Genomic DNA, 52179 nt, shown 5'->3' with positions numbered 1-52179 from the left:
AAACAGAGATCAGAGTTATTCATGTGGGCAGCTCCCAGAATTGGAAGAAACAAAGATTCTTTCCTGGGCTCTCCAGAAGCCTTGCTCATACCCTGATTTTAGCTCTGTAAGACTCTAGCTTCCAGACTTCTGGCCTCTGGAACTGTAAGAGAATAGAGTTTCTGTTATTTCAAGTTGCTAAATTTGTGGTAATTTGTAACAGCAGCCATAAGAAACTAATACAGACAGCATGCTTCTAAAATTATTTTTAATTTTAATATTATACTCACCATATATTCAATAAAAAATTTTAAGTTTTCATAGCACACACATCAGTTATTAGGAAAAACTAGTATTGATGCCTGCAGAATCCCATGGACAGAGGAGCCTGGCAGGCTACGGTCCATAGCATCGCAAAGAGTCAGACACCACTGAAGGGGACTTAGCATGCACGCAAACTACAGTACCGAAAGATGTCAAGGATAGAACATCATTCTGAGAGGGAGCTCCAAGACCAGTGTATAGTTATGTGTAAGAGACAATTCTACTGAAGAACAGTATATCCAGAAGAAAATATTCAGAACTCTTATACCTCAACAGTAAGAAAACAATCAGAAAATGAACAAGAGATCTGAACAGACATTTCAGGTAGGAAGATACAAAAATTGTTAATAAGCATATGAGAAGATGCTCAATATCACTAGTGATTGCTGCTACTGCTGCTGCTAAGTCACTTCAGTCGTGTCCGACTCTGTGCGACCCCATAGACGGCAGCCCACCAGGCTCCCCCGTCCCTGGGATTCTCCAGGCAAGAACCCTGGAGTGGGTTGCCATTTCCTTCTCCAATGCATGAAAGTGAAAAGTGAAGTGAAGTCGCTCAGTCGTGTCCGACTCTTCGAGACCCCATGGACTGCAGCCCACCAGGCTCCTCTGTCCATGGGATTTTCCAGGCAAGAGTACTGGAGTGGGGTGCCATTGCCTTCTCCGATCACTAGTGATTAGGGACATGCAAATCAAAACCACAATAAGGTACAATTTCACAGCCACTTAAATGGCTGAAATCAAAAAGACAGAGGGACTTCAACAGTGGTAAAGTGGTAATGACTCCGAGCTTCCACTGCAGGGGGGTGGGAGACGGGAACTGGTCAGGGAACTAAGATTCCACATGCTATGTGATGTGGCCAAAAAAAAAAAAATCTAAAGATGTATCCTTGCCTATATCTTTTGATTGGTCTCAACCTTTTTAGGGCAATCTTGCCCATTTGCCATTGATTCTAACTCCCCTTCAATGGAACTGGCTTGTGAACTGCAGGATTCTGTCTTAGATACTGGAGGGAAAGAAGGTGCCCGTTAGCCATAGAGTTTTGGGGATTTTCTATGCACATGGGCTTCCTGGTGGCTCAGCGGTAAAGAATCCACCTGCAACACTGGAGTCACAGAAGACACAGTTTCGATCCCTGGGTGGGGAAGATCCCCTGGAGGTGGGCATGACAATGTACTCTAGTATTCTTGCCTGGAGAATTCCATGAACAGAGGAGCCTGGCAGGCTACAGTCCATAGTCACAAAGAGTCGGACAAGATTGAAGTGACTTAGCATGCAGGCACATGCACATAATCACATCCACGATGAGTATCAGTAGTTTTATTTCTTCGTTCTAATCCTTTTGCCTTTTGTTTATTTTTTACTTCCCTGGATAGACATTAAAGAACATTGATGGTAAGTGGAGGTAGGGGGCATCCTAACCTCGTGTAGTTCCCGATTGTGGCCATAGCCTCCAAGACGGCCCCAGCCACACTTGCCTGCTGGTGTTCACACCCTTGTTTAGTCCTTCTCTCAAAAACAGTATTTTTAATGATCACAGTGTCTAGTTAACATTTGTCAGCATACATGGTTACATTTTTTCCCCTGTTACATCCCCATGTCTTATTTTGCAACTGGAGCCTTATTTTGTATCCTTTTCTTTTCCTTTTAGTTTCCACAGCTCTCAGTTGTGGCATGTCTGATAGTTGCAGCATGTGAACTCCTAGTTGGGACACGTGGGATCTGGTTCCCTGACCAGGGACCCCACCCAGGCCCTCAGCATTGGGAGCACAGAGTCCCAGCCCTGGATCACCAGGTAAGCCTTCTCATATTGTTAAGTGGTGGTATGTCACTTCTGGGGCTAGGACATGAAAGGTAACAGTAGCATCTACCTCTCTATTACAGTTCCCTGGTGGTCTAGTGGGGCTAGGATTCAGCGCTTTCACCACCACAGCCTGGGTTCAATTCCCGGTCATGGAAGTAACTTTTAGGGCTCACCTGATGGCTCAGCAGGTAAAGAATCCTCCTACAATGAAGGAGGAGGGTTTGATTTCTGGGTTGGGAAGATCCCCTGGAGGAGGGCACAGCGACCCACTCCAGTATTCTTGCCTGGAGAATCCCATGGACAGAGGAGCCTGGAGGGCTACAGTCCAAAGGTCACAAAAAGTTAGACAAGACTGAGTGTCTAAGCACACACCTCTCTATTACCTAGGGTACCTATTGTTCTTATTTGTGCTGTTTTATACCCTTGGGTTATATCTGTGTGCTGGACATTGTTTTTGAGAAATTATTTATAGAAAGTTCTTGAGGCTCAAGATAATGTTATCTCTACTAAAGAGAACTTATTTTGCTGGCTCCTGAGGGCACTAGCAAATTTGGAACCAAGTAACTCTGAAATCTTTGCCCAGCCCCCCAAGGCTGCCAGTACTGCAGCTCCGCCCTTTCTAAACTGAAAACCCCAAAGCATAAACAGCCTTTAGGAAAGGTTTCACTTCACTTACCATCCTCTCATCATCTCAATTCAGTAATTCTTCAAATCTTGTTATTTCTCTGATGTTTTTAAGATGAATTTTTAAAAACCTTTTATTTTACATTGGAGTATATTTGAGTGACAATGTTGTGCTAGTTGACTTTTAAAGTTTTGAGCATGAGGATTTGTTTGAATTATCTAGGCTTCTATATCCAGAATTGGTGGTCCCTTTGATCCTCATGTGAGGGATCCGATAAGTAGCAATATCTTCAGAGAAGGTAGGGTCCTCACTGCTAGAAGATGAGTCATAACTGGGCTTGTGCAATTATGGTAACCCCCTTTGCTCTAGGTCTGAGGTGGCATTATGACTCACTTTTGAGGAAAAAAAAATAAAGATATAAGAGGAAAACACCTAAGAACTTGTGGATGAATTTTTGTGCCCTTTGGAAAGCGCACTGACTGGGAACCAGAGCCCTTTCTCTTCTTTGTGCTTTGGGATGATTCCATGGAAGGAAGTCACACTTGAGTCTGTGGCACTCCTGTTATGGCCGAGGGAAAAGCCAAGAAAATTGCAGAAGTATCAACTCATGGTTTTTTGTATTGTTGAGCCACTTAAAAAATCCTGGAACCCTTTGCTTTCAACCTTCTTAAATATTCCTATGGTTTCACTGTTAGTCAGGTTTTCTGTTATGTGCAGTTCAATGTGTTCCTAACTGATATATTATCCTTTAAGATTCAGCTTTAGGGCCTTCCTTGGTGGTCCAGTGGGAGGATCCCCTAGAGAGGAAATAGCAACCCACTCCAGTATTTTTGACTGGAAAATCCCATGGACAGAGGAGCGACTGAGCACACACCGGTGGTCCAGTGGTTAAGAATCTGCCTTGCAATGCAGGGGACACAGGTTTGATTCCTGGTCACAGAACTAAAATCCCATATGCTGCTGAGCACGAGTACTCTAAGTACTGAGCCCATCCCACAACTAGAGAGTCTGTTTGCCGTGATGAAAGATCTCATGTCCCTCAACTACGACCCCCCAAAAAAAAACAACCCTCAGCTTTAAATGTCACTTCCTCAGGAGGCCTTTCTGAAACCTCCAACACATTCAATAATACTCTCTCCTTTCCCCTCAGTGCCCCTCATCATATTTCAAATTCTCTGTTGAATGACAGTCCCTCTCTGGGCTGAAAGCACTTGAGAACAGAGACCTTAATAGGTATCCTAGAATCCAGCCCAGTGCCAAGCATGGTGCCTCTTATAAATAATTAACTATTGAATAGACAAATACAGGCGTCAAGAGCGTAAGTGGAAGAAGAAACTGGATAAAAACCCTGGAGGACGTGAATTTAAATTTGTGCATCTACTAACAGATGAAAACTCTTAAAGCTCAGAGAATCATTACAGAAGGGTTGGATGATCATCGTGAGAACTGGGTGTGAGTGTTTATGTGGTGCAAGTGAGAGTTGCCAAGTAGTGTTAAAGACCCAGCTGGGATTAGAGACCGTAAATGTGCATTGGCATAAGTCGGCAGAATTTTGAGATTTTCTGCAGCAGTGTTCAGCTGTCTGGGTGTGGGAAAGAAATTGGATAACTGGACTGATCCAAAGATGGGGCTCTCAGGACAGGCTGCTTTCTGCTCTGTTCTCTGGTAAAGTAAGTAAAGGTAGATGTGAGTTTTTATTTCCACTCTCTCAGTAGAGAGAACTTGCAGAACTCAAAGGCTTGCCTTTTCACTCCGGGCTTGGAGACACCCCTTGACTGAAGCACGCACAACAGAGGTCTGCCCCCACCTCCCACTCTCCGTGGAAGGCTTGGGAAGGGGATCTGTGAATTTCCTAAAGCGTGTGTGTGGGTGTGTGTGTGCATGCTGCGGGCATGTGTGGGTGCTTGTGCACTTTTCTGGAGTGAGTGTCTATCACTTCCACCAGATTCTCAAAAGTGTCTGTGATTCAGAAAAGCAAGAACCACTGACTTGGGGTTATAGCTCCTAACCAAGGACCACCGTGTGGATCCACTCTGTCACTCAGGGCTTGACTGATGGCTAATCACACCCCCACTTATTGACGAGAGGCAGCCTAGGACGACGGTGGACTCGAAGGACAGAAGCCTGGGCTATGGTGCTCCGTGTGTCGGTTTCCTATCAAATGGGAATGACGATCACAGTTCCTTATCTCAGAAGGCTGTTGCAAAGATTAAACGAGTTAGTATATGTAAGTGCTTAGGACCATGCCTGGCACTTAGTAAGAGCTCATTTTTATTATACCTAGAAAGGCTTCTCCAGTGGCACAATGGTAAAGAATCTGTCTGCCAATACAGGAGACACAAGAGATGTGGGTTCGATCCCTGGGTTGCGAAGATCCCCTGGAGTAGAAAATGGCAACCTATTCCAGGATTCTTACTTGGAAAATTCCAAGAGGAGCCTGGCAGGCTACAGACCACGGGGTCACCAAGAGTTGGGCACAACAGCACAGCACAGTGGTCAGCCTAAGCCACACCAGGACAGAGAAGTTCAGTCGGGAGGCGTCATTTGTAGGAGCATATTTGCTACCAATCTTGTGCTAATCTAAGCATTCTCTTCTCTCTGATACTTCCTGTGTAATCTGGGGCAAGTTCCTTAACCACTCTCTGTCTCAATTGTCTTATCTGTAGTATGGTGACAATAATAGTAACTACCTCATAAGATTGTTGTAGGCATTCTACGTGAGCTCAAAGCGTGATTCCAACTCACGAAAGGCTGATGTGATTATTATTACTGCCTAAGTACATTCTGGGGAAGCAAATGGTAAACCCACTCCTGTATTCTTGCCTGGAAAATGCCATGGACAGAGGAGTTTGGAGGGCTAATGTCCATGGGGTCACAAAAGAGTCAGACACAACTTAGTGACTAAGCAACTACAACACAAAAGTATATTCATGCTCCTCATTTTGCTGAGAGAGGCTGTTTGCAACCGGCTCCCACAGCCTTCCCTCCCACTGAAATCTTCACAACACACAAAGCGCCTCACACATACCTCGTCGGACTCACAGTGGCTCATCGAGGTGACGACTTGAGACCCAAAGAGAGAGGACTAACCCTAAGGCCTCTCTACCCACTCCTTTCCTCACGGCATCCCTTCCCTTCCTGGTTTCCATCCACAACAATCCCGCTTGCGAAATCCCACACTGACCACAAAGCCTTTCCAGTTCCCCTAATCAGAATCCCTGGTTGGAACCAATTGTGTGACACGTGCACAATTCTGCAAGGGCTACATGGCTCACTCCCCATCAGGCCGCAGACTCCCAGGGAACGGGCTGGCCCACCTCCCCCTTCTACTGTATCCGTCACCGTTCTTGGGACAGAGAGTGCCTGCTCTAGAGAGCTGCTGAGTGAAGGAAATGGAATACTTGATGATTCTATTATTCCTAGGTGATCACATGTTTAAGGGAAGGAAGGAAGAGACACTGAGAGGTTGCTCTGCCCTGCAGACTAAGAGACTGTGCACATAAACAGACAGTGGCCAGATCATATGGAGAAACAGAACTCACCCACAACCTTCTGCAACCTGCCCAGGAAACCACCCCCTTATCTACAGTAAACCACCCAGGAAATCTATAAATCAGATTTGCAGGAAGTCAGACTATCTCTAATATCCAGGAAGCGAAACAATAACTTCTATAACAATTGGCTCAAAAAACCCAGGACTTGATTAATCACTGTCAGCTTCTCTTATTTTGGTCCCCAGTTCCAACGTGGGATCAATCATGGAAAGTCAAATATGTACCCCTAACCAGTCATATGTGTGCGCGCTAAGTAGCTTTAGCTGTGTCTGGACTCTGTGTGACCCTATGGACTGTAGCCTGCCAGGCTTCTCTGTCCATGGGATTCTCCAGGCAAGAATACTGGAGTGGGTTGCCATGCCCTCCTCCAGGGCGTCTTCCTGACCCAGGGATCGAACCTACGTCTTTTACACCTCTTGCATTGGCAGGTAGGTTCTTACCACTAGTACCACCTGGGAAGCCCAACCAGTCATATGGAATGCCCAATATCTAGTGAGCCTGGCTACAAGCTTCATGCCAACAGCCTCAGTCAGGCACGCCTGGAACTTTCCTTTTGTTTTTCACTACTAAATTTTCCCATCCCTCTGCCTGCCTTTGAGTCTCTCCTAAACGCAAGTGACCTTGGCTGACTCTCTTGCTCTAGCAAGGACGGAATAAATAGGCTTCTTTTCTTATTTGGTTGGTTATTTCCACAAGACCCAAGAATGAAAGTGCAAAGCGCAGAGGCCCAGACTTCTGTCAGTTCCCCGGTTTCCCCTGGGGTGGAGCTCTGAACCCTCAAACAGCAGAGTTGCTGGCTGATCCACTGGAAATGCTGAGCAGACCTTTGGACTCCACTGAGTGAGAGCTGGGGAGGCCAAATTGACTCAGATTAAATCCCCCAGGCATAAAATCACAAAAGAGTTTTTGTTAGATGCTGATTGAGAGGGAGACGCTCCAAAGATCTAGTGAGAGGGTAGGACAGCTGGGAGTAAAGCAATGAGGGAAAGGCAGGCATCTTGCCTAGAACTGGAGTAAGGATTGCCTACAGCTGCCTGGGTGGGATGGAGATTTGAGTCAAGATTCTTATCTAACCTCCACCAAAATTCTTTATCTAATACACAGATATTTACTGAGTGTGTAGTGCGTACAGGGCACGGTTGTGACCAGCAAAGCCACTGACCTCATGGAGCTCACACCCTAGTGGGGAAAGACAGACAATAAATGACTAAATTATACATATATAATCTCAGAAGTGGTCATGTCGCAGGATGGGGGACCCGTTCCAGGACCCAAGAGCGGGCTCTTGTCTAACACTTGGCAAACAATTGTCTGAGGACACGCATGCTGACAAAGCAAGAGACTTTATTGGGAAGGGGCACCTTGGTAGGGGCCTTCCCTGGTGGCTCAGTGGTAAAGAATCCGCCTGCCAATGCAGGAGATGTGGGTTTGATCCCTGGGTCGGGAAGATCCTCTGGAGAAGAAATGGCAACCCACTCCAGTATCCTTGCCTGGGAAATCCCATGGACAGAGGAACCTGGTCAACTACAGTCCATGGGGTCACAAAAGAGTTGGACACGACTTAGCGACTAAACAGCAATAACAACCAGAATGGAGAGCAGCAGGGTAAGGGAACCCAGGAGGACTGCTCTGCCATATGGCTCGCAGCCTTGGGTCTTATGGTAAGGGGGTAGTTTCTGGGGTGTCTCTGGTGAATCACTCTGACTCAGGGTCCTTTGTGGTGGTGTGCAAACTCAGTCAAGATGGATTCCGGCCAGAAGGATTCTGGGAGTTGGTAGGATATCTGGACTGGTGTCTCCTCTCTCCTTTTGACCTTTCCGAAATTCTTCTGGTTGGTAGTAGCTTGTTTGTCCCACAGGCCTTACCAGATCCTCCAGCTATAAGATTAGCTCATGCAAGTGGTTACTATCGTGTCTGGCCAGGGCAGGCAGGCGGTTTCAGTCAGTGGTTCCCCTAACAGCTAGAGCCTTGAGGAAAATAGGATGTTGGAGGGCATCCAATAGGATGCTGAGGGTGAGAGCAGAGAATGTGGAAGTGTGATTGGGGAAGGTCTCTCTGAGGAATGACATTTGAGCTGACACCAGAAGGAACCAGAAATGGCAGGGGAAGTTGGGGAAACAACTTAAGCAAAGACCCTGAGGCAGGACTGGCTTTGACACACTCCATGCTGCTGCTGCTGCTAAGTGGCTTCAGTCGTGTCTGACTCTGTGCGACCCCATAGACGGCAGCCCACCAGGCTTCCCGGTCCCTGGGATTCTCCAGGCAAGAACACTGGAGTGGGTTGCCATTTCCTTCTCCAATGCAGGAAAGTGAAAAGTGAAAGTGAAGTCGCTCAGTCGTGTCCGACTCTTAGCGACCCCATGGACTGCGGCCCACCAGGCTCCTCCGTCCATGGGATTTTCCAGGCAAGAGTGCTGGAGTGGGGTGCCATCACCTTCTCCGACACACTCCATATGGAACAGAAAGAGGGAGGGTGTGCCTAGGGCAGCTTGAGGGGAAGGTAATGGAGATGAGACCAGGAATGAAGGAAGGGCTTTCGACATCGTGCAAAGAGTTTAGGTTTTATTTTATTTTAAATATAATATATATTTAAATTTGCTTTCCAGGTGGTTCAGGTGATAAAGAATCTGGCTGCAATTCGGGAGGCTTGGATTCGATCCCTGGATTGGGAAGATCCCCTGGAGGAGGGCATGGCAACCCATTCGAGTATTCTTGCCTGGAGAATCTCCATGAACAAAGGAGCCGGGCAGGCTACAGTCCATGGGGTCACAAAGAGTCGGACATGACTGAGCGACTAAGCACAGCACAGCACATATTTAAATTTAATATATATTTAAATTTTAAATATAATAGGAGGCATTAAATTATTTGCCTGCCTTGCCATTTTGTCCAAGTCCTAGGAGAGCTTCCTTGTTGAGATCTTGTCCAGATGCTGGCAGTCGGGGGATGTCGGTGGGGGGATGGCATTGAGGAGATAGGATGTGGCTCTGACCCAGTTGCTTTAAGTCACAACCAGAATCCCTTGTTCAAGAGGACAAAATGGGCCACAGAGAGTGTGTAAACCCCTGAAGCTGTACACTAATTTTGTACGTGAGTGTACTCAACTTTAGGGATGAACTCAGGCTTTGTCAGATTCTCAGAGGCGTCTCTATAACCAAAAAAAGATAGGAAAGGAAGCTGTTGACTTGTATCTTGCACTTGCGAGCTTCATCTTAGTAAGGACCCACAGACTTGGCCAAGGTTGAGGGAGGGGAATAAGGAGGGAGATGCTTTTTACTGTGCACCATGCACTTTACCTATTTTTAAATTTTTTTGATTGAAGTATAATCGACTTAAAACTTTATATCAGTTTCAGGTGGAAAATTAGTGATTCAATATTTTTGTACATTACAAATGATCACCACTGCTTTATCTATTTTTAAAAATCCACTTCAGGGTAAAGGACTGAAGCTGGAGAAGAATGGACAAGGTAGGGAGGAAGGTGCAGAAAGTTTTGTTTGTGGGCCAGGGCAGGACAGTGAGGTACCCACTGGATCTAACTTGCCACCTCACCCCTAACCTGTGCTCATAGCCCTCAACTCTGAAGAGCTTGTCCCAGACAGGTGGGTCCGGGCAGAAGGGCTTGGCTGCCTAGCGAGCACCTACCGCACTGCTCTGTGAGAGTGGCCACAATAGATCCCCTGCAACTCAGGACCTGCTCGGGACCTGAAGCCACTCAGGAACTGCCACTGTCCTACGCCTGAGCCCCAGGCTCCTCAAGTCCTGCAACTTCACTTCTGAAAGTTCCAGAAGCTGGGGCCTCTGAAGCCAGGTACACTGCAGACCCCACCTGGAGCTCTGGACTCAGACCTGAGTGCATCTCTCAATGGCTTTTAAGAGGGGTCCATCCCCAACATCTTGGTTGATCATTTTGCTTTGAGTAAAAGTTCTCTTGCTCTGCCTGGCCTCCAGGCCCAGCCCTAGCCAGGCAGATGGAGGCTGAGATGGGAATGTTTTCTCTAATTATCTCCGGAATCTTGTGATTTGTCTCCCCACAAATAGGTCTGGTCCAACCTTCAGACCCATCTGTTGTCAGAGATCAGTGAGTGGGCTGGGACCTGTCTCCCTAGGGTGTTCAGATCCCCAGTAATCCTGGCCCACAAGTCGGGGAGCAGAATCAGCTACTGATGACAGGTCCCTGGAAGGGTGCAGAGCAGCCGCAGCCTCCTCATCCCCACTCAGGGAAGATATCAGGGTGGCTTTGCGCAGGCCAGTTAAACCACCAAGCTGCTCTCCTGCTGGGGAAAAATTCAGACCTTTCAATAGCTTCCTCCTGTGGCCACCTCTGTCATGTCTTCCCAGGCACTTATACTTGTGGAGCCTAAGAGAATGTTACCACTCAATCCTCTGAGTGATAAATCTTCCGGACTTTTAATTCAGAGTCCCAAAATAAATAAAAGTGCCATACAATATTTACTTACTTACTATGTTCAGTTAAAGCTTGTGTTCTATGTGCATCATCCCACTTAAACCTGCACAAAGCAGAGCCCTGAGGTAGGGACATAGTCATGTCCCCCGTCACACTGCCAGTTGGTCAAGGAGCCGAGAAGTGAACCCAGGCAGTCTGAGGACACTGTGCCTATACAGTTGCATCAATAAAAATAAAGTGAGTCGCAGAAGGGCCCCACAGTCTTGCGTCAAATGGGATGCAATCAGGACCTAGAGAACACCCACATCCTGACTGTTGCACAAGGGCGCAGAGCACGCAGTGGTGGTGCTGCTGCCGGCCTGGAGTCAGGTGTCCTGAGCTGCTGTTTCTTCTGGGAAATAAGGGGCCAGCCTGCACTTCTCTGGAGCTCCCTGCTCGGAAAGGCTGCACGTTCCTTCCCAGAAAAGTGTGAGCTCCGCCTGCAGGGATGCTGGCTCTGAAAACCACGACCTGGCCGCCAACCCTTCTCCTTGCGCCAGCGGCTTGGGAAGGTGCCATGAAGGTGCTGGGCCAGGAATGGGGAGACCTGGGTTCTGGCTCCAGTTCTGTCTCCTAAGTCAAGTGCTTGGCATCACCTACTGCCTCGGTGTTTTCATCTGATAAATGGAAGGAATGTCCATCAGTCCACCTCCACTTTATAATGTTTGGGGAGAAGATCAAATGAGATGATGAATCTAAAAAGCTCTTGGAGGGAATTCCCTGATGGTGCAGTGGTTAGGACTCGAAATTTCCACTTCAGGGAGCATGGGTCTGATCCCTGGTGGGGGAAATGAGATCCTGCAAGCCGCATGATGCTACCAAAAAAGAACAAATAAATAAAAAATTTTAAATGAATTTTTTATTATCCCCCTTGGAGACCAGAGGCTCTATGCAGAGTGAAGACTTGGGGCCAATGTAGTTCTCTTACCCGCTGCGTCCTGGTGTTTTTAGATGAGGCCAGGGCCTGAGGTGAGAGAATGGAAGGTGGTGTTGGGTATAACCGCCTCTCCTCACCCTTCACCACAGCCGCCCTCTCTGCCAGGCTGCCCCTCCTGTGGCACCTGCCCCGCCCTGTGGTGGGAGGGTCGGGAGACAGCTAGACAGAGGCCTGAACCATCTTCTGAGGACTAAGGTGAGGAGAAGACACAAGGACTCAGAAACAGGGGTTTTCTTTCTGATACTGCCCCTGGACTGACTGTCAGGGCTTCAAAGGGAAAGCTCAGGGAGCCGAACCCTAAAATGATCGCTCACACATTCAACAGCATAACTGAACACCTACACGGGAAATAGTGAGGCCCCAGCTGCCCAAGGTGGATGCTCTGCAGGCGAGTCTCAGAGTCCCCTGGGCACTGAGGGGCCCAGCAGAGCCAGGGGACTGGGTGGGCCTGTCCGGGAACAGGGACTGAATGGGGATCAAGTGGGAGCAGTGGCAGAAGCCAAACTAGGGAAGCTGGGGAGCCAGCCTGCAGTGCTGGACTGAACGTGAGGCCACAGAACAGGAACCAATACGCTTCTCAACCCAGGAAGAACTTAGGGCCCGGAAGCCCCACTGGGGCAGTGGGACAGCCAGCGTCCAGGCTCACCTGGAGGAGGGTGACCCTGGCCCTGGTGCCGCAGCAAGCTGGTTACTCCCTCCTTCAACCTGTGCCTCCCTGGAGCAAGCCTCTGCCCGCCCACCTCTGATGTCAGGTCCTTGGTTTGTACATTCTTTCCTCTTGTCCTGGAAGAAGACGCCCACTGCACTGATTTCTTTCCATCACCCTTGGTCAATCTCGAGTTTGCTTACTCCAGTGTTTTTCTTTTTTTTTGGCTGTGCTATGCAACGTGTGGATCTTAGTTTCCTGACCAGGGATCGAACCTGGGCCCTTGGCAGTGAAAGTGTGGAGTCCTAACCACTGAACCACCAAGGAGTTACCCCAGAAATTTTTCCTTCTCAGTGGGTGTTCCCAGTTCACTTGGGCCAGTGGCTCAGGGGACACTTCTAAGTATTTTGCTAAGTTTCTCCTCTTAACATACAGCACGCAAGCAGCAACTGAAATGTTATCATGTGGTCCTCAATGCCAGGCCCTGAAGGGGAAACCAAGAAGAGCAAGGCAAGCCCCCACTCTTGGGAATTTAACAAATCATATTTATAACACATTTATAAATACATATAAATTATCATATAAAATTATAAATCTAAATGATACATCGATTAGATTATAAATTCCCTAAATGATATAAACTGACAGTGTAAGGTCAGCCTGCCTACTGTCTCACCTGCCATGAGTTGGGGTGTGGTGCTGAATGTAGCTGTAGGAGGAAAGGACAGGTCAGAGCAGCACCTGCTTTTGGAAGAGGTGGCATCTGAGTGACCTTGGAGGATGAGTTGGATATGAGGGATGGGAATAAGCAGAGAAGGCATTCCATGGATGCCAGAAGCAAAGTATCACACATTTGTAAGGGTCACCGTCACTGTGATCCATGCAGGAGGTGAGGAGAGCTTAGACAGGGGGTGGCCACGGAATGGATGAGGACACATAACCGTGTGAAGGGCAGGAAGTCTTTGGGCTAGGAGGCCAGACTTCATGACACAATCTGGGAATCTAATTCTGGACTTGCCAAAAATTGCCACAATCTCTTCGCCTGGAAAACGAAGGGACTGGGCAAAATGACCTCTAAAGTCCCATACTATTCTGGAATAAAGGAGAGGAGTAAAGATGTCTCTAGGATTTTGAAGATTAGTCCTAATCAGTTTTGTTTTTTTTTTTCCATGTAGGATCTTGATTCCCCAAACAAGGATCAAACCCACCCCCCATGCAGTGGAAGCCCTGAACCTTAAGTTCCAAAGATGTCAGTTTAAAATAAACAGAGTGGACCCATTTCTGACTCTCCCTTCCCACTGGAGTCTCGTCACAACTGCCATAGGCTCACTGGTTCTTAGTCTTGCCAGGCAGCCACCGCTTCCCTCCACTGGGAGAGCGTGACCCTGCTACATCAAAACAAGAGCAAGGAAGAGGAACTGGCCTTTGCTCCTGGAGATTTGTCAGCTTCACCTCCGTGAATTTTGTCCGTCATCAGCACAATCTTGCTAGGAAGCATGTGACTGCCCAAAGCCAGCAGGTGAGGGTGTGAAGTCCCTAAACTGACAGATTAAGTTTCCATCACCCCAAGGGAAGGGGGCCTTAAAGCAGAAATGAGGCTGTTAATAAGAAATGAAGGATGGTTTTTGCATACCCAGGTTGGAGGACTCAAGAGAGTACCTGCTTCACAGGCAAACTTCCCAAAGAGTGGTTTAGACCGGCTGGCCTCGCCTGCGGGTGTTCATAAAACCCCTGTGGAGCTTAGGAACGAGATCACCCAGACTGGGGACCAGACATCTGTACTTTAATATCCCTGCAGGCAATTGTCAGACACACCGAAGTGTGAGACCCCCTGGCCTAGAGAGCTGCCAGGGCCAGGGCTTTGGGCCAAGGAGCGAGAGGGACAGAGGTGGTCCTGGGAGATGAGAGGCTTACTCACAGACTGAGCTGTGGCGTGGAAGGTTCCAAGCTCAGAGGAGATGGATGGGGGTGGGCATTTCAGACAAGGAGGCACAGAAGCCCTGGTTGGAGGCTTGGCCTGTTCAGGGTGGCGAAGCCGGAGGGGCTTTGAATGCCAAGAGCTGGACTAGATCCTGAAGCCGCAGGAGCAGGGAAGCTTTGAGCAGAGAAGGGAGACCCTTTACAGCAGCAGGAGCTGATGTGGCCCCTGCTTGTCCGCACAGGGCCCTCAAGGTCTCTGAGATGGGCCTGGGCCTGTGGTCAGAGAGGCAAGTCTGCCCTCCCTCCTGCCTCGACTGTGTTTCCTTCACGGCAAGCCCTGACTCCTCCATTTCTGACTTCAAGTCCTTGGTATGTACGAAATTCTTGCCTCTCCTTTGGCTGCCCTGCCTGTCTCTCTGGCCGCAGTTTTGAGTTTTGTACCCTGATTCCTACCCTTTTATGTCTGCCTTTCTTAGGCCTTCAGCACACTCTGTCAAAATTAATTTGACACCAAGCTGGCTTTCTCTAGAAAGTCTGGGAAACTTCTAAGCACGAGAGCAAGATTCATGTGGGAAGAATTACCACAGCCCTTTCCTTAGGGCAGTCCTGAGATTAGAATCCTCTGTCTCCAGTGACAAGCCACTAAAGAAAGAAGCTGTTTATCAAGGCTCAGGTGGGTAGAAATAACTTGCTCAGATTCTGGACGGCAGAGTCCAGCACGTCACCTGATTTCCTGGCTCTGTTCTGTTACTTTGATGGGATGCCCTCTTCAAACCACAAACAGACTCTCATCACCTCAAGAGCCTGCCTCTCTGTACACCTTTGCTCTGCTTGGAGAAGTTCTTCATTTACTTCTGGAATCAGGTGAGGGGTTGGACATTGGGTCCAGTTATTACATGGACCTTTATTCTCTCTGTAGGAGCCTTTTTGGGGCGGGAAGATGGGTTTCTGCCACCTTTCTTACTTGGGACAAAATACACTGTTTCCTGCTCTTAATTCACATCTGCAGTTGATCTTGGAATTGGTCATAGTTCTATGTGTGGCCAGTACATTGAGTGCAATTCCAGACTCCAGAACAAAACAGTTTTTCTGTTTTCTCAAAATGCTTAGAGGCCTCAACCCTCACCGCGCCTCCCCCAAGCACTGCCCTTCTCTCTGTGATACTGGGACGATGTCTTCCCAGTGCATTTTTGCCTTCAGCAGCTGCTGGATCTGTGCCAGCGCACCTCACCTTCTGGTCCAGGAACCGCAAGGCACAAGGAGCCTGCCAAGCTGGGAAGACATCACAGAACTCAGTCCTGGTCGCCCGTTTGCTGCCAGATTTCTTCGTAAGGAAGATAGTTTCTGCCCAGACAGCAACATAATCTTCCCCCAATCCCTGGCACAGAGGCTGGGCCACCGTTGTCAACCTGCTGTGAGAACACATTTAATATATGCTGTGTCACTGGTGAATCCTTGCTGAATCCTGTTGGGCTCTGAGAGAGCACAGAACGCCAGCATCTGTGCATGGGCAAAGGGGCAGGTCTAAGTCTTCACACAGTGCAATTTTGATTCACATCAACTAAAATAAAATTTTAAACATATCATTAATCATAATGCTGGCTGCCTTTTCTATATGACTCTGCAGGTTCATGCTCTTACTATTTATTTATTTATGGCTGCACTGGGTCTTCTTTGCTGCACGTGGGCTTTCTCTAGCTGTGGTGAGCAGGGGTTTACTCTTCATTGTCGTGCTTGGGCTTCTCACTGTGGTGGCTTCTCTATTTGTGGAGCACAGGCTCTGGGGCGAGGGGGCTTCAGTAGCTGCTGCACAGGCTTAGTTGTTCTGAGGTATGCAGAATCTTCCAGGGCCAGGGATCACACCTGTGTCCCCTGCGTTGGCAGGTGGGTTATTTTTTGGGGGAGGGAGATTCTTAACCACTGGACCACCAGGGAAGTCCCCACATGCTGTTATTTTTATTTTGGCTTTTATAATAGTCTATGAACATAAATGGAGTATTGTTGTTACTCCAATTGAGAAGCCAGAAACTTAGCATGCCCAAGGTCACACAGCTACTGAATGGCAAAACTGGGATGGAATCTGCATCAGAGCTGGTTCTTCCGCACTTCCTCTCTTTACGACCCAGGGCTGAATCTTGCTGCAGCAGCAGCCTCAGTGGCAGCACAAAAGGGGACTTCAGGACTGCCCACTGCCCTGAGCCCCACAGGCCCTAGTAGTTGAGGGGTGTGTGGCTCTTGAGAATGTTCTCTGAGATCCTAAGGACAGGACTAAGTGGAGGCTTGTGTCAGAAGAAGTGTCCTGGCTAATTGTTCCCCATCCCTGGTGATGGGTATCATTTTATTAAATCTATAAATTGGTTAGGTTAAGACTACAACAGGCTTCCCTGGTGGCTCAGAGGTTAAAGCGTCTGCCTGGAATGCAGGAGACCCGGGTTCGATCCCTGGGTTGGGAAGATCCCCTGGAGAAGGAAATGGCAACCCACTCCAGTACTCTTGCCTGGAAAATCCCATGGACGGAGGAGCCTGGTAGGCTACAGTCCATGGGGTCGCAAAGAGTTGGACACGACTGAGCGACTTCACTTCACTTCACTTCACTTCAAGACTATAACAGAGGAAGGATAATATCTGAAGATCTTCCCAATTAGCAAAGAATGAATATTCTCAAACCTGCTACAGGCCTAACCCAGAAACTCTAGCTTATGGCCACGTTTCCCAAACACATATGTAAGAAGATGTACATGAGTTCAACCAGCTTAACACAGTTGTCACAGTACTGATGATTTTGTAAACTTAATGGCTGCCAAGGTTATGTTTGATCAGTTCATTCAATTCCATAAACATTTACTGAACACTTCCTGTGTTTGGAATGCCGATGGACAGACACATGGCTCAGGGCGGTACCAAGGCAACCTCTGTCAGCAGGACCCCAGAACCTGAAGGACTGAACTATGGAAATCAAATTTAAAAGAATCCTAGCTTTGGGAGTTTCTGACCAAACTGAATGTTTTCGGAGCAGTGACTGGTGACCAGAATGTCCTATCCTCATCTTGGACCTCATTTTACCAAGCAGGTCATATCCTGTTTCTTCATGATTCCATCATCCTAGCGCCAGCTCAGCCAAAATGAGTTGACATAGCATCCAGGAAGTGCTGGAATCTGGCCAGAGCTGAGGCAGAGATCACAATTTCTCGTTCAGGGCTCATCCCACAAGCATTTATTGAATGCCTACTATGTGCAAGGCAAGGCGGTGGATACAGCGGTAAACATGGCCAGGCGGTCCCCACCTCCAGGTTCCTTGTAGTGAGCAGGTCACAACAGTCTGTTCTCATAATTATGGGGAGTGAGCTAACTAGGCCGGTGTCAGAAGAACAGCATTAGTGAAAGAAAACGGCCCAGAACAACGTGACAGGACACAGAACCAACGGCTGGAGCCCAGCCTGGTGTGCAGCGGCTGGGAATAGAGAGGCTCTTCGGAAACAAAGGAGTTGAGCAAACCACGATTCCCAGGGGCAGAAAGGCAAACAGACTAGGCTTTCTGAAAATGGGTGCTATGACCACAAACCAAGAGTTTCACTAATTTCCGGACGCCACCTACACATATTGGTATTGGCATCAGCGCTGTGTTGGAGTTGGGACAACATCTCACAGGAAATATGAGTTTCAAATGTTATTCGGCTCAACAAAAATAAAACTTCTTTAATCGACTACCAGAAAAGATTATTAAGCAAATTCAGCTATAGTTCTCAAAAACTTCACTTGTACACAACATAAACAGATAATAGGTTCTCACTGAGAAATTACCAAATTTTCCTTTGTGTCTTTGTTTCTTTTTCTCTTTGGCTGTGCCCCAATGCTTGTAGGATCTAGGCTTATGGGATCTCGGTTCCTCGACCAGGGCCAGGGCTGGAAACTGGGTCCCTGGAATTCCCTGTATGTTTGTTTGCAGCCGTGTTACCGTGGGGCCTGCACGTGTCGTAAGTGCTATATATGTTTTGTTATTTAGTCACTCAGTTGTGTCTGACTCTTCGCGACCCCATGGACTGTAGCCCACCAGGCCGCTCTGTCAATGGGATTTCCCAGGCAAGATATTGGACTGGATTACCATTTCCTTCTCCAGGGGATTTCCCAACCCAGGGATCAAACACACATCTCCTGCATTGGCAGGTGGGTTCTTTACCACTGAGTCACAAGAGAAGCCCTCAGATACATGTTAACTATATTATTATTATTAAGTCACTCTGTTATACTCCAAGTCAGACAAATACTTAGCCTATCCCCTCTGTTGTCCATAGTCCTAGAGGTACTTTGGGGTGAACATCTACTTATTGCATAATCTTTTAAGAAATTTCTTTTTATCCTTGAGACAGTGTCCACAAATTTTATCTCGCACTTTGCACACTGCTGAGGCATAGGAAATTCCTTCCCTAATACAATATTTTCAGACCACCAAGTCCTGGGAGGTGACAGCTGTAATAAATCTCGTGAGCTCTTTGGTCAGCAGCCACTTCTTAATGGAAAGGTCTATTTCTGACCCTCAGTTACAAATGTCAAAGGCAGACCTTTCCCTCCTCCCAGGCTCCCTTCCCACTCTGCTGTCTTTGGTCACACCTTCTGGTCCTGCAGCTTGCCCCCTGGTTGATAAGTGAGTGCTGCTGGGATGTGACTTGGGGGCACAGAAAGGTCCTTGGACCCAAAATATCTTCTGCCCTGTGGGCTGGGCATCTCATCATCAGTATTGTTCTCTAAAGTCTGAGCAAAGGGGCTTCCCCTCCAAATCCAGGACTATAAATGTGCCTCTGAATTAGGACTTGTTAACAGCAGTCCCAAAATAAACCACCCATATGGGGAGGGGGCATTAACCCCTTACCTTCCCAAGCTCTAGGAGTAGGAGACCAAGACTGAAGATGTCTTCAGGAAAGCTACAAACCTGAGGCCTGCAGACCAATCTGCAATGATCCACGTGTTTTAGGTTATACTTGTGGTGTCCTAAAGCTGTTTTTTAGTGACTTGCCAATATTTTAAAACCAGGATACTTTATAATGGTTCTTGAGAAATAAAAACTTAAAAATAGATGCTTCAGCAATATTGTCCTGCACCCCACAAAATAACAGGAGTCTCGGGGATTCCCTGACACTTTACCCACCACCCACTGAGCCTGAGTTTAAAGTCAGAAAGCAAAAAAAAAAGTCAGAAAGCAGGCCTGGGCACCTGGGACTCATCTGTTTGTTCTGTTTCATTCCAAATATTTCTATTAACTCTACAAATACAAAAACCAAAACAGAAATACAAAAGATGAAAAAACAGAGATGACACAAAGTGGCCTAAATGGTCCTTGTCTTGAGAGAACTTAGGGATTTATTGAAAAAACAATAAATCATAATGAAATGATAATTTTATCATATAAATTATATAATTTATAAATTAGAACAGAATATAGATGTTAAACTTCAAATAAGGATATAATACTGATACATAAAAGCATTTTATGTTTTCACTTCCCTCATCTCTTGAGATAACATTTGCTTCTGTTGAGTCCAGTACTTACCTCCCAAGTCTGTCTCCAAGTAGACCCAACTCCTTGAGGCCAGAGGCTGTTCTAATTGTGTCCTCCGCAGCAAGTGCAGAAAATGCTCAATAAGTATTAGGTGGGAACACCTGATACACTGCTACTGAAATATCCTGGTTTTAAAATATTGACAAGTCACTGAAAAAAAAAAAAAAAAAACCTTTCAAATACTTGAGAGTAGACCCAATAATACATGACTGTAGTTCATGAACAAATGGCAAATAAAACTTTAAAAATAGTGGTGACAAAAAAAATAATGACTTTATCTACTCTGTCATTTTACGTGTATTATTTATTTCTTTACCATAACTAAAAACAGATAATGCCTGTGGTTAAACATTCAACAACATATAAGCATATAGAGTAAAAAAGTGAAAGCTTATATTTTTATTTTCCTCTCCCAACCCCTCCCCAGCTGCTGCCCCCAATTCCGAGTTTGGGATGTATTCTTCCAGATATAAGTAACTAGGCAGACATATCTCCAAGCCTATTCGTATATGTCAGATTAACCCCATTTTACAGATGAGGAAACTGCAGCACGGAAAGGTTGAAGCATTCACCCAAGATCACAGAGCGGAGATTCAAATCCAGATCCTCTGATTCCTAAATCAGAGCATTCCTTTCGCTACGCCCCGTAGGTAACATTTATGGATGAAGAAACCGAGGCTTAGAGGGTCCCTGAGCAGTCAGAACCACATGGTTCACAGTCCAACTTAGGAGAAGCAGGGATAACTGGCCGTGCACGGGAGGCTGCGTGGTGGAGAGAGCCCTGACCAACGTGGAACCGAGGTCGGGTTTGACCATCTCAGCCCAGCAACCCCCGATGTGGGGCGCGGGGCTCGCCCACGCCGCTCGGGTACCGGCGCCACCCAACCCCTTGGCGCAGCTCGCGGCCACCCCGCCTGGGCTGGCGCAGCGCTCGCACCGCCCACTCGGAGCCGGTCGGGAGACCCGGGTCCCGGAGACCGAATCCCAGCCGGGTCGAGGGACAGCCCTGGCGCGATGGCTCCCTCGGAACCCGGCTGGGACCCCCTCGGCTTCGCCCCCCTGGAGCGGTCCGCAGGTGCCGGGCGGGAGCGGCCAAGGCCCGCAGCCTAGGGTGGGTGGCCCTGGCGGGCTGGGGATTCGGGGGCCGCCGGGGGGCTGCCGCTGGGCGCGTGGCGGGCGGGCGGGCTGGCGGGCGGGAGGGGCGGGGGCGGGGCGGGGGCGGAGCCGCGGCCGGAGGCGGCCGTAGCCCGGCCCGGGGGCCGCAGTGGCTGCCGCGGAGCGAGGCTGCCTGGAGGGAGCGCCCGGGCGCAGAGGGGTTAGCTGGCCGCCGGGGCCGCGCAGAGCAGGTACAGATCTTCCCTGGGACCCCTGGCCCCGGTCTCCCTCTCTTCCCCCGTCCGGTTAGACCATCCGCCCCGCGCCCCTGCGCCGCCCCGGTTCCCTGAGCCCCGCGGTCGCGCCCCAGCCACGACCCCGGCCCCAGTTCTTATAGCCTCGGAAGATCTTCCAGTCCCTGGGGTCCAATTCCTGGGGAGGGGGTTCTGATCCCTTGGAACGCTGGCCCCATCACTCGGACGAAGAATCAGCCAAAATTCCTACACAGAATAAAATTGGAAAACACACCCAGGAGCTCCCGGCACGCGCCGGGCACCTCCTGCCCTTCCCCTCAGGAAAGGTACTTCTGGATGATGCGTTCCTCCCCCCATCCCCCCAACCCTGTCATCCGCTTCCGTCCTGGGTTGGGGGACACAGACGCTGGGAGGGATACAAGTGGGTGCCCTGAATCCAGCTCAGCCTGACGACTAGAAAGGCAGGACACCTGTTGGGATGGGCCTCCAGGACCCAGGAGAGGCACAAGGAGGACCAAGGAGTTCTCGCCCAAGACAGGGGCTCTGCAGCCAGCCCCGGAGCCTGTGACCCACCCCCTGCCCCTCAGCACCACTGTTCCCCAGAGGTAGGTCTCTTGGGGGTGAAGGGGTTAGTTCTGCCCAGGTCACTCCTCCTTGATCTCCACTGGCCAGTGTGGAGTTGTGGCAGGGAGGAGCCCAGGTTTGTCTAGACCAGTGTCAGCCTGGCCCAGGAATGACCAGTTCTGTCTGACCTCTCCTTCTTCACTCTGGACAGTGAGACTCACCAGATGAGAAACATGGAAAACATGAAAAGACTCAAAACCACAAATGTGTATCTGTTTCTGCAGTGTGTGTGTGTGTGTGTGTGTGTGTGTGTGTGTGCCGCCCCCTGCCCAGCTATGCAGGGGGTGGGGTAGGACTTTTCCAGAGAGGGAGCCAGGCCTGGCCCTGGCCCCAGGAGCTCACGTCACCCCACCCCCCACCCCTCACTTCTCCAGGGAGCTGCCAAAGCCAAACCCAGCTCAGGACAGGATTATGTGTACTGGGTAGACCCATAGAGAGAGACAGCTAGACACAGGCCTGGGGTAGCAGAGAGAAGCAGAGGCAGAGGGAGTGGAGAGGGGACCCAGCAGCAAGAAGTGGCAGTAACCATCCTCCCATCTCCTTCCCTTCAGCCACCAGGAAGGGAGTCAGGCCGAAAGCTGAAGGTTTGGGTGGAATGTTGGCCCTTCTCTGGAGCCCCTACCCGCCTCCTCATCAGGGCGGAGTTGCTGACCTCAGTGATCAGCCCAGCCAAGGGAAGGAGCAGCCATCAGCAACCCCCTTCCCAACCCCAAGTAGCTGAGGAGACCGTTCGGGCACAGGCTCCGCCACTGTGATCCTTCCCTTAACTTCCCAAGCCCTGGGGTCTCAGGGAGGTGCGGGGGAATGAATTTGCTACCTCCAAGCACATTCCTACCCTTCCCTCTGTCATTTTCCTGCCCCTGAACTGGCCCACCTCGGCATTAGCTCCTTGGATTCCTCTCCCGGGTGCCTTTCAGATCCAACAGAAACATTTTTTTTTTTCCTGGAAAGCAGAGCTCAGAGCAGCATGAAGAGTGGGGGTGGGAAGGGTTCATTGTGAAGGAACTGGAGGTCCATGGGGGAGCCAGGCTTAGACCAGGGGAGGGTTCCAAGCTCCACTTCTCCAGTGATCAAGCTGAGACTTCAGGATGGACTTCCTGGCTCTTCAGAAGATAGACCCATGAGTGACCGGGAACAACAGCCTCTCTAGCTGTATCTCCCCTTCCCAGCTTCTCCCAGCCATCAGAGTCTTGCCTGAAGAAAGGCCTCATTGATCCAATGCCGGAGGCTGGCCCCCTAGAGGGAAGTTAAATATCACTGGGAAAAATCACCTGCTTCTCTAGAGATTAAACCATCAGGCCATTTAATTTATCCCTTGGCTGAAAAGTTTGAGACGGGCACAGTTGTGTCTGAGTGTTCCAGAAGAAGCTTACTAGCTAAGAAGGCAAGAAAAGGCTGAGAGGCAGGTGGGAATGGAAAGCCCAGGGGGCTTCCAGTCAGCAGCTTGGAGAGGATGTCTGAAAAGCCCTCAATGAGCCTCCCTCAACCCTCTTAAGAAAGATGCATGTGTCTGAACTGGCCTAGAGACAGTCACTGGTTAGGACCCAGGAGCTGAGAAGTTCCTGCAGCTGAGGGGAGGACTGCGCCTGAGCTGGGAGGCTGAGGGCACCCACCCCTTCAGCTTGTGTAGATGGACAAAGGCAGTGTTCCTTTTCCCTCTCACCTTTAGGATCATTAAGAGATGGACCAATCATCACCCCTCCATTCTCACTCTGAGTTGTCCTGAGAAGTCATCCCTCCCAATCTCCAGCTTTCCGGAGACTGGACCAGGCTTGGGTCCTTACAGAGTGCAACCCCCATCCGAGGCCCAGATGCCACAGTAGAGTGTTTACTTCCGGTCCCCTCCTCCCTGGGCCCAGGGCCATCAAGGGAGGAGCAATGGGGAAGTGGGCGGGCAGGTAAGTGGTAGGGGCCAGGGTGGAGGGAATGACTGACTCTCAGTCTGTAGAAGTGAGGGGAAGGACCTCTCTGGGAGGGGCCGGGGGAAGTGATGAGTAACTTCTGCTTTCTGAGAAGTTGGTATCAGGATGTGGGGAGCCAGCTGGGGGCAAGGCGTGATGTAACACCTCCTCAGGCTCCTGTCTGATACCTTCGCTCCTGCTTTTGGTTTGCAGGCCCCAGTTGTGTCTGATGCTGCTTCTGTCCCTCCCTCAGCTCTGCCTGGATCAGGAGGTGAGCCAGGGACTAGAGGCTACGATCCTTTCATCTCTCTGTCTCCCCACTACCCACTATCTCCAGACCACATTTGCATTTTCTGCAGCCTCTGATAAGACCTGGCCCCTTTCTCTCACACTTGGCCCTCCAGCCTCTCCAACTCCCTAACTCCTTGCCAAATCACCTCTGCTACTGAATTTGACCTTGGGTCAGTAACAACTGCCCCAAACCTCAGGGTGGACTAGATATTCTGTACAGTTCCCTCGAAAATCATTCTAATTTTGTCTGAACTTTTTGTCTACCTAGGTGTTGTCTGGACACTCTCTTCAGACACCCCCCGAAGAGAGCCAGGGCCCTGAAGGGGTCTGGGGTCCTTGGGACCAGTGGGCCTCTTGCTCCCAGCCCTGCGGGGTTGGGGTACAGCGCCGGAGCCGGACATGTCAGCTCCCTACAACTCAACTCCACCAGGGCCTGCCCCTTCCACCCCGGCCCCCAAGACATCCAGAAGCCCTGCTTCCCCGGGGTCAAGGCACCAGACCGCAGACTTCCCGAGAAACCCTTCCCCTATACAGGCCACCACCTCGAGGAAGAGGTGGCCCCCTTCGAGGTCCTGCTTCTCAATTAGGGAGAGAGGAGGCTCCGGAGACTCAAGGAGCTAGGAGGTGAGGGGTGGGGCTTTGAGGTAGGGGCGGTGCCTTGAGGTAGAGGCGGGGCTTGGGGTGAAGGAAAGGGTAGCAAAGGATCCAGGGCTTAGAAAGGCTTCTCTGGTGCTAGTAAGATGGGGAGGCCGGGTCAGAGATGGCCAGCGCTGTGACTCCATGTCTGCAACACCTTCTCAGGTCCCGGGTTCGAGACCCCATCAAGCCAGGAATGTTTGGCTATGGGAGGGTGCCCTTTGCTTTGCCGCTCCATCGGAACCGCAGGCATCCCCGAAGACCACCCAGATCTGAACTCTCTCAAACCTCAGATCTTCCATCCCTGACTCCGAGAACAGAGCCATCTTCCTCAAACCACACCCAGAAAACAGAACTGTCTCCCACAGAACCTTCTGCCCACACCCTCCCACCCCAAGCAGAACCCCCAAGCCCTGAAGCTGCTCAGACAGCCGTGCCCTTTAGAGCCAGGCCTGCCCCCACAGGGCCACACCCCAGAGCCCAGGCCTCTGGCACAGAGTCCTCCTTTCATTCCCCATCCCCGGGAGAAGGTAGCTCCTTTCACCTGTCCCTTCAGCCAAGAAGGCCAAGTTCCCAGGGTTGGGCCAGCCCCAGGCTGGCAGACAGACACCCTAATCCTTTCCTTTCTGTGCCTTGGGGCCGAGGCCAGCAGAGCTGGGAGCAGTGGAGACCTGGGGGGAATCTCCACGGGTCCCTCACGGAGTCTGCCCCTCCCCAGCCAGATGGCTGGCTGCCTCTGCTGAGCTCTGGCCCCCACTCCAGCCCACTCTGGAGCCTCTTTGCTCCCAGTAGCCCTGTCCCAAGATGTTCTGGGGAGAGTGAACAGCTGAGAGCCTGCAGCCAAGCGGTGAGTTCCTTCTTTGACCCCTCCCAGACTTCCAATTCTGCTTCCCTGATTAGCCCGTCAGATCTGGACCTGAGGGAGAAGGGCCTTGGCATCCGACCTCTTCAGGGCAGGGGGCTTGGAGCTCTTCCCTAGACCTGACCTTCCTCTCTACCCCCCAAATCCAGCCCTGATCCACACCCCCATTTTCCTCCCCAGCTTTGACTCCTCTGTATCCCCCACCTCAGCCCTGCCCCGCTGAGCAGCCAGACCCCCGGGCCCTGCAGTGTGCAGCCTTTGACTCCCAGGAGTTCATGGGCCAACTGTACCAGTGGGAGCCCTTCACGGAAGGTGAGGTTTCTAGCTATCCCTGGAACGGGGGGCTGAAGATTGGGGGATGACGGGGAAGGAGACTCAGCCCTCTTTGTCTCCTCTGTAGGCTCTTGTGTTTCTTCTGAATCATTGTCTTCCTTATTTCCCACGACTGGGGTAAAGAGACAGAACAGGCCCAGAAAGGGGTGGGGGTTTCAAACAGGGCCCCAGCTGTCAGATGTGGTGGATGGTCAGCCGAGGAGTCGGGCTGGGAGAGGGCTGCATTCAGAGGTGCTCTTCAGCGGACCTCCTCTGGGAAGAAACCCGTCCAGGAGGTGGAGTGGACACGACCGGGGCCGGGCATGGGCAGAGAGATCCTGTCCGGTGGTAACAGCCGGCTGGGGGTGGGCCACTGATCCTGGACCATGTTATATCACTTTGTCTCAAGTTACCATTCTTTGGATTTTAGGCCTGTGTCACCTTGATACCAAGACAAGCCCTCCTGAGCTCTGAACTCCCATAATCACAGTTTCAGCTATCTCTCTCAGAGTTGCCTGCCCTTTTCCTGGTCTCAGTGATCCCAGCTGATCTGACTTTTGTGTGACCCTCAAACTGACCTTTCAGAATTGTTGCGTTGCCTTCGACCACAGGGCCCCCGACAACCTCAGGATGCCTTATTGCCAACATAAGGGCTGTTCTCAGGGCCCTTGGAGTCTTTCCCAACTGACCTCCCACCAGGGAACCTAGCTAACCACCCTTCTACCCTGTCTCTTAGTTCAGGGTTCTCAGCGCTGTGAGCTGAACTGCCGTCCCCGTGGCTTCCGCTTCTATGTCCGTCACACCCAAAAGGTCCAGGACGGGACCCTGTGTCAGCCTGGATCCCTGGACATCTGTGTGGCTGGACGCTGTCTGGTGAGGGAAGAGGGGGAGCATGCATGGGGAGAGGGGCAGTGTTAGTAACTACTACACACACACCAAGGGAGCCTCCTTGTTCATTATCACAATGACAAAACACCCGGCTGAGATGGCAAAGAGGAGGGTTCTTACCTGCCAAGTGAGGCTGAGCAAAAGATGTGAACAGTGGGAAAGACCCCGCTGGGCCCGTCCAAGCTTCCTGGAGGCTAGCTGGGGATGGGGTGCTGACAAAGAAACAGTCTCACTTGTACAGCAAAGATCAAGGCCCATGGTGAGCTGAAGGCTCCAAGAAGCCCAGGCCAGGGTGCGAAGTGATGTCTGGCTTCCAGCAGGCTCTGCCTAACTCTGTTTCCCCCCAGAGCCCTGGCTGTGATGGCATCCTCGGCTCTGGCCGGCATCCAGATGGCTGTGGCGTCTGTGGGGGTGATGATTCTACCTGTCGCCTCGTCTCGGGGAACCTCACTGAGCGGGGTGGCCCTCTGGGTTATCAGAAGATCTTGTCCATTCCTGCCGGGGCCTCCCGACTCCAGATTGCCCAGCTCCGGCCCAGCTCCAACTACCTTGGTGAGTCCCTGAGCTCCCTGAGTCTTAGGTCCCCACTCCTTCCCTGGTCAGTTGGTTCTGCCCGGCACACCCCCATTCAGCACAGGAAACAAGCCACCAGTGAAGTCAGGGCTCCCCTCCCTCTCCTTCCCAGGTGGGGGCAATGAGGAGCCACAGGAGCATGGGGAGGTGTGCAGGTTGGGGGGATATGTGGGTTCCCTGCCAGTAGGGAAGTGAGAGGAGAGGAGGACAGGATGACCTCACATGTCCTGATCTGCCACCTCCAGCACTTCGAGGTCCTGGGGGCCGGTCCATCATCAATGGAAACTGGGCTGTGGATCCCCCTGGGTCCTATACCGCCGGCGGGACTGTCTTCCGGTACAACCGTCCTCCCCGGGAGGAGGGCGCTGGGGAGAGTCTGTCCGCAGAAGGCCCCACCACCCAGCCCGTGGATGTCTACGTGAGCGAGGGGCCTGGGCTTGAGGCTGCACCACTGCGGGAGGCCTTTTCTCTGAGGGGAGGCTGTGGGTCTCAGGATGGGCAGAAGGCTGGCGGATGCCCCCTGGCCATCCCTGGACATTCATTACCTTCTCTTTCTCTCCCCAGATGATCTTTCAGGAGGAAAACCCAGGTGTTTTCTATCAGTATGTCATCTCTTCACCTCCCCCGAACCTTGAGAACCCCACTCCAGAGCCCCGTGTTCCTCAACTCCAGCCTGGTAAGACTTTGACTCCCAGACTTAGAAGGAGGTGGGGTGAAGCTGAGCGTGACGAGGCCCATCTGATTTGTCTACTCAACTCTCTCCGCAGAGATTTTGAGGGTAGAGCCCCCTCCTGTTTCAGCGCCTCGCCCTGCCCGCACCCCAGGCACCCTCCAGCGGCAGGTGAGGATCCCCCAGATGCCTGCCCCACCGCCTCCCAGAACACCCCTGGGGTCTCCAGCCGGATACTGGAAACGAGTTGGACACTCGGAGTGCTCGGCATCCTGTGGGAAAGGTGAGACTTCACACACCAGCCCCCTTGGCCCATATTCCTGGCTTGGCACTCCTGATCCCCTGCCCTGGGCATGCATCACACCTTGACTCTGTGCCAACTCAGACTTCAGTGCCTGGGACCCACTGACACTGGATGCCAAGCCATCCCACCTCCCCGGGCTTCCCTTTATCCCCCTTCAGGTGTTTGGCGCCCCATCTTCCTCTGCATTTCTCGAGAGTCAGGAGAGGAGCTGGATGAACGCAGCTGTGCCATGGGTGCCAGGCCCCCAGCCTCCCAGGAGCCCTGCCACGGCCCCCCGTGCCCACCATAGTGAGTGTGCCCCATGGGAGGGCTAGGATCCTAGGGACATAACAGTTGCCCCTGGGAGACCCATCCCTGCACCCGTAGGATCTCACTTGGACTCTGCACTCAATACAGGGTCTCCTGGCTACATTCTCTTAGTTTCTTATACAACCGAGGATGTGTGGTGTGTGTGTGTGTGTGTGTGTGTTAGTCGCTTAGTCCTGTCCAACTCTTTTTGACCCCATGGGCTGTAGCCAGTCAGTCCATGGGATTTCCCAGGCAAGAATACTGGAGTGGGTTGCCATTCCCTTCTCCCAGAGGATCTTCCTGACCTGGGGATCTTCCCGACCTTGGGATCAAACCTTTGTCTCCTGCATTGCAGGAGATTCTTTACCATCTGAGCCACCGCAAGACAACCCTGAGTCCCACAAGGGATCCCAGACTCCAAATGTTAAATAAGCCCACTCGCCTCTGACAGGTCCCCACTCCCAGTTTGTTGTCCCCTTTCCCGAACATGGCAGCCGCACATATCTCTGTTTTTGCCATCTCTGTCTCTGTCCCTTCCCTGCCTCTGCCCACAGCTGGGAGGCCGGCGAGTGGACGTCCTGCAGCCGTTCGTGTGGACCCGGCACCCAGCACCGTCAGCTACGCTGCCGGCAGGAGTTTGGGGGTGGCGGCTCCTCAGTGCCCCTAGAGCGCTGCGGGCACCTGCCCCGACCCAACATCACCCAGCCCTGCCAGCTGCGCCTCTGCGGCCATTGGGAGGTTCGCTCACCCTGGAGTCAGGTGAGTGGCTCCGGGCAAGGAGGCTCTCGGACAGGGAGGATCCTGGAGGTGTGGGCACCAGTGAGCTAGAGCTGCAGTTTTCCCAACTCTGTATTAATCGGCAGAAACTTTTACAAATGAGATCTCATATGAGCCTCCAACTGTAAGGCAGCTAAGACATGCCTTGTACTCAGCCTGCTCCTCAGCCCATGAAGCCCTGTAACCTCTGAGCCAGGCATCAGAGGCCCATCCTGGTTCAGAAGCCCCAGAGAGGGAAGACAGTGAGGAAGCCAGGGAAGCCCAGCCCTCCGTGCCCCTTGTCCCCTCAGTGCTCTGTGCGATGCGGGCGCGGCCAGAGGAGCCGGCAGGTCCGCTGTGTCGGCAACAATGGGGATGAAGTGAGTGAGCAGGAGTGTGCCTCAGGGCCCCCGCGGCCCCCCAGCAGAGAGGCCTGCGACATGGGGCCCTGCACCACGGCCTGGTTCCACAGCGACTGGAGCTCCAAGGTGGGCCCCCTCTCTGCTGAGCCCCAACATCCCTAGTGCCCCCCATCACCCACGACACCCTCTCAGGTGTCTTCCCAATGCAGTTGCATAAATGTTGACTGGGCAAGCACCTGCTGTGTGCTAGACACTGCCAATGTTGGGAACTTGGAAAAAAACTTACACTAACGTCCTGAACCTGCCTGGCAAAAGTCCCCCAGGGCATTCCCTAACTCCCGGATCCAGGAGGTGTCTGTCCTTGACCCCCTCCCCTCCCCCACGTCACCCCGTCTCCCTTCACACTCTGCTTCCCAACAGTGCTCAGCGGAGTGTGGGACGGGAATCCAGAGACGTTCTGTGGTCTGCCTTGGGAGTGGGGAGGCCCACGGGATAAGCCAGGAGGAAGCAGGGGCAGGAGCCGGTGAGCAGACCTGTGCACCCGGAAGCCGGCCCCCTGACATGCGTGCCTGCAGTCTGGGGCCCTGTGAAGTGTCGTGGTGCTGGTACACCGGGCCCTGGGCAGAGGTGAGCTGAGCGCCTGGGAGGGGCCCATGGGTGGGATTCCCGGGGGCGAAGAGGCAGGAGTCATCCTGCTGTCCCTCCCTGTCTCCTCCGTCAGTGCTCCTCAGAGTGCGGCTCTGGCACACAGCGTAGAGACGTCATCTGTGTGTCCAAACTGGGGACTGAGTTCAACGTGACTTCTCCTAGCAACTGTTCCCACCTTCCCAGGCCCCCTGCCCTGCAGCCCTGTCAAGGGCAGGACTGCCAGGACCGGTGGTTTTCTACACCCTGGAGTCCGGTGAGTGCCTGGCTCTCCTGCCCTACCCAGCGTGGACTACCAGGAAAGGAGAGGTTTCTCTCTTTGGACATCCCTCTGTGCCCCCTAGCTAAGGCCAGGGGCAGGTTAACTTGTCCCCCTGCCTAGACTGGGAGGAGAGGTGGGCCCCTCTGCATGGGGGTTCATAATGCTCCAGGAGAGGCCCCCCAACTCCTCCTCCTCTGAGGAGGCCTGGGGTGCAGCAGGAGCCTGGAGCACAGCAGAGGTCTGATTTGATAGCTTGGGGTCTCCCCAGTGTTCTCGCTCCTGCCAGGGTGGCGTGCAGACAAGGGAGGTCCAGTGCCTGACTGCCAACCAGACCCTCAGCATCCGATGCCCTCTTCACCTGCGGCCCGCCAGGAAACGATCCTGTAACAGCCAGCCCTGCAGCCAGCGCCCTGGTAAAGAGCTCCCTCTCCCCCATCCCCAGTAGAGCGGATTTAGCTGAAGTGTGGGTGGAGATTAGGAAGGACAATTGGGAGTGGGCAGCACGCCTCCAGCGGGATGGATCTTGGTGACTTCTTGTGCCCAATGGCCTCCTCTGTCCCCAGATGATCAATGCAAGGACAGCTCTCCACACTGCCCCCTGGTGGTGCAGGCCCGGCTCTGCGTCTATCCCTACTACACAGCCACCTGTTGCCGCTCTTGTGCCCATGTCCTGGAGCGGTCTTCCCCAGAGCCCGCCTGAAATGGGTCCAGGAGACCCTCTCCTTGTGGTTTTCTCATCAGTCACCCACCATCAGTCACCCCTCAATCACCCCACTCTGTATCCTCTGGCTCTCCAGCCTGTCCTGGTCTTACTAGAGACGTCCCCCAGGGTGATGGAAGTTGGCAAGATGATGGACAGTGATCATTAAGATGTGTGGCTGGGTCTGTGCCCGTGTGGCGGTGTGATGGTGTGTGTGCACACATGCACCCAAATGTGTATGGGCCCGTATGGATGTGTGTGCACCCATACATCTCTATCACTTCTCAAAAAGAAGTTACACAATCCCCCAGGAGGGGATGATGCCTGTTTCCCAGAGAGTTTTCTGGGCTGAGAGGAAAGCAAGTTGGCAGCTCTTTGGGAATCCGAGCTACTTAGAGTCTGGCCTCCACATTAATCCCAATTTTGTGTCCTAACCCTCATTTTTCCTGTTCAGGCCACGTATCATCTAAACCTTCCTTCTGTCCTCTGACCCCTTCTCCCTTTACCTAGTCTCTATCCCTCCCTCTCATAGCTAATGAGGGGTGGGGGTGAGCGCTTGCCCTCCAGGAAGAGAGACTGACCCCCAGAGCAGAGACCAGCTGGGCAGAGGATGGAAAAGAGCAAGTTTAGAACAAGACATCCTAGCCCCTGCTTCTACTCCCCACCTCCTAAAATGGTTCCTACTCCAGAACTAATTTATTTTTATTAAAGATGATTATGACAAATGAGAAACAGGCTCTTCATTGTCCTCGTGGGAACCCAGCTATACAGGCCACCTAAGCAAGCTGTGTGAGATGAGAATGAAGGGTGGGAAGGGGAACAGCGCTTGGAGCCCAGATGGACAGTCTGGGCACAGAAAGCCTAATGAGGGAGCCCCAGTCACCTGAGACCCGAATGAAGCCTTGGTCAGAGGCAGAGGGTCCTGGCTGATCACAGTCCCTGCAGGTTGGTCATCGACCACTAGAGGTCACCACTTCCCCCAGTTTAGGTACAGAGTTGGGCACTTGGGTCCAAAACAGAAACTGCTGGGTCCACGGTGGGTTTCCTGGTAGGCTGGGTCCTTCTGTAAAGTCTCTTGGGATCTAGAAGCACTTTTTTTCCATCTGGGGCTGAGCTGAATGACAGCTGCCTTTTCAGGGGTCGTTTTTCCTGTTCTCTTTCCTTGGCCCTGCCTTCCTGCCCCTCTCATCTTTTCTGCTATTACCCGTTTCCCTATTAAGCTCTTGGTTTGTTGCTTTTTATAGAGTGGGAGGAAAGGAAATGATCACCCCCTAACCCCACCCCCAGCAGAAAGGGCTGGAGGAGGAGCCTGGCCTGGCTCTAGGGGACTTGGGGGTGGAGTCAAGGGTGGAGCCAAGGCAGTACTGGATGTCCAGCCAAAGACACATTCTTCCGAGATGTCTCACCCTGGTCTCCTCCCAACCCAACGCCCACGTCCGCTCTCAAGGTAAATAGTTTGTTGGAGGTGGTGTGAGCACGGACAGCCTTTTCCATAACACACATCCTCTCCCCGACACCACCCCTACAATTCTGAGTCCTGATCACCACTTGTGGAAGCCACACTTCTGGGGGAGGGGTCCCCATGCTTAGGAAAGGGGGAAGTGCAATAGAATTGAGCTTCTCTCCCCATTAGGAGGATCCCTCCCCCATCCCTTCACCTCCACAAGTCTGGCCAAGTAAGATCATAAATAAAGGCCTGCAGTAACAGCTGAACTCAGTAACTACTGTCCTGAGCATGTACACCTAGACACACCCAGACCCTGAGAAGGACCCCAGAGCTACCCGAGGGGACAGGACTTCTCCATTCTGGCAGCTCCCTCATGTTATTCTGTTGCCTTGGGAAGCAGGCTTTCTTTGGGCTGGAAATGGCTGAGAAGGAAGACTACAGGTACCATCTCAGGCGGACAGTGTATCAGGAAGGAGGCAGAAGAAAATGGGGAGAAAGGAAAATGAAACTGACTCCTCCAGGGTGGGAAATGAAGAATGGGGTACCGAGGGGGTCCAGTCTCAGTGTCTCTGCAGGCATCAGACGGCTCCTCTCTTTGGTGAACCTCTAAGGGGATCAAAGATGTGGGGGCACCAGGGGAGTGGGACCTGAGCCAGCCCTGCAGACACTGAAGGCTGAAGGCGGAGTCGTGAGACCGAGGGAGGGGTGTGGTGAAGAGCTAGGGCCCTCCCAGTGATTCCTGGAAGCTGAAGGCTGGGCGGTGGCCCCAGTTCAGCTGACTTCCCGAAGTTCCTCCTCCCTCTTAGGGCCTCTCAGGACTGTTGCCGGGCAGGTTTGGATTTTGGCCTTAGCCTGAGAGCCAATCACAGGTGGGGAATGCAGCCACAGCCCCTCTTAGGGCTCCCCCAGCTTCAACACCTCCCTTCCCTGACATCCCCCAGCTCCCTCACAGCCTTCAGCCTCTGACTTCTCAGGATGTAGGCTTTCATCTGGGGGGTTGCCCCCTTTCCCCTTTCATTTTAAAGCTAGGATTCAGTGCAGCCCCCAAGGATTCTTTCCTCTGGTCACTGAGGTCAGAATGGGAAGGGGAGTCACTGTGAAACTTTTCAGGAAGCAGAAGCGGACCTCAAGCACCCCTTTTCCTGGCCTCTTTCAGGGGATTACTGCGGCCAGACACCTCTTTGCTGACCTCTGAAACCCTGTGGAGGGACTTGGGAGAGAGGAAGCTGTTAACCCAAGTTCAGGGAGATGTGGTGCAGGGGCCCTTAGCCTTGCTGCTCTGGGGGGGAATTTAGGGAAGGACTCAGAGGAACTGGACCCCTGAGAGTTGAGGTGGGGGTGGGGTGGCGGTAGGAACAATCTTGATGAGCACAAGAGAGATCAAGCGTGCAGAAGGCCAGCAGATTGCTGGGGCTTCTCATTTCTGAGTGTTTGCTGGGGGAAGGTGACTGTGGTTCTAATCCGGGGACTTAGAAGTGAACTTCTGAGGACTCTGTTCAGCTGGGTCAGAATTCCCCCCTCCCCCCTCCCAGCTTCCCCAGGGTAATCACCCACCCAATTACGCTTCAGCCTTCAGACTAAATTTAGCTTCTAGACTTCCCCAACTGGGGGCCTCCCTGCAAGCAGGTGCTCACAGCTGCAGGGGTGGGTCTGAAGAGACCCGAACGTTTCACTGGTCCAGATTCAACCTCTGTGGTAACTAGGAGTGAAGCCAAGCGCAAGGGCCCAGGTGCTGACCCACGTGATGGCATGAGTGTCTCAGAGAGTCTTAAGAAACCCTCTCTCAAGAGCCCTTGAGGCAGGATCTAGATAGACCTGGAGAGCAGAGGGATGAGAGTGAGAATAAAATGCAAGGAACTGTTAATTCCTTTCCAGATTCTCTCCAACCAGATCCTCTTCCATTTTCTGCTTTCCCCTTCTCCCCAGTTTTACAAATAGACTTCATTTGAACTTAACACCCTCCCCCACCAGAGTAAACTGAATCAGGAAAACCTCTTCTTAAAGCATGGAGAATCAGGCTAGAGATTATAATTTGGAGGTGGAGTGGGGGTGGGGGTTCCCACATTCCCACCCTCTCTCCTACCAGCATCCCTGAAACCCATCATCTCTGGTTCTGGGAGTCAGCTGGGTGGAGAAGTTAGAGCAGAGGGGGGCTTATTTGTCACAGGCAGGTGATGAAAAGATGTCAGCTATACAGGGTGGGAGGCACCTTCTACAGGAAGTAGAAAGCCTCAGGAAAGTACCTAAGACTAAGTCTGTCAACAAGAGAGATAAACAGTTTGGGTTAACCAAACTAGACAGTACAGATCTTCAATCTGACTTCGGGCTCCTTGACCCTGGAGCCTGGGGAAAACTCTAGAGGAGGGTGTTTCATGGCTGAGGTCAGACCCTAGAAAGGATTGGAGGGAGTAATGCGCCAAGTTAGTCCAAAACAAGGCATGCGTGAGCCATGGCAGTCAGAACCTAGGGAACCAATCAGCTACATCAGTTGAAGGGGAGGTGCAGAGATGGCTAGGGACTGGAGAGACCAAAGCACTTTTTCAGTGAGCACCAGAGAGCTGTGTTTGAATCTCAGTATTGGAGAAATGGGTTCAATTTCAGGACGGTTCCAAGTTGGAGTTAGGAGGTATGTCTATGTGAGCCTTGCCTGAATCTTAAGACAGAGCTCTACAGAAAGAACTTGGAGTTAGGAGGAAAAGAAACAGGGTGAGAGGCTGAGGTTACTTTCTTCCTCCCTCCCCTTGCCTTGATTCTTGGTTGCCTGACTCTTTCATGACATCGTAAGACTCCTTTTTAGCTCAGGTAGAGGAGAGGGCAACCTCTTTCTAAAGTACCAAAGATGTGACTTCCCTGGTGGGCCAGTGGTTAAGACTCCACACTTCCAGTGTAGGGGGTGTGGGTTTGGTCCCTGGTTGAGGAACAAAGATTCCACATGCTGCAAGGTGTATTAAAAAAATAAATAAAAGCAGAGAGTATAAATATTTTCAATCTTGCAGGCCATCAATCTCTGCTGCAACCCTTGACTCTGCTGTTAGAGCATAAAAGCAGCCCTATGGCAACCCACTCCAGTACTCTTGCCTAGAAAATTCCATGGATGGAGGAGCCTGGTGGGCTACAGTCCATGGGGTCACAAAGAGTCAGACACGACTGAGTGACTTCATGACACAACAAATGGTCATGACTTTGTTCCCTTCAGACTTTGTTCCCTTCAAACTTTGTTATCGCTCAGTTGTGACTCTTTGTGAACCCACAGACTAGCCAACCGGGCTCCTCTGTCCATGGAATTATCCAGGCAAGAATACTGAAGTAGATAGCCACTCCCTTCTCCAGGGGATCTTCCCGACCCAGGGACTGAATCAGCATCTCCCGTGTCTCCTGCATTGCAGGCAGTCTTTACTGTCGGGAGCCACCAGGGAAGCCCCCCAAACGTGATTTTACTCAATACTAAGGGGCCTGGTGGGCTGCCATCTATGGGGTCGCACAGAGTCGGACACGACTGAAGCGACTTAGCAGCAGCAGCAGCAAGGTCCTGTGTGGTGTGTTTAGTCGCTCAGTTGTGTTCGATTTTCTGTGACTCTTTGGACTGTAGCCTACCAGACTCCTCTTCCATAGGATTTTTCAAGCAAGAATACTAGAGTGAGTTGCCATTTCCTCCTCCAGGGGATCGCCTCGACCCAGGGATCAAACCTGCATCTCCTATGTCTCCAGCACTGCAGGCAGATTCTTTACTCGCTGAACCACTGCTAAGTCACTCCAGTTGTGCCCGACCCTTTGCAGCCCCGTGCACTGTGGCCCACCAGGCCCCTTTGTCCTTAGGGTTCCCTAGGCAAGAATACTGGAATGGGTTGCCATTTCTTCCTCCAGGGGATCTGATCCAATCCAGGGATTGAACCCACGTCTCGTACGTCTCCTGCACTGGCAGGCAGGATCTTTACCAAGAGGGCTGTCCCAAACTTTGACATTGAAATTTTAATTGCATGTAATTTTAAAGTCACAAATTTCTCCCAACCAGTTAAAAAGGCAAAAACTGTTCTTAGCTCTTTTAAAAAATTACTTATTTTTGGCTGCGCTGGGTTTTTGTTGCTGCTCCTGGGCCTTCTCTGGTTGCGGCGAGCGGGGGCTCCTCCCCAGTACTGTGAGGGCTTCTCTCGATGGAGCACAGGCTCTAGGAATGCAGGCTCGGCAGGTGCAGCTCAAGGGCTCCAGGGTCTGGGCTCAGCAGTCGTGGTGCACAGGCTTATTTGCCCTGAGGCATGTGGGATCTTTCCAGACCAGGGATGGAACTGGTATTCCCTGCACTGCAAGGTGGCTTCTTAACCACTGGACTACCAGGGAACAACAAACCAACCAGGGAAGTCCCCCGTTCTTAGCTTTTGACCTATACAGAAACAGGCAATAGGGAAGATGTGGAAGGGCGCTAACTTACCCCTGGGATTTCTGCCATCTGGTTGAACTCCCACAATGCCCAGGCACAGAAAATCCTGTTTATGTCCCCTCTGCTTCAAAATACTGCAGACCCTTTTAATTTAATCTATTTATTGATACCAACTTCTTAGTGGTTTCTCCCTGGGAATTCAATGACTTGGACATGGTCAAGAGTTAGTTCTTATGGGACATTTCCCAAAATCCCTTACGTTTGTTTTTAAAGCACTTGTATGTATTCTTTTTAAAAATTATTTATTTATGGCTATGCTCCGTCTTCGCTGCTGCACAGGCTTCTCACTGCAGTGGCTTCTCTCGCTGCAGCTCCGAAGCTCTAGAACAGAGCCTCAGTAGACGCGGTGCGCGGGCTTAGCTGCTCCGCAGCGTATAGGGTCTTCCCAGACCAGGGACCAAACTCATGTCTCCTGCACTGGCAGGTGGATTCTGAACCTCGGGACCACCAGGGAAGCCTTCTAATCTCTCTTTAAATCTTTGCAATAATAAGATCGGAAAGACAAATATAGTTTACAGGGGAGAAAATTAAGTCCTGAGACCTAGTATTTTCACTTTAAATTTTAATTCCTTTTATCTGGTATTCAATTTCATTCCCACAGAGCACATTTTATCAAAATAGTTACTGGACCGCAGTGATCCGAACTTGGATGGGATAAAGTTTCTGTTGTTTTCAAATGTCTTTCATGATTTTGCTGCATTTCAGGCAAATCCTGTCTAAATTTCATTTTTCAACTTAAAGTTTCGAGGAATTGATTCTTTCAAATATATTGTTTAAGCCCCATGCAATAATTAAATATACATCATCTTTGTATAAGATACACTGTCATGCAAACATAGGGTTATGATTTACTAAGTCACGTTTTTTCCCCTCCTAGGACAAACTTTATCAAAGTTGTGTTGATGTGTTCTGTACTTAATAACCTACTTCTGGGATTGCTGACCAAATCCTTACTTTGTGTAAGTTTTTTTTCACTCAACAGCAGAGTGAAATGGATTGATCATTATGGTTCATGAGGGGGAAAACAGGGTACAGAACCTCTGCCCTGTTTCAGATCTGACCCCAACGACCAAATTTGAGAGAAAGGGGCAAAGAAGCAGGTAGCCAGCCACTCCTCTGCCATTACCAAGCTCCTCTGCAGAGCTGCTCTTCCTTAGAGCTGAAAACAAGCCACCTCATTTCAAAACATGCAGACAAAACCTCACGTCATTTCAACATGAAGTTGTTTCCCTGTTTCTGTTTCTCTACTCTGCCTCACGGAGGATTTCTGAGAAATGAAAAAAATGTCACCTCCCCCAGTGTCAGTCTGCAGTTTTGTTTTTGGCTTTTCTTTTAAAAAAGAAAACCACCGATGAAGAGTAGAGAGGAAATGAGTATACAGCTTGGGCATACAGTATTAACTCCAAACTTTACAAAGAGAAATGCCCTTCCCATTACCCTTCAGCCCCACCTTGCCTTAGATCTGGGCTTTCACGGTCTAAGGAAATAAACAAGTTATCTTCTCAGGAAATTTTAACAACAAAGCAGTGAAACAGCTGCTTCTTGCAGTGGCCCAGCTGTCCCCCCGCCCCCTACCCCGTTCCCACCAAGGACAAGAGATGGGTGGGCATCACTCCAGGTAACCTCAGGAATAGAGGTGTGAGCTGAGGATGAAAGGCTTTAAAGATCTGGGGATAGAGATCCAGTAGTTTCTGAAAGCAGTGTTCCTAAGGGAAAATCCCTACCTAGCACCACCCCCTCCCCATTCCCTAATCTGAACACCTGAGTCATACCAGCCCTGTAGGCGTGTCTATGAAATGTGCAGCACAATTTTTAAACCAGCTTCTCCTACTAAACTGGAAAAGATTGTTTTTAGGGGCACAGAATTGAAGGCATTTTAAAGTGGAAACTCATCTAATTCAGGTAGAAATCCAGCAAACAGCTTTCCTTGGCTCTTTCCCAGCACACCTTGTTCCAGGATAACCTGAATAAACACACGCATGTGACCACAGTGGGGGTGGTGAAATTCTGAATGGAATGCAGCTTCAGCTAGCTAGGGGGCTGGGACTGAGACTTCTGGCAGTCTGTGGATTTATACAGGCAGAGAAGCCAAAACAATGAGCTCATGGGCAAGAATGCAGCCTGTGGGGAAGTCTGGGCAGTCAGAGCAAACTGGTTTTTTGAGCCAGGATGGGAATAGCTGTAATCGAGTCTCCCACGGGAACAGGATTAGGGAGAGTGGCACCGCATTCAGTTTCTTGGGGTCCAGTTAAATAACTTTTGGGGGCTGTTCTTTATTTTCCTTTGCCTATGTGAACCTGAGTGGGTGAACATAGCTGGTGAATGTGTGAGTGAACTTAGGTGGTGCTCTTAAGACAACTTCATTCAAAGCAGGTCTGCCAATGCCAGCTCCCACACCAGGATCCAGTCGGCAATGGCTATAATCCTTGGGTTTTGTGTTCAAGACTGCCACTTTTAACAAGATAGAGCAAACAACCAAGTCTGTCTTCTTTACTTCCCAGATAAACACAATCCACTCAGTTATATGTCATTTACACCAAATTCATACTTCTAAAACCAAAGAGACCTCTTTTTTCTTTTTCTACCAGTGTTCTCCAGTACTTCTATATAAGGCCCTAAATGGAAGAAACTGAAGATACTGTATTCACTGGCCATGCAGGGTGAAGGGGAAGGAAGACAGGGAGGGAAGATGAAATGAGTAAAAAAAATTATCTACAAATCTCCTTTTCATAGCCTCCACTAGAGGTTCTTTCCGTTTCTACACTTTTGTGCACGTTTTCTATTCACTTTAAGGTCCAATTTCAAATGTTCCCTGCCTTGTCCCAGCCCTTGTTTTACTATACATATATTTTACAATACCTTTAAGCACCATGTGCACTGTGCTCTTAATTACCTTTGTCTGTTATCACTTTGACTAGATTGTGAACTTTACCACTGTGCTACAGTTGCTTTCTTTCCATGGATTTATTAAGCATAAATTCTTCAGATGTATGTCCTAAGAACAAGGACATTCTCTTACATAACCACAATATAATTAAAACACTCAAGAAATTTAACGTTGATCAGTACTACCTAACATATTGCTTATACTAAAAATCCCCCAATTGTTCAAGTCCTTTATAGCTTTTTTCCCCCTCATCCAGGACCCAAAGTTCACTGTGCATTTAGCTGTGAAGTTTCCAGTGTTCCCTAGGTATTTTATTTTCAATCCATTCTATATATAAAAGCTTACATCTGCTTACCCCTAACCTCCCACTCCTTCCTTGTCAATTTTGACTGAGGGAAGAATTGGTCCTTTCCTCACTCCAGCATCCCAATGTAGATAGTGCACAGTAAGCAGTCCCCTGCCAGGTGATGGACAAACCTCAAACATCTGGCTGCCTTGAGCTCTTTAAATGTTTCAGTTCAAAAAAAAAAAAGTCCCAGTTCATTGCAGTATTGAAATATTCTTAGCAAGGTAACCTAATCCCTAACCAGGGGATGAGGAAGAGAAGGTAAACTGGTAAAAATACAGAAACCCAATGGCAGAAACAAGCCACGGAAATAGATACTTGGAAGGGGTAAAATCCATAGCAGTACTCTTGGCGCAAACACATTTCACAACAGTCAAGAATTATTGTTCTATACAAGTACAGAAATGAACTGCCAGAGATACCAGGTATAGCTGGGAACAAAACCCTGCCACATGTATTCCCGTTCCCCCCGCCCCCCCCCTTCACAAGAATTACCAGTTAACATGAAATTCCAAGAGTTCTGTTACATCTGCCTGGAGGCAGATTCCCAACCCCCATCTTTCCACATGCTTCACATAACTAAGATAACACAGTAACAACTTTGAAACTAAAGAAGAGGGAGAGTCAAGCTTTCAAATCTTGAAACTGAAAAGTCTTTGAACAGTGTGGGAGGGTTCCAGAAGATAAAGTTCTGTAATCATTGAACAAATAGGGCCAAAAAGAACTAGGATAAATTAAGACTGACTCAGCTGATCATCTTGAACTCCAGGAATTAATGGTCTGTGCTCTGGGCATTTGGCTGGAGCCATGCTACACACCAGTTGGCAAGTTATTACACTTTAACTTTTATAAAACCCTCCAGCTGTCACAACTGCTTTAAGAACAGTGTTCTGAAACGGTATGAAGAGCTGGTACTCAAGTCACAAAACAGGAACTGAAAGAACAAGCCTAGTGGTGTTTAAATGAGGAAAAGTGTTGATTGACTCCCTCAGTGACTCATATTACTGGTTACCATTTGACCCAAGTTTATAAGGTGTTAAACTAAGGAATATTGCCACACAAATAGCTTCAGATAGCTACACAGCAGTGGGAGAAACAATACTGTTCAGCAGAACTGGACACTGATCATGATTCCGGCTCTCATGTCCTTTGCTAACTCTCCCTGCACACCTCTGTATGAGAGTTCAGTTGTAAAACAGTTTTCTTCTTAACTACCATCTTTTGGCAGTTAGGCTTCAGAAAGAGGAGCGGCCAGATGCACGTAACACGAAGTGGGGGAAGCACAGAATCCGGTTTGCACGATTAGTATTTTGTGATCAGGGCTTAAAACCAAAATGCAAACTCCATATTTGCACATTTCCATGGTGACTCCACTCTCTTTCAAAGTAACTGAAATAAAGACAGGACAGTGCTTCTGAAACTGACTTGCTAATTCACACTTCCTTTTTGGGAGGAAATGGGAAAAGTACTGAAACATTAGTACCAACCACCTTATCAAAATTCTTAACTTTGGGTGTTAATTCTTCTAGCTCCTTCAATCACCTCAAAAGGTTGAGTGAGACAGAGTGATACAATAACTGCTATTATGAACCTCCTTACTTTCAAGTTATACCAACATCTGGTGGTTAAAAGAAACCAGGACAGGGTATTGATTTTTGTATTAAAATGTACAGGAACTGCTCCAAAGTACAACACTAGTACATGTAATTAAAAGCCCAACACCTCTAATTTGAATGAAAGGAGTTATTCTAAAGGGAACTGACCTTCACTCTAAGGCAAATCAGCTTTATGGAGCTTTTGCTGGTTAATTCACCTAGACTGTACCTATTTGCTCAGCTGACTTCCCTCAGATGCTTGCCTAAGAGGGGGAAGGAAAACAAGCATTGATTAGAAAACACCCATACCACACCTTGTATTTGAATAAAATATTTATTTTCTTCTTCTCAGGAAAAACAGGAAGTTAGGGAAACACACTACATTTTATAGCCCACATTAGTTTGTTGGTCCTAACCCTTCTTGGCACAGCTGTCAACAGCATTAGCTGTTTTAACCAGAACCAAGGTGTTCACCCCCAACAGAATGTACACAGACAAGACTAAAGGACTGCAGGGTTTTCCCTGAGAGAAGCATCAGACAGAAGCTGCTGAGAGCCAACTTTGCAAGCAGCGCCTCCCTTTCCACTGTGGAGGATCTGCCTGCACATACACAGTCAGCACTTACAACATGTGCCTCTTCTCCCTACAGAAGCACTCACCTTGCCCCAAAGCACTTGGGCTCCCTAAACCCTCATCGCCAGCTGCTGACCAAAATATCAATTTTAGATCCTCCTTTACATTTCAGCACTCACACCTAGTAAAGTGGAAATGGGGCCCCTAAATTCCATCAATTTACATCTCTGTGCTTATTTCCACAACTGGCTATGGGGAGACAGGCCTTTCAGTCACCTTAACTAGATCTTAAGATTAATTAACTATATAAAGTGCTTTTAGGTCCTTAGAGATAGACATGATATAAATAAGTGGTCTCTGATCACAATGATAAATACACAGATAAAAAAATAGCTCTAGCTAGATGACCTTAAGGCTTAGAGATGGGCAGGCAGGGCAATTATTCCCTTGATTACATTCTTAGTCATTTTATTCATGTCTATTTTCGTCTGGAGTCCACAAACTAAAGGTCACATTCAGAGGCTCAAGTTTTCAAATGATCCTGGTTCCACTGTAGTTTTCTTCGGTTTACTAGTAACTTTTATATAACTTTGAGGTTTAACAAAAGAACCCATCAATTTTAAGTGAGCATATTCAAATGCAAAGGTACCTAGAGAAAATCACCTAAGAAGTTGTCCCCTTCTCTGAAAACCCCTAAGGGGACTTTTGAAAATTTCTCCCCAGAGTTAAGCAACACCCAGTAAGATACTAGTACAAGAAGGGACCCTTCTCACCTCATGACCGTTACTGTCAGCATCCACTGTACTGCCATCTCCTAAGATAAAATTCAAAAATGAGGAAGGTCGGTGGACTCTGTGGGCGGTCACTTAGGTTCCTAATGCCAAAAACTAAAAGGGCTAATAAGAGTTCAGGAATGGCAAGGTAAATTTGTAGGGACTAATATAAATATGTGTAGAGGGAGCAGAATAAGCAGCAAATATTTTAAGGAAGGATAAGAAATAAAGTTCAAGAATCATTAATAAAAATGAAGTATTTGTTTTATTCACAGGCTAGGCTTAGACCTGTGTTTTAACAAGCAAGCCTAATAATAGCACCATGGTTAGACTACAGCTTGCTTTGCCAAGCCATTATTGTACAATTTATTAAGCAAATAGGGGTCAAGTGTCTCTCATCCACCTGATGTGATCTTTTTATACATATTCCTAATAAGTCCCATTTGGAAAACCTGAAAATCTTTTAGCAAAAGCTCTAAAGATGAGCTCATGAACTCAGTTTAAATTGCACCAGTTAAATTAGGACAAATGGAAGGAATTCAAATAAGTAGTTGCCCAATCAGAGCCCATCATCTGAAAGTCATCAGCCTGTGTGTTCCACCCCCCAAAATAAAACTTAAAACTTTGACTCAATTATTCAAAACCCAGGTTGTAACAAAGTGAAAGGATTAATTTCCATTAATTTCTCAGTCCCAGGTTAAAAAAAAAAAAAACAAAAAACCCCAAACAGCAGTTTAAGAAATACTTACCCAAGTCAAGATAGGAAAATTAAAGCCTGCATAGTTATCAGAATTGTTGTACTACACCAGGTTGCATACCATTACATCAGCTGGTTCTGTATACAATCTAGTATCGACTAGAACAAAGATTAGAATAGAAAAGCTGTAAGAAGCAGGTTCCTAACTATAGAAACTGAATTTAAGGGTATGAAAAAATGAAAAGTAAAATTGTTTTTATCTTTTTGATTAATACTAATTTCCAAACTTATAAACAATTTTTACAGATAAACAGAAGTTTTTCAAACATTCCAAATTTGTAATTCTATTCAAACTTTCAGTATTCTTGGCCATGACATTAGGCAAATAAGAATCCCTCAAAGTAGAACAGCTACAAACATCCTGAGCATTTGGTCTATTGAAGAATCCCACATGGGAAAGCTAACTAGTACTGAGGCTTCTTGTCATAGTCGTAGCTTAAATTTTACATGTGCCACGGGCGTTGGTAGTGCTTCTGTTTTAACACTATAGAAGTTTCTGAATTCAGTGGGCGTATCTATGACCAGCCTGTCCATTTCCTGTTCTAGGAGAGTTGTCTCTCCACTCTACAGTCTTCACCAAAATGTCCATTTCCATAGCTTCCCAAAGGTTGCCTGTTGCTGAAACGGAACTCAGCTTCTTTCAGATACTGACTCTTTAAGGGAAATTACTTTTCTCATGTGTTTATTACTGTTAGCCACAATCCTCCTGTCACTTGGTTTTATCCATCGCTAGGTGATGGCCTGCACAGCCTGATGTCCGACTTCATAAATAGGTGTGAGTTCACAGTGGTGATTTTGGTGGCTGTTTTGGTGGTTGAAGAATCAATTATTGCACTTAAAAGGCTATCTTATTAGATATGCCAAACCAGCTCCTACTCCGGCAACACCTGCAAAAGCCAGCAGCACATTTCTGATGCCGCCTTCTAGGTCCTCTACATGGAAGAACTCCACAAACCCATCCTAGAAAATGAAAAAGAAGAGCACATTTTCAAGCGCAGGCTTCCACTGACTTAAAAACACTATTTACAAGGAAAAGATGAATTAAAATATCTAAGATTTCCCTCCAAACCTAATGACGAACCAATTCTTTACCCCCAACTCTGCAAAGGAGACACATTATGCAATTAAAAGGGAGGTGGGGCACGCTCAAGAATGTATTAACTATCATCCCCAAGGGATTCTTCTTTCATTTCTTCATAATCTGAATTAACTGGGATGAGGAGTAACTAACTGAATAAAAAAATAACCGAAGCAAAACACTCAAACAATAAAACAGCCTAAGAAAATCAGGATTTTTGACGCAACAGTTCAAGACACTCACACCACCATCCTTACGGGCCAACTACTTAAATCAACACCATGCAACCAGAGGTCCACAATTAGGGCCTTGAAAACTAAGCTGTGCATCTTAAAAACCTTTAGATATCCTCTTTCTCTTATTAAATCCTTCATCCATTTCCACTCCAAGTCCCCTACTCGACCTTAAAACAAACTTACCCAGCCTCTTTGTTTGACTATCCAGTCTCGTTTTGACCTTACGAGAACATCTGTGATGCTTTCTGCTAGTGGTTCGATGCAGCTTTCTTGATTTATACTCTTCAAGTGTTTGGCCACAAAGGCACCAAAAGAAATAAGAGTCACAATCCTGCCCCAGTTTGTTACTCCGTCACTGAAAACATGAACCATCACTCGAGACAAAGATTTGACATCGTCTTCGTTTTTGATGTCCAGTTTCCGAAGCATGCCTGAGAGGAAGAAAAGCATGCAGGTTCCCACGGTCGCTTTTGTCTACACCAGGGCACGATTCGCCTGCCCACCCACGGCGGGGGAAATTGCTATTCGGGCTCTAAAGCACTCTGGGCGATCCCACTTGAAAACTGACATCCCACCCTTTCCGGGCTTTGAACAGAGCTGCCATTTCCAAAAGAATTAAGTGGGCGGAAACAATGACTCACGGCCAGAATATTGGGTTTCAGAAATAAGAAAGTCCTTTCAATACAGACTCGTTTCTGTTTCCACCCACCGAAGATGGGTGAGTCCAGAGAGCTGGGGAAAAAAGGCAGCACGACTTCCAGGACTAACCCCCTTACCTTGGAAAGCCGTCTCGTGGTTGCGCTGCACCCCATCCCCGACTCGGCGCAGGGTCTCCAACGCCTTCCGGCTTGTGGTCCCAGACCCGCCCAGGGGCTTCGCGTCCTTGGCGCCGGTTGCCTGCTCCCGGAGGTACTGAGAGATTATCTCCAGGGACTGCCGATATAACTCGTCCTCCTCCTCCTCTGCTGGGGGCGGCGTCGAGGGCAGCGAGCCGTCCGAGCCTGGACTGTTGTTACTGGCTTCTCCGACCAACAAAGGTAAAGGCCGGACGGCAGGCCGCTTCCCGAGAGGGTCTGGCTCGCACCCGTCCAGCTCCTCTTCGGGCGACATGATGGCGTCGGAGATCGGGGATTCCATCTCTTCAGGCGGCGACGCGAGGCGTGTGGGCGCGAAGAACAGCAGTCTGGTGGGGGTCGCGGTGACGTCGGGGCCCTCGGCGCCAATGGGCGAGGGCCGCGCGACCCTCCGGGCGTCGGGCGCAAGAGTGGCCGGGGGGCTCGGGCCGGCGCTTCCGCCAATCACCGTGCCGGCTTCCCCTCCCCCTACCTCTCGCCGCGCCGTGGCCTCCTTCCCCGCAGCCAAAAGCCGCCCCCCCGGAGAGGAGGCGCCGCTGCCCTGTCCTAATCCGGCTCCCCCACAATAGAGGTTTAGTCCGATTACTGCGTTTCTCTTGAGGCCGAACATCGCGAACCGCTGCCGCTGCCGCCTGAGGAAAGTGGAGGCTGAGCCCGATTCCTAACTTGAAGAGAGCGGAAGTAAGCTCTGAGAGAGGCGCTCCGAGATCACGGTTTTAGGGCCAGTCCTACGCAATGGCGTCAGGAGCTCTTAAAAAAAAACACTTTATCTGTATCCCGTAAATGGGGAAGGCTGAGAAAGCTTCCGGCGGTTGCGCACGGCACCTAACCGGCGGGGTCAAGTCAGGGGCGGGGCCTGGGGCAGGGCGGGGTTTCCGGCTCCCCGGAGCCTCTCGCGGCTGGTTACGTGAAAACGGCGGCTTCGGCGCATGAGCTGGTGGGCTTGCGCTCTGGCTTCGCGCCCACCTGGGCCTCCTATTAATGGCTCTCTCTGCTTTCCTAAGCCGTGATATGCGAGCCCCTCCTGTTTTTGTGCAAGAGATTTTTTTCCCCCCCATTCCCAAAGCCTTAACTATCGAGTCACTCAGACTTTGAGGAAAAGGGATAAGTAAATTCTGCTACAGATGGGGAACAACAGTCTTAGATAATATGGATTAAATAAGAGGGCACTGTTGGGGGTGGTCTATAGTTATTTTGCACATCCTCAACTCTTTGGAAATGGGGAGGCTCAATGGACTGCCCTATTGTTCCGTCGCTCAGTCGTGTCCTACTCTTTGCGACCCCATGGACTGCAGCAAACCAGGCCTCCCTGTCTTTCACCATCTCCCTGAGCTTGCCCAATCTCATGTCCATTGAGTGGGTGATGCCATCCAACCATCTCCTCCTCTGTCATTCCCGTCTCCTCCTGCCTTCAGTCTTTCCCAGCATCAGGGTCTTTTTTAATGAGTCGGCTCTTCATCTCAGGTGGCCAAAGTATTAGAGCTTCAACATCAGCATCACTCCTTCCAGTGAATATTCAGGGTTGATTTCCTTTAGGATTGACTGATTTGATCTCCTTGCAGTTCAGGGGACACCAGATTTTAACACTACAGTTGAAAAGCATCAATTCTTCTGTGCTCAGCCTTCTTTATGGTCCAACTCTCACATCCATACATGACTACTGGAAAAACTATAGCCTTGACTAGACAGACCTTTGTTGGCAAAGTAATGTCTCTGCTTTTGAATACACTGTCTAGGTTTGTCATAGCTTTTCCTCCAAGGAACAAGCGTCTTTTAAATTCATGGCTGCAGTCACCATCTGCAGTGATTTTGGAGCCCAAGAAAATAAAGTCTATTACTGTTGCCATTGTTTCCCCATCTATTTGCCATGAAGTGATGGGACTGGATGCCATGATCTTCGTTTTCTGAATGTTGAGTTTTAAGCCAGCTTTTCCACTCTCCTCTTTCACCTTCATCAAAAGCCTCTTTAGTTTCTCTTCACTTTCTGCAATAAGGATGGTGTCATCTGCATATCTGAGATTATTGATCTTTCTTCCAGCAATCTTGATTCCAGCTGATGCTTTATCCAGCCTGGCATTTCTCGTGATGTATTCTCATATAAGTTAAACAAGCTGGGGACTGCCCTATAGAATCACGTTATGTAAACTGACAAAACAAAATTGTTCTGCTCCAGCTAAATTTTATTTCTGTCTCCCTATTTGCTTTCTCCCATTCCCCATCTCTATACTCTGGTGCTATTTACCTACAAGCCTTGCTCTGTCAGCACCTCCTCTAAGACATTTGACTCTAGGGGTAAACTCCTTGAGGACAAGGATCCTGATACATACCATATGTATGAATTAACATTTATTAAAGCAACTTCTTTTTGTTAAAAGACCTGTAAAAATAATAGCTAAAATTCAAGAGCAAAATATTTGAGGGACATAAGCACGAAAGGTGAGCAAGTTTCCTATTTCTGAAACTATCTGTTTAGTAAGGAAATAGGGCATTCATAACACACAATTATGTATTTGGGCAAGACCTAAAACCAGGGAGATTTATAATATGTGGTAGAGAGGATGGAGAGAAACATCTTGTGGTTGTAGTGAATAAGATATAGTTTCTCTATTTAAGGAGCTTCCAATCTTGCACAGCAACTAACCATAATGTGAGATGGAATTTATGCTTTATAGGAGGCATCAACAGCTTAATATTGGAGTTGAGAGGTTGGAAAATTTGCTTTGGGCTAGACAACCTAGAGGAAGAAGACATGGAAGTATTTTCTGCTCTGCTTTCTAGAATGCAGTTTTAGATTGAGGGGAGAGAGGTTGAGCAAATTTTTGTGCTCAATGATGTGGTGGGAGGTGGGAGGGAGGTTCAGAAGGTAGGGGCCATACATATATCTGTGGCCAGTTCATGTTGATACACTGCAGAAACCAACACAATATTGTAAAGCAATTATCCTCCAATTAAAAATATATTTTAAAAATTGTGTGTGAAAGCTTTTTCTTCAGAGGCTAAAAAAGGAAATGCATTGCAGGTGTCACCTTAATTATAGCTAGAAATCTCAAGTGCTCAGTAATCCAATTGCGTTTGCTTAATCAATTCAGTCTCCTGTGATCCAAGATGACCATTGCACATCCTCTCTTATGTCCCTAAGCCTTCCATATTCTCTCCTCCCTTCCTCACTCTCAGCTGTTAACTTACTTCACTGAGAAAATGGAAGCAATCACAAGAGATAAACTTTATTTCTCATCACCAAGTCTACTTATTTACAATTGTTTCCATTCTGTTTGCCATCACTATGGTTAAAATGATTGAAATTTCTCTGCTATCTCAGATCAACTGCTTGTGCACTGGATCCCATCTTCTTTGCCTCCGCAAGTACTTGCAATTATCCCCTGCATCATCAATTCTCTCTATATATTGAATAATTCCATCACCAAACAAACAAACTTGATGTTCTCTCTCACATCTTTAGAAAGACTTCCCAGAACCTAAATTCTCTCTTTTTTTTTTTTTTGGTTGCCCTGCATAGCATGCAAGATCGTAGTTCCCTGACCAGGGATTGAACCTGTGCCCCCTGCAGTGGAAGCTTGAATTCTTAACCACTGGGCCGCCAAGGAAGTCCCTAGAACCTAAATTCTTGATGTTCCCCTGTGTAGCAAAAACCTTCAACTTCCTTACTTTATTCTCTCTCTTGAACTCACCCCAACCAAGCTTTCATTCCAACTACTCCACTGAAACTATTCTTGTCAATGTCAGCAATGACCTTCACATGGCCAAACTCCAGTTGTTGATTTGGAGTCCTCATTTACTTGACTTAGCAGTATTTAATACGTATTTAATCATTCCCTTCTTGAAACATTTTCTTCATGTGATTTTTTGGGCACCATAGTCTCCTGGTTTTCCTTCTTCCATACTAGTTACTCTTCAGTTTTTTTCCTCTTTTCCACTGGCAATCTGCTTGGATACCTTGTTTTCTTTTGTAACCCTAGCTATGCCTGACCCATGGCAAACACCCCATTGTTGAATGGATAAATATGAATGTTTATTAATATGGGATATACAAAGGCTAGAAAAGCAGGATGGGGTCATATTATTGAGGACTTTGAAAACCAGTTGAAAAGCTTAGACCTTTTCTAGGGACTAAAAAGGGGGGATCTCTAAGAACTAGAGTGGGCTCCCCTGGTGGTTCAGTGGTAAAGAACCTGCCTGCTAACACAGAAGTGGATTCGATCCCTGGGTCAGCAAGATCCCCTGGAGAAGGAAATGGTAACTCACTCCAGTATTCTTGCCTGGGAAATCCATGGACAGAGGTGCCTGGTGGGCTACAGTCCATGTGGTCATAAAGAGTTGGATATGACTTCGCAACTAAATAACAACAACAAGAACTACAGTACCATGATATATGCTCTAATTTAGGTTCATTACTCAAATTGTTGGTTTTAGAATGGATGCAGAGAGAAAGGATTGGAAGTAACTCAATTAGGAGGCTACTGCAATACGATAGGCAAGAATTAATGGTGACCTGAACTCAGGTAGTGGTCATGGAAATGGAAAAAATAACATGACATTGTGGAGGCAGTCTATAGGGCTTGATGACTAAGAGGATGGAACAACACAGTGTGACATTATCATAAAACAGGCATCCATATTATATAAGATCAGCAGGCAGACCACCTTCCAGACTGCTGTGGATGGCCCTAGAGAAGCACTACTCTAACCAGGGCGGGGAAGGGTCTATACAGCTCAGAGGCAAGGAGTCAGCGTATTTCCAGCATGTCCAGGAGGGCTTGTCCTCAGGGCATTTTAGTTCACTTAGAAGATCTCTGCTTCCCCAGTGACTCAGCTGGCAAAGAACCTCCCTAGCAATGCAGGAAATGCAAGAGACACGAGTTGACCCCCTGGAGAAGGAAATGGCAACCTGCTCCAATATTCTTGCCTGGAAAATTCCATGGACAGAGGAGGCTGGTGGGCTGCAGACCATGGGGTTGCAAAGAATTGGACATGACTGAGTGTGCATGCACACACACACATCAAGAATGGCTCTTGTTCTTAGGATAGCGATAATGGCCACAGTCCTTAACGGGAAAAGCATTGTTGACATCCTGACTATATGCCCTTCTTGTAGGCATGTATTGAATCCTTTGAAATGTCCCCAAATTGTGAGCACATTTCCTCCTTAAAATGAGGCTTTGTTTCAGAGAATTCATTTACATCATTTCTTTCAAAATAGAAAAAAAAGTCTTAGTATAATATCTAAGATGTACTCCACTAGCTTTGTTCTCCAGTCCTTGGGGCCTGAAATTGGGCATACTTAGCATCTCATGTTGCCTTATGCTTGTGCTCACTCAGTTGTGTCTGATTCTTTGCAACCCCATGGACTATAGCCCGCCAGGCTCCTCTGTCCATGGATTTCTCCCAGCCAGAATACTGGAGTGGGGTGCCATGTCCTCCTCCAGGGGATCTTCCTGGCTCAGAGATGGAATCCACGTCTCTTGTGTTTCCTGCATTGGCAGGCAGATTCTTTACCACTAGCGCTGCCTTCTCCCTTTCTAATTAGAAAACCCTTGCTCTTATTCTTACTGTCTCTCTTAATTACTCAACTCTTTTATTCCTCAGCCTAGTAAAGCAACATTTTGTCTTTGTTTTGAGGCCCTATATATAAAAAGTTTGGGAAGACTCTCTACTCGGCTGTTAGAAATTTCTAGAATTCCTACAGCATCTTGTTCTCTTTCTTCAAATTGAGTCTAATGTTTTGCTTTTAAGCTATTTCTAAGGCCTCTTCTGAATGTTGAGTTTTAAGCCAACTTTTTCACTCTCCTCTTTCACCTTCATCAAGAGGCTTTTTAGTTCCTCTTCACTTTCTGCCATAAGGGTGGTGTCATCTGCATATCTGAGGTTATTGATATTTCTCCCGGCAATCTTGATTCCAGCTTGTGCTTCTTCCAGCCCAGCGTTTCTCATGATGTACTCTGCATATAAGTTAAATAACCAGGGTGACA

The 52179-nt window shown here is 49.1% G+C and overlaps 2 protein-coding genes, 1 long non-coding RNA gene and 1 other non-coding gene across 9 annotated transcripts; 2 read left to right on the top strand and 2 right to left on the bottom strand.

The window, feature by feature from the left end:
- Window positions 1-15091: 15091 nt before the first annotated feature.
- Window positions 15092-20626, bottom strand: LOC138987193 (uncharacterized). The gene is made up of 3 exons (XR_011463594.1): window positions 20361-20626; window positions 19780-19938; window positions 15092-15646 (listed from the first exon to the last, which is right to left on the bottom strand). It is a non-coding gene; the product is annotated as an uncharacterized lncRNA (long non-coding RNA).
- On the top strand, window positions 16616-16687 carry TRNAS-GGA (transfer RNA serine (anticodon GGA)). The gene has a single exon. It is a non-coding gene; the product is annotated as a tRNA-Ser (tRNA).
- Window positions 20627-20768: 142 nt separating the features above from the next.
- ADAMTSL4 (ADAMTS like 4) lies at window positions 20769-31955 on the top strand. Of its 5 annotated transcripts, none has more exons than XM_070367161.1 (19): window positions 20771-20899; window positions 21628-21742; window positions 23431-23659; window positions 23876-23933; window positions 24222-24577; window positions 24755-25436; window positions 25661-25763; window positions 26500-26636; window positions 26999-27203; window positions 27470-27642; window positions 27789-27900; window positions 27992-28177; window positions 28357-28486; window positions 29041-29245; window positions 29554-29730; window positions 30025-30231; window positions 30326-30505; window positions 30780-30924; window positions 31075-31955. In XM_070367161.1, the coding sequence occupies exons 3-19, from the start codon at window positions 23640-23642 to the stop codon at window positions 31209-31211; spliced, it is 3213 nt and encodes a 1070-aa protein (XP_070223262.1). In that variant the 5' UTR covers window positions 20771-20899; window positions 21628-21742; window positions 23431-23639; the 3' UTR covers window positions 31212-31955. The 5 variants fall into 5 exon arrangements, with proteins under 5 accessions (XP_070223264.1, XP_070223262.1, XP_005894967.1 ...); XM_070367160.1 differs by lacking the exon at window positions 20771-20899 and adding an exon at window positions 21015-21134; XM_070367159.1 differs by lacking the exon at window positions 20771-20899 and adding an exon at window positions 21015-21134 and having other exon boundaries at window positions 21578-21742.
- Window positions 31956-42236: 10281 nt separating this feature from the next.
- MCL1 (MCL1 apoptosis regulator, BCL2 family member) lies at window positions 42237-46997 on the bottom strand. 2 transcript variants are annotated; one of them, XM_070367168.1, is made up of 3 exons: window positions 46115-46949; window positions 45522-45769; window positions 42237-44984 (listed from the first exon to the last, which is right to left on the bottom strand). In XM_070367168.1, exons 1-3 carry the CDS (start codon window positions 46800-46802, stop codon window positions 44868-44870), a joined length of 1053 nt encoding a protein of 350 aa, XP_070223269.1. In that variant the 5' UTR covers window positions 46803-46949; the 3' UTR covers window positions 42237-44867. The 2 variants fall into 2 exon arrangements, with proteins under 2 accessions (XP_070223269.1, XP_070223270.1); XM_070367169.1 differs by lacking the exon at window positions 45522-45769 and having other exon boundaries at window positions 46115-46997.
- Window positions 46998-52179: the final 5182 nt, after the last annotated feature.

This window comes from Bos mutus, chromosome 3 (genome assembly GCF_027580195.1).
Source record: "Bos mutus isolate GX-2022 chromosome 3, NWIPB_WYAK_1.1, whole genome shotgun sequence".
In the NCBI taxonomy this organism is placed as follows: domain Eukaryota; kingdom Metazoa; phylum Chordata; class Mammalia; order Artiodactyla; family Bovidae; genus Bos; species Bos mutus.
The sequence above is the reverse complement of the archived record's forward strand: the minus strand, read 5'-3'. Positions and strand labels throughout refer to the sequence as shown.

Bases quoted from the DNA above. Each gene is read 5' to 3' on its own strand.
- ADAMTSL4 (XM_070367163.1), top strand. From the start codon at position 23,640: ATGGGGAAGTGGGCGGGCAG. The intron at 30,232-30,325 runs GTGAGCTGAGCG...CTCCTCCGTCAG, and splicing joins ACACCGGGCCCTGGGCAGAG to TGCTCCTCAGAGTGCGGCTC. The intron at 30,925-31,074 runs GTAAAGAGCTCC...CTCTGTCCCCAG, and splicing joins GCCCTGCAGCCAGCGCCCTG to ATGATCAATGCAAGGACAGC.
- MCL1 (XM_070367168.1), bottom strand. From the start codon at position 46,802: ATGTTCGGCCTCAAGAGAAACGCAGTAATCGGACTAAACCTCTATTGT. The intron at 45,770-46,114 runs GTAAGGGGGTTA...TCTTCCTCTCAG, and splicing joins CCACGAGACGGCTTTCCAAG to GCATGCTTCGGAAACTGGAC. The intron at 44,985-45,521 runs GTAAGTTTGTTT...TTCATTTTCTAG, and splicing joins TAGTCAAACAAAGAGGCTGG to GATGGGTTTGTGGAGTTCTT.